Below are 72,089 nucleotides of genomic sequence, written 5' to 3'. Positions count from 1 at the left end.
CACAGTCTGTATCCCATCAGCTCCAATTACCCATTATCTTACCCTGTTTCTAACTCCTGCTGGACTCTGTTACCAATGACATATTCCAAGTTTATTCTCGAGTGTCGATTCACATCATTGGGACCATACAGTATTTGTCTTTTAGTTTTTGGCTAGACTCACTCAGCATAATGTTCTCTAGGTCCATCCATCTTATTACATGCTTCATAAGTTTATCCTGCCTTAAAGCTGCATAATATTCCATCGTATGTATATACCACAGTTTGTTTATCCACTCGTCTGTTGATGGACATTTTGGCTGTTTCCATCTCTTTGCAATTGTAAATAATGCTGCTATAAACATTGGTGTGCAAATGTCCGTTTGAGTTTTTGCCCTTAATTCCTTTGAGTAGATTTCCAGCAATGGTATTGCTGGGTCGTATGGCAATTCTATATTCAGCTTTTTGAGGAACCACCAAACTGCCTTCCACAGCGGTTGCACCATTTGACATTCCCACCAACAGTGGATAAGTGTGCCTCTTTCTCCGCATCCTCTCCAGCACTTGTCATTTTCTGTTTTGTTGATAATGGCCATTCTGGTGGGTGTGAGATGATATCTCATTGTGGTTTTGATTTGCATTTCTCTAATGGCCAGGGACATTGAGCATCTCTTCATGTGCCTTTTGGCCATTTGTATTTCCTCCTCTGAGAGGTGTCTATTCAAGTCTTTTTCCCATTTTGTAATTGGGTTGGCTGTCTTTTTGTTGTTGAGTTGGACAATCTCATTATAAATTCTGGATACTAGACCTTTATCTGATATGTCGTTTCCAAATATTGATTCCCATTGTGTAGGCTGTCTTTCTACTTTCTTGATGAAGTTCTTTGATGCACAAAAGTGTTTAATTTTGAGGAGTTCCCATTTATTTATTTCCTTCTTCAGTGCTCTTGCTTTAGGCTTAAGGTCCATAAAACCGTCTCCAATTGTAAGATTCATAAGATATCTCCCTACATTTTCCTCTAACTGTTTTATGGTCTTAGACCTAATGTTTAGATCTTTGATCCATTTTGAGTTAACTTTTGTGTAGGGTGTGAGATATGGGTCTTCTTTCATTCTTTTGCATATGGATATCCAGTTCTCTAGGCACCATTTATTGAAGAGACTGTTCTGTCCCAGGTGAGTTGGTTTGACTGCCTTATCAAAGATCAAATGTCCATAGATGAGAGGGTCTATATCTGAGCACTCTATTCGATTCCATTGGTCGATATATCTATCTTTATGCCAATACCATGCTGTTTTGACCACTGTGGCTTCATAATATGCCTTAAAGTCAGGCAGTGCAAGACCTCCAGCTTCGTTTTTTTCCCTCAAGATGTTTTTAGCAATTCGGGGCACCCTGCCCTTCCAGATAAATTTGTTTATTGGTTTTTCTATTTCTGAAAAATAAGTTGTTGGGATTTTGATTGGTATTGCATTGAATCTGTAAATCAATTTAGGTAGGATTGACATCTTAACTATATTTAGTCTTCCAATCCATGAACACGGTATGCCCTTCCATCTATTTAGGTCTTCTGTGATTTCTTTTAGCAGTTTTTTGCAGTTTTCTTTATATAGGTTTTTTGTCTCTTTAGTTAAATTTATTCCTAGGTATTTTATTCTTTTAGTTGCAATTGTAAATGGGATTAGTTTCTTGATTTCCCCCTCCGCTTGTTCATTGCTAGTGTATAGAAATGCTACAGATTTTTGAATGTTGATCTTGTAACCTGCTACTTTGCTGTACTCATTTATTAGCTCTAGTAGTTTTGTTGTGGATTTTTCCGGGTTTTCGACGTATAGTATCATATCGTCTGCAAACAGTGATAGTTTTACTTCTTCCTTTCCAATTTTGATGCCTTGTATTTCTTTTTCTTGTCTAATTGCTCTGGCTAGAACCTCCAACACAATGTTGAATAATAGTGGTGATAGTGGACATCCTTGTCTTGTTGGAACAGGCATTTTTTAAGTCAGTGACCACATACCTATGCCCTTTTCTTTTTCCAGTGTGAGCAACTAATTGCCTGCTATGTGACATGGTTGGTGCTATTTTGTCAAGTACATTTTTTAATACCTAACAATTCACCATCAAGTTCCTACTCCTATTTCCCTTCTTCACTAGCTATAGTGGGTTGTTGAATGAATATGTTTTATTGCCCTACCCACCCTAGCTCTTTTTTGTTCCCTATTAATTGTAGAATTTCTTCTATATTCCTAAGAAATTTGTACCCATTAATTTGCATCACTCATTTTGATTTTGTTAATTTTAGAGGGACAAAGTGGAAATGCCCTTCAATAAACCTTTGTTACATTACTCAGACACTCATTGGGCGTAAAAGCATGATCACATCTGACAATTTTAAAACATACAATAATTTCTGTCAGAGAAAGACATAAATTTATGTTGTGCAGTGACAATCACTGTGACCACATGAGAAAACCAAGGATCATCAAGCTCAAAGGGAATACCATGTTTTTTTCTTGAGATGATGTATTACTCAAATCTGTTACTCCTACATTTTTATATCATTAATATACTTAGGCTTACCTGACAAAATTAAGGTTTTGGCTTCCAGTCTCTGGTAATTCCATCCACCCAAACATTTTATTAAGGGTCATAGGGCTCCTAGGTCTCCCCAACCTCCACCATCCCATCTCTTATGATATGAAATTATTAGATTGAGATTTTGATGGGAAGGGAGAAACTTGGCATATATGCCATTTCATTTATGCTTCTGTGTTAGTTGGAGAAAAATAATATTCATTGTTTTGCATTCTTTACCAGAGCCTTCATGTCTTTACTTCTCTATCTTTTACCTTTTAAATGTAGAATTTGGTAACCAAATCGCTCCTTCCGAGTTTGGTGAATTTAGGCCATTTTGTTGCTCTTCTGTGCTCTTTTCCCTCTGTTCCCCTTCTATCTTTCTGACTTTGCTATCTGAATTTCATGGCCAGAGTTCCCTATGCTCTGTTCTTATTATCATGTTTCAATCCATGTGGATATAATCCTTAGAAGCAGTTGCATAAGGTAATAGAGCTGTTTTCCAATCTACCCAAAGGCTCCTCTGATCAAATCAAGGAGCATACATTCTCTAGTAGTCTATATCTTTGGCTGCCGACATACTCTTCACCAGCCTCCATTCTTATCTTGCTCTACTGCTCTACTTTAGGATTATATAATTGTTAGATCATAACTTGGCCTTTTAGAAGATTAATGATTTTTGCTACCATAGTCCATACCTTGGGTTCACTAGAAGAAGACTTCCTGCTACAGGTCAGATCCTGCATTCTCAGTTCAATGTTTTTTATAAAAGAGCTTTGGGGATTAGTTTTGTTTGCATCTGTTTGCTCTTGAATTTTATGTAATGTTTCTTGCAAAATTAGTCTTGTGCATAAGTTCCTTCAAAGAGTTAGATTTCCATAGATGTAACAACATATCACTTACAGTCAAGTTGGGCTGTTTAGGTTTTCCCCTTTGATTAGGCTGTAAAGTCAGCATGGGTAGGTAAAGAATGGTAGGATAAACTATGGGATGGGAGAATACTAAGAATATGGCCAGTTCATCTATTGGAGAAGGTGACATATACCCTGGAGTGATAATTACTGGAGTTATATACAATGGACAAAAGTACAACTTGATATAGGCAGATCAGGAAAACCTGATATTTTCTATATATGAAGAAAGCAAGTAACCATTCTCTCTTCCACTGCTTCAATCCTCTCCTCAGCTGAACACACCCCTTAATTTGGCCCTGAATGCATGTACCATCAACTATTTATTTATCTTTTTCTCTGGGCCTGGTTCCTGATACTTGGCCCCTAAAGCATCTAAAATATCAAGTACTGATCTAGATATCAAATGTCTGACCTATGCATCACTCACCGTTTCCCATTTCCATGCATCCATTTAGCCAATTGCTTAGGGTGAGCATTTAAATTTTGCCTATTCCATTGCCCAGAGCCAATAAGACCTCTGTCTGCAGTACATGATTTCTCCATCTGGTTATCCAGCAATATTCTCACCTTACTGACCCTGATCATCAGGTTTCTTCCACTTAAGTAGTCACAATGCAAGATCAATATAGAACCTGCTTGCTGTAATAAAAATATAAGACAAAGCCACAATTTGAAGAATCTCAGTATGGTGTGGCTTTTCTGACAGGAAAAAAATGTAATAATGTTGAAGTAACCCTCAAGGTTTTCTGAAGTTTGCTTTCTACTTCCAAACCAAAGCCTCCTCTCAACAGAGGTAGCTCTGAAACACCCCAAAAAAGGACCCTTCTGGCTTATATTAAGCAGCAGGCAAAGTACATGAACAGCTATGAAGTTATGTTTATATAATCATATACCTAGCCATGATTCAGCTCTGAGCAAGTGCTCTGAGTCTCTTATTATGTGGCATTTTTAATCCTTAGCAGCTCATCTTTAGATTACAATTGAAACCAAGTTATCTATTCTTACTAAACTGCTCTATTCCTACTACATCATTATCTCTTTGAACAATGTATGTGTAATTGGCATATGGAAGAAGCTGGGTGCAGGAAATTGTGATACTAAAGCAAATGTTTTCTTCTTATCATTCCCTTTTAAACTTGGTCATGGGTTTTGTTCATCTATACTCCTGGACAAAAAAGAAACAAACAAAAACAAAACAAAACAAAACAAAACACACAAAAAAACAAGGCAGGTCCTAGAGTGTTTCAGGACTCATTGAAACAAAACAGGTTCATTTCAGTAATTAAAATGTCCATTTGAGCATAATAGTCAAGACTTCCAACCTTATGCAGCATACCTCCTCCAGCTTAGGCCGGAGCCAGGCTCAGAGCCTGTAAATGGGGACAGTTGTGGAGTTGGTTTTTCTCTTTCACCACTACTATGTCCCTTTCTCACTAGTTAGATGAGATTTTTGACCTCTCTGGGATTGAGCTAAGGGAGAGAGGGAATGATGAAAAGGTGTAGTTTTGTAAACTTTGGGAAAGTCTATAAGGTTGTGGAGTTGTTCTGGGTCTTTTGAGATGTGGGGAGGCACGTTTGCTAGCTCTTTCTTCAGTGGGATGCTGGCATGTGTATGTTTGTGACTACTTTCTAGGGGTCTTGGATTGTGGTGACATTGCTGTTGTTATTGCCTATTTTTCACCTACTTTGTCAGCTTTCTCCAGCTCACCCACTGGATTTCTTGTGGATCATCCCAAACAGATGTTCTCTGTTGGGCCTTAACCCTTTCAGGCAGAGGGAGGTACCATTTAAAATAAATGAGAGCTGCCTCCCCACCATAGGTCCTTTTTGCCATGAGAAATCTCAGGAATCCATCCCCCTCATCAGAGGAAGTGCTCCTCCCTCCCAAAGAAGCCCTCTTCCTCTTTAGTGCCAGGCAAGGCAGTTCCAGCTATAGTTGCTCTGTTTTCATTTCCTCTTGCCAGGAATCAGTCTCCATCCTCTCAAATGCCAGGGCTCAAGATTTCTCAGTGGTTCTCTCAATGTCCCTTGCCCTGAAATGATGGGGAAGCATCTCTCTTGCCTCCTCCAGGGAGATGTGAAGTACTGCACAGCTCACAGATAACCTTCCATAGCTGTTTTTCCTTCATGGTGTCTCCAACATCACCTCATAAAATATCAAGTACTGATCTAGATATCAAATGTCTGACCTATGTCATTAATGCTGGCAGCACCAGATTCACAGTCACTTTGTCTGCCCAGCATCCATAGTCTAAGTCTTCCTACTAAGGAGTCCACAATATTATTTTTATGGGTGTCTGAGCTCTGCCAAGATTCCTTAACACCAGGAAGAGACAAATTTAACATCTTGATATATCTGCATTCGATGGAGCCAAATTCTATGTTTTATTGCTCCCACTATGGGGGACCTTATCAGAAAGAACCTCATGGAGGGTGTAGGAAAAATAAATGCTTATTTTGGGGAAAATAAAAGATAAGACAATGCTAAAATTTGGCAAGTAATTTTGGCCTTATAGGCAGTAAAGGAAAGAGGCCAATTTAAGAAGCAGATTCAAATGTTAAAAATCCAGCTGAGCCTACCCCAAAGGAATAGGGATACTTCAGAGGAAAACAGCGATAGAAAATTCTTCACTACTGCAGACAGTGTGATAGAATTAATATCCTGGAATCATGGAGAATTCAACAGCTGAGAATTTCCAGATTCTTGGCAATACATATTAGAAAACATATTGGCTTACACTCAACCTTCAAAGACGCAGCCTTTCAAAACATTTGGCACATCTTCAGCTCAGGAGGCTGCCATGGGTGAAGCGTTGCTATCCTGCTGAGACAGGTGTGTGAATGAGGGAGAAGCCTGCCATAAAAAGCAAGTTTTAGAAGTCTAAAAGATTTAAGAAAAAGTGGTATTAGTCTTGAGACTTTTCTGTAGGTGAGAAAATGAAGAGAAAATAGCAGTCAGGACTGTGTGGAACGTAAGGCTGCTACAAATGTGGGATGCTCTGATTGCGGTGACAGAGGTGGTATATCAGAACCCAGGTTCCTAGATAGAGCCCACACTCAGTGTCACATTTGTGTACCAGGAATGGAAGGCTCAAAGGGGAAGTGGAAATCCAATGTTTCGAAATGTATTAGAAGGAGAAGTAATCCTGGAATAAGACCTTAAGTGCCTGGGGGTTCCACCACTGGTAAATTCCTAAATTTTGCAAGACTAGAATGTCTCAAATGCCACTTGCAGAAAGAGAATGGCCCAGTGGAATTCTTCTATTCCACCCCACCATGGCCACAGTCATGAGGGAGCCCTAATCAGTCCTTTGATGTGAGATCTCTCTTGGCTGAATTTGGTTCACAAGCCGTGGACTTATGACACCTGGCAGAGATGCATCAGATCCAGCAAGCCTGGAAACTCCTTCGTGTTTCCTCTGGTGATTCTCAGATACCCCCAGATCCTACCTCTAGATAATACTGCAGGGACTCCATGCATTCCAGTAGAAAGCTCGAGTACCTCTCCTGAAGGGACCACCAATTCTACAACTACACTTTAATAAGACATTTTGCAGGAAAGAATTTCTTTGCTCTTTAAATCATAAGGATCTCTAATTTTGGACTTTAATTTTCATTTAGGAATCTACTAATGAGAGGTTCATATTTTATGTTGGGACAATATTTTACATTAACTATGTTTTTCCTTGTTATATAAGCTTATTATATAGCCTCCATTGGAGGCGCTAATTGGATAGTACAGGTAGGTACATATTAAGACAGGAAAAAGGATGGAGGGCCTAGGGCGAAACATGGTCCCAGAGTTAATTTAAAGGTTCCAGTTCATTCTCTGGGTACAGAAATTAGAAATACCATCACCAGTGTGAGAAGAATAAACAAATGAGCAATATTTGGGGAAGAAGTCTTTTGAAGGTGAAAAGAAGTACTGCCCAGATTAAACTACTCTTCTCCTCTCCCCAGGAATCGGTCACAGCCTGGGTTGACCACACACTTGGTTGGTAAGCCAAATGGCTCAAAAGAGCAAAAGGTTAGAAAATGCAGAGGAAAAACCAGTTTCTCTTTTTCTCCTCGTTCCCGTTTTCATAAATTGGGAACTTCCATCCTCTAGGAAGTATTGGGGAATAGCTTCTGGCCCTTTTGCTATACCCTTTAGTCACTGCTTTCCAAGGGAGAAACTCCCTTCCTTCTCTGTGAGGACAGCCCATTTCCAAGCTCTGCCCTTAAGTAGGGAGGGCTCAGCCTTACAGAGATTAGTTTCCTTCTGAGGGAAAGGAGAGAAGCTTGCTTCTGGTTGTAGGTCAAAGTCACATCTTTAATATAATCTTCAACAGCCAGCAGAAGGATGATATTTTGATGCCTATCTGATACCTTATTTATTTCTTATTTTGTCCAGAACCTGTAGGGGTTTGATTAATGATCACTTTTGGAAATCCTACTTCTTCTGATCCTCATCAAAGGCTGGAACTTTTAACACCAGTCTCATGGTTGCAGGTGCAGACCTCTTCCCATCTCTTGGCTAGTCCCAACACTCGGCCACTTTTGATATGGGAGGCTGTGGTTATTTGGGGCAATGAACCCCAGAAAAACATGATCTTAAACTTAATCTATTCCTGTGGGTGTGAATCCATTGTAAGTAGGACTTTTCGATGAGGTTATTAAGCTAAGTAGTGACCCAACACAATCAGTATGGATTTTAATCCTATTACTGGAATCCTTTAAAAGCAGAATGAAACTCATACAGAGAGAAAGCCACATAAAGGAGCAGATAGAAGCTGAAAGTCAGTGGAACCCCAAAGAGAAGAGGGAGGCCAGGAGAAGGGCTATGTGAATTGCCATCTGACAGAAAAGCAAAGGACCAAGGATCACCAGCAGCCAGCCTCAGAACACTACAGTCTTCTGGGAGGAAGCTTCACCTTGATGATGCCTTGAGTTTGGACCTTTGCTATCCTCTAACACTGAGAGCCAGTAAATCCCCATTGTTTCAGCCAATCCATTGTCTGGTTCCTTGAGCATCCAAGGAAACAAAAGCAGAATAACATAAAATAAGTGGAATGATCTATATGAAATATGTGAAAACAATTATTGGAAATTAAGACTTTTTGATGTTTTCCAGGAAAGGGAACGCTCTGATTCTAGATGAATGGCTGTATTTATTGACACAAGAGTGTGAAGAAACGTTTTGGAGGAAATAAAAGAACGTGATATACATGCCTTCTGATATATTGAACTCCATTTGCTTCAGGTCTGTGCCCATTAAACCATCTCTCTTTTGTTCTTCTCAGTGGTCCATCCTCTGGAATTTATTGTTATCCTATTTTCTAGCCATTTACCTTCATCACACCCAGGTGATTATTCTTACCTACACCCTTGGGCACTGGTCTCTGTTATTAAATTAAATCATGAAAATTCAACTGAGGAAAATATATTGGCACTATTGTGCTGTTTATAATCTCTGCTGGCTAGACTCATTCCTTGGATTCTCATGCTGATGCCTAGTTCATCTTTTTCTATTGCCTGAACTGTACATTCCTTTGTCTAGGTAGCTTCCCTAAGTTCTTGATCTACTGCCTGCTGGTCTTCAAAAAGTACCGTCTTACCAGATAAGAACCTAAAGGACAGAGCAGTGCAAACTGCTTTGGTGCATGTTTATGGGCACATGGATTTCTTATGGAGAAGCTGCTGGATATGCTAAAGTAAAGTCTGGGTATTCACAGTTTGCACTGCTCTTTCTTTCAAAAAGATTATAAAGAAACTTACAGAAATTCATAAAACAATATAAAAACGTAGTAAATCAGAGAAAAACGTGAAATAGGTTTGGAAAAATAAAATGAAAGCAGTGATGAGGTTAGCATGCAAAATTTAGCATGCAAAATGCATGCTGAAGTCTGCCACACTTGCTAGACTTGGGCCATTGATTTGACTCTGAGTCTTCTAGCAACTGATGCAGAGAAGAAAACATAATATATAATTTGCTGTCCATATGATAGAAACACATTTGCTCAAAAGAAATGTAACTATTCTTGGCGTTTATTCTTATGGGGATATTGGCTATGTTTTCTTAATGAGCATTAGTTAATGAACCATATCATCAATAATGTCTTCTTGGTAAGATAACAATGGGTGTCCCTGGGTTGTTTCTGCTAGCACTCATCAATATGGATAGCTGCCATGATTATTCAGCATAGTTCATTCATTAAGAGCAATACTACAGGGATCAGACAATGTAGTCAAACAACACAGCTCTCAGAATTTCCAAATTGATTCAGTACAGATTGAAGTCTACCATTTATGGGCTGCTTATCTAAAGTTTAGGCATTTCTCCTTAAATAGGGCTTCTAAGAGAGGAACTTTTGATAGTTACTTGGAAGCAGTGGGCCTGAGGTTATGGCTAACTTTCAAGTTCCTGTAGGTGCAGATAGTCCACATTGTTGGTTAAATTCAGAATCTCATTTCCTAGCAGGTGAATTGGAAAGTAGGACTGGCATCTTCTTTTCAGATTCAGGGATCCTAATAAGGATCCTGCTTCTTATAGAAATGAGTCCGTGTAGTTCATGTGGGTAGGACAGTACTTTTGGTTTGCTCCAGCAGAGGGAAAAATTATTGATGCAAGAAACAAAAGCCAAGCTGCAATAATTTTAGCTTGGAAAATTTCTGAAGTGGGTATTGGAAAAAAGCCAACTCAACCATAAAAATAATTCAGTAAACATCCATGAAATAGCTAGCTTTAAATATTATAACTTTCATTGAACTTTCCAAAGAAAACATTGCAAAATGTATCCTAAAGAATCTCATGATTTTTCCTACTCCTATATGGCTGAAAGATATATAAAAATGAAGAGATTGGCTTTTGAATGGTTGAGATATCATCATCTTTCTGGTAGTAATTAGATCATGGCATGGTTTCTCACTATTTTTTATTTCCCACTTCTAATTGGTTATACCAATCCTTTGTTTTTACTGAGTTTTTTAAATCAAATTTTTGTCTACTTAACATCATTATTCTTCCTACATAACTTAAAATATTATGCGATTTCCATCTCCCCAATTTCCTACCTCTCTAGTGGTAGTTGGAAGCTGTATGTACCCCAGAAAAGATCATGTCCTTCAAATCCATTCCTGTGGTTGTAGACCTATTGTGTATGGGACCTTTGCATTAGGTTATTTCAATTGAGATGTGACCAATTCCATTCAGAGGGGGTCTTAATACTCCTACTGGAGTCTTTTATAAAAGGATGAAAGACAGAAAAAAGCCCCAGAGAAGTTTAGAGAGAAAAGCCCCCAGAAGCTAATAGAGACAGAAGCCAAAATCGAGGACACACAGAAAACAGAGAGGAAGGTACTGAAGCTAGAAGCTGAAAGCAATAATCCAGGAGAGAGGGATAGGCATACATTGCCACGTGCGTCACCATTTGAGAAAATTGCTGAGGATCACTGGTAGCTGATCTTCGGGGAGAAAGTATAGTCCTGTTAATGCTTTAATTTGGACATTTTTCATGGCCTCAGAATTGTAAACATGCAAGTTAATAAATCCCCATTGCAAAAGCTGAGCTGTTTCTGGTATATAAATTCTGACAGCTTTACCAAACCCAAACATTCTCCCATATAAGTTACTCACTTTGAGATGTTTTGTGAGTCTTTTTCATCAGGAAAGCAAAACTTTCCTAGGAGACCCACAGAAGCCTTTTGCCTATGCTACATTAGCCAGAACTGTATGTGACCATTCCTAACTGCGATGGTGATAGAAAGTGAGCATTTAGCTTTTCCACCCTCTAGAGTGGAGGCAGACCAGCAAGATTGGAAACGGATGTTAGGATTGACAACAGACATTGTCTTCTGCAATACCTTTCTATGCTATGCTAAGGAAAGATGGTGGTGGAAATAGAATTACAGAGAAAAGGAAGAGAATTGAGATATTTGCATCATAAAATGGATGGAGGTTGGAGCACACATGGAAAACGCATTTGGCAGAGTCAAGGCAAAGTCAGGAGGAAGTTGAAGGCAATAGTAATAACTAAAGAAAAAGTTCTACTTGTCCTGTTTGCCTTCTAGTGTAGTCAGTTGCTATGCATTTCTTGACATCAGGCCAGTATCTTTGAAGAACTATTTCATCAGGAGACATAACTATAGCCCTTTTGCTCTGAACATTGAGAAGAAAAGTTTCAAATTTAGTATCTTGCCTTTGAATGAGGTATTGAATGGAAAATGTTTTGGAAAATAAAAACAAATCACAAATAAGAAGGGGGTAAAATGATCATGTAAGTCAAATAAATAGGTACAATAGTCACATCCATTCTCTTCCATTTAATAGTACAGATTTAATCAAGTAATTAATATTTCGTGATAATTATAACATAAAAACATTTTGCAAAAGAGAAAAAGTCACATTGTCATCATTTGAAACACATCTGTTCTTATCTCAGAAAGACATGTTTTCAGCAGCAAATAACAAATGCCTCATCTCTAATGTCTTACAAAATAAGGAGATTGATTTAACATACAGAAGTGCCTAGATAGGGTGGGGTGCACACAGATTTCAGGTTCCCACTCTTCTTCTCTGAGAATATTTGGCTCCACCCTCTTTTGTGTGCTAGTGCCATCTGCAGGCTGTAAGCAAAACTACCAAAGTTCTAGACGTAACATACAAAATAAAGTTTCCATAGAAGTGCTTATTAATTAGATCAGTAGTTCTCAAAGTATGAGCATGGACTGGCTGCATCGAACTCACCTGGGAATTTGTTAGGAATGAAATTCTCAGTCCCTTTCCCAGGATCCTTGAATCAGCAACTCTGGGAGTGGGCCCAGCACTATGCCTTAACAAGCACTCCAGCTGTTCTTGGCTCACTAACGTTTGAGAACCTCTGGCTCAGACCAGTAGCTCTAAATCCTGGCTGCACACTAGAATCACCTAGGGAGCTTTAAACACCAGATGCCAGAACCCCACTCTAGATCTGTGAAAATTCAGAGCTGGGAGATTAGGATAGCTGAGCATTGGAAGTCCCAAACTTCCTGGGCCAAGAAAGTCTGGTTTAGATCAAGTATCTCAGGTTTAGACTAATTGTAACTTACTCCCTGGGCTGGGAATGGCCGAGGCCCAGACTTCCCTGAACAAAGTCATGATTTATTAGGAAGAATGATGGCTATGGGGTAGGTCACCAAAAGCACCTTCTGCACATTTTCAAAATGGTTATAATTTCAGCACAGGTCCAAATCTATGTTCTTTCCTCTCTTAATATTATAAAATATTTTATGTGGTTACATAGTCTTATTTCATAATTATTGCTTTAATGTCTACAGAATAAATTGAATCATTTTAAAGTTGAAGTGCTTGTAAATTTTTGCAATTTTCAGAAATGTTCATGAAGACTATGAGAGCTAGTGTTATATAAACTTAAAATTACCATAGAAACAGACTCTGCAAAGCTATGCTATCAGAAGCATAGCAGCCGTGCATGTGATAGTATGTCAAACACGGGGAAAACACAGCTATTGGGAGCTGTGCTGATGTTTTTCTACTTTCCCTGATGACAGAACTTGTATGGAGATATTCTAAGCAAAAAATCTGCAAAAAATTGCTCTCAACTGTACTCTATAATTAGTAGAGTACTAGTGCTTTCAGGTATGAGATGGAATTATCTTGATTCATGCTGGATAGCTAAATATTTGGTAGCTTAGTGCCAAATATTTCCCAGCTCTCTCCTGACAATAGTCCCTTTAAGTGGAAAGAAAACCATTTGACAAATCGAACTATGGACATCTGTTAGGCTCCTATTAAGGCATACATATAAGACAGTATGGTAGCGATTATGTAAGAAAAGAAAAAAATGATTGTGGTCCCATCTCTTGAGGAGTTTATACTATTGCTTTGAGATGCATCAATGCCTGTGAAAAGGTAGAAAACTGAAGGAGAGAAATGTAACTAGCATGAGACAATGCATTTATTAAGTGGTTAATATCAACAATATGAATAGTAGGTGTTGGTGGAAAGCTTTGGATCAGAGTGATGTGGACTCTAAAAGATGGGCAGCATTTGGCTCTACCTGAAAGATGAGGAAGCAGCATAATAAGTAAGGGAAAAGGCATATGCAGTGATGCAGAAGCATTTGAGAGTGAAGGGGTATCCGAGAACTGGCTTGAAAAGTGTCAGATGTAGTCCACATTGGTTAAAACATCGGGTATTTTAGGCATGTTGAATAAGAACTGGACACTTGGGGTATATGAGGTTGGAGATGAGGGCAAGGGCCAAATCATGGAGGTGTTTTTAAGTCTTGTCATGACCATTAGCTTTACTGTGCCTCAGCTTCTGTATCTATAAAATGGGGTTAAATAATAGGTACTGCAAAAGGTTTTTAGGAGGATGAAATGAGTTAATAAAAAGTGCACTACACATAGTAATTGCTCAGCAAATGTTTTGTTATAAGTTGTGTTAAGGTTGTTGTCTTACTAGCAATGGGAAACACTTAATGAATTTCAAGCAGAAGATCTAAATTATCCAATTTTCACTTAAAAAAAATTTCCCTGGATACAGAGTAGAGAATGGATTGATGGCGAAGGAAGGAAAATGGGGGAGAGAGAAGTTAGAAAGAATTTGAAATAATCTGGGTGAGAGATGGTGGTGACCTGTATTAGATAGTGGAAAATGCATTTGATGGCAATCAATAGTATTTGACTATTTGAATATTTCTCCCAATTAGCAAATTAATAATTATTGAGATCTTATCATGTGTCAGGCATGGCTTTCTGTACTAGGGATACAATGGTAAGCAAGAAAGATAAGGTTCTTTTCCATTTAGAATTTAGATTTGAAAGAGAAGATAGATACGATATAGGCAAACAGATAAATGAAAGAACTACCAATCAGGATAAGAGTTATATAGGAAAACAAACAAACAAGGGAGGCACTAAGATAATAGCAAGTCAGGGATGGGGGTGGGGCTAGTTTTTGATACTGCTTTTAGGAGAGGCTCCTCTGAGGAGACAGCATTGAAATTGAAAACTAAGGAATGAGAGGAGGAAGCTGTGTATGGGAAGAGTCAGAGGAAGAGTGGTCCAGTTTGGGAAAAGGCACTCACAGAGGCTGGAACTTTGTGAGAAAGAGGGAGAGTGGTGTGAATCACAGTGGGAGTGGTGGGCAGGGTCTCCTAAACCTGGAAAAGGAATGGATTTGACTTGATCTGCAGTGATGTTAAATAAAAAACAAATCCAGACTGGGTAAGGAGAAATTCTATTCAAAAGGATGATTGCAAAGGGAAAAGGGGCTACTGAAATAGAGGGAAGGAATGAATGCAGTAGGGAGCATGTTCTGACCATAAGGTCTGTAAGCATCTCAAGAGTTGAGCACAAAAGGCTTTACTTTTAAAGAGAGGGAAAATCTGGGTCTAGGGAGTGGGATGAAAGGGTGGTGTGATCAGAGAATATTGTATGCTGAAGCAGGCTATTTCCTGGGAGGCACTCTTAAAAGTCAGGGGCCTGGTGGAAGGAGAGAAGCTTAACCAGAGTTTGCTTTGCTTGATCACTGAATAGGAAGTGGACAAGCAGTTAGCTAACTAAGCATTTATGAGGGAAAGAACAGGAATTTGGTGGGTCTGTACCTATCCTTGTCAGATGTAAATAAGGGGGCATCCGAAGTAAATATTATCTAAGCCATTTTTCAGAACACAAGTGGTAGATTTCTTAATCTTCCTTGTTTTCCAGGATCACAGGGCTTTAGTAAAATTTAACATCACCAATGGGAAGCCTTTGCAGTGTGCTGACTAGGAAAGAAAGATTAAAGCTTCAATATGCTGTTGCAGTGTGGAGAAGAGACTGAGAAGCCAAACAGCTAAATGAAAAGATGTGAATAAGGACAAGCTGTGGAAAAGGTATAAACGTGCTCTGCCACTCAAAGCAAAGCATTGCATAGAATTTGTCCAATTCATATGGAGAAGGCTGTGTGTCTAGAATTAGACTTGCTAACATATTACACCAACCTCTGATAACCCACATTCTAAAGGAGTTTTAATGGATAAATATTAGTGATACATATATATATTAGTTGATTATAGTCTTTAAACCCATATGTTACATTTTTCTGTTCTTTACAGATAGAAGAAAATGATAGATATTTTTATTTGTGTTTAAAATAAAATGCCTTCCTGAAATTTCAGATAATTTTATGTTGTCTCTTTTCTGCTCTTAAAAATTTTCTTTCAGTGTCTTGCATTTGAAAAATCATTCTAAACAGGCAAGTTCAATAAAATTAGCTGAACAGATAGCTGGATCTGAGAGCCCTTAGAGTCCCAGAGGCATAAATACAGCTAGAGATCATCCTGTCCAAATTTCCACCTCAGGTTAAGGTCCTATTCCACAATCCTCTCCTCCCTCCGAGCCTACAGTGAACCTCCAGTCTCTGGACCTGTTCACTATGTGCTCACACAAACCGGCCCACAGGTAGGCAATGTAAATTCTTCCTTTGATAAATATAGAGCCCTATATTGATATTTTTTCTGTTGTCTTTGAATTCCACACATTGGTTCTGAATTACCTTCTGGACTAGCAGAATATATGTCAAAATTATCTTCCTTCAAAATATTTTAAGATGGATTGAGTTCCTGCTTTCCTCCACAAGTGTTCCTTTCATCAAATCAAATATTTTTTTAATAAATTTTTTTATCAGATTATCTCATCAATGTATTCACTTTCTTCTATTCTAATATTTACTGGACTTCTGGCCTCTAAAACTCAACACAGTAGTTAAAAGTGTTAAGTAAAATAAAATGTTCACCTGTATTGGTGCCTTGAAGGGGGGGACCCTGCTTAGTTTGTTAATGCTGCTGGAAATGCAATATACCAGAAATGGGTTGGCTTTTATAAAGGGAATTTATTAAGATACAGGTTTATAGTTCTAAGGCCATAAACATGCCCAAATTAAAGCATCCAGGGAAAGATACCTTGACTCAAGAAAGGTCAATCTGGGAAGGCACATGGTTAGCATCTGCTGGTCCTTTGGCGTTTTCTTTCTGCATCTCCAAAGGTCTCTGTATGTGTCTATTCTGAAGCTTTTTCCAAAAATTCTCTCTTAAAGGACTCCAATTAGTGACCCACCTTGAATGGGAGGAGACACATCCCCATGGAAACCACCTAATTAAAAGTTTCCATCCACAATTGGGTGGGTCACATCTCCATGGAAACAACTTAATAAAAAAGATCCACTCAACAATATTGAATCAGGATTAAAGAACTTGGCTTTTCTTGGGTACGCAACAGTTTCAAATTGGCACCTCTTTCTGGGAATAAGAAACAATTGACCTGCAAGGGCTTTCCAAGAAAATAGAACAATGGAACACACCTTACAGAATTGCAGATAAGCAACATTTGGTGTTAAGCCAGTGCAGGTCCAGGATAGATAGCTTATCAGAATGGACGAGCATATACTATAGTGTACTGGTTTGAAACTGTGTACTCCAAAAAAGTCGTGTTCTTTAATCTTCATTTGATATTGCTAGGTGAGATCTTTTTGATTAAGTTGTTTCCACAGAGATGTCACCCACCCAATTATGGGTGCAACCTGTTGATTAGGTGGTTTCCATGGAGATGTGTCTCTACTCATTCAAGATGAATTGCTTACTGGAGCCCTTTTGGAAAAAGACAGAGCCCACACATCGAGAGACCTTTGGTAATGTAGGAAGAAAACATCCTCGACAGAGCAATTTAAAGAAGCCAGTAGAGAAAGCTAGCAGATATCGCCATGTGCCTTCCCAGCTGACAGAGGTGTCCAGAAGCCAAAACCCCCAGAAGACACCAGACATGTGTCTTCCTAGCTGACAGAGGTGCTCTGGACAGCATCAGCCGTTCTTGAGTGAATGTAAACTCTTTTTGGTGCCTTGATTTGGACATTTTCACGGCCTTAGAACTGTAAACTTGCAATTTTAATAAATTCCCTTTTTAGAAGCCATTCTGTTTCTGGTATGTTACATTCTGGCAGCTTTAACAAACTAAAACAATACTAATCAATGTATATGTGCTCACCACCTCGTAACAACCCTCCATGCATGTTACGCTGGTGGTTTTGTTTCTTTTGACAAAGTAACTAGGTTTGCACTATGGTTCACGTGGACTTGTGAGTAACCGAAGTGTCTAATTTTCATTTGAATTAAGGACATTTCTTCCAGCCTACACTAGTATATTGAAAGTTTGTGTTCAAATTACATTTAGCTGCTATCATTATGCCATCTTTTTCTTCATCCATTCATTGGAAAAATAGCAAAAAGTCATAGAAAAGAACGTAGTTCTCTAGGACACAACTCTTGTGGCTTTGCAATAGTTTGACATCAGTCTGTTTATTTAGACTCTAATGATAAATATTAAGTGCTTATCAACTTTAAGATGCTCCAATGATTGCTTTGCACACAGTATTTATTGTAATCCTCACAACAACCCTATGAAGATGGTATTCCATTATTATTTCCTTTTTATAATGGAAAGAAATGGCATTTAAAAACTAAGTAACCCTCAAGGGACTCTACCAATACTTTCTAATTATCAGCCCACTGGACAACATGGGGCGTGACTACCTGGGATGAGCCTGCCCTTGCACCGTGGGATCAACAACTTCTGGACAAAAAGGAGGTAAAGAAGTGCAACAAAATAAGGCACCAGTGGTGATGAGGGATCAAATGGAGTCAAGAGACTACTCTGGAGGCTACTCTTGGGCAAGCATCAGTTAGATTGTGCTAAATGCCATGGTTTACTAAACACCAACCAACATCATTCCTATTGACTCTTAAGAATATTTAAAGCTCGAACTGAGACACTATAAAGGTTTCATGCACTAGGTTTGCTTTCCTGGAACCTATAATTCCCAAAGGGATCCTGGGTTAGATAAACCCTGAAACCCAGAGGGACCAGGCTCTCCAAGATTATCAATTAATTACATCCCCTATCCCGCTATCCTTTAGTGTTGACATGCCTTCTCAACGTGAAAAAGTTAGAATGGGCATTTCCCAAAGACCCCTATAGATTGGGAGAAGGATCAAAGAGAAGGAGGAGATAAAACAGAGAAAACAGGATTTAACAGATGAGTATAACTACTGAATCACTATATTAATATTCCTTCTAGCCTCCAGTGTTTTGGAGTAGCTAGATGATGGAATGGTAGCCCATGAGAAACTCTGAGATCTGTCCTATAACTACTTGTTGAGATATGCCTTGAAAATTATTGCTTTTTTCTTTCTGTGCTTTGTATATATGCTGTATTTTACAATTAAAATAATTTAAAAAAAAAACAAAACTAAGTAACTTGGTCAGTATTACCTGCTAAAGAGCTATGAAGCTAAGGTTACAACCCAGACAGTCTGATGACAGAGACCATGATCTTAAGCATGAAATATTCTTCTAGTTTAACCATCTAGTAATGTTATAATTCAAAACTTTTTCATTTGATCAAGGATATAGTCCAGAATTTCGCCCAACATTGGCCTAAAATACATATTCAAATATTTGTTATTTATTTGATCTACTAATATTTTGCCTAAGTTAAAAAAATAGAAGAAAATATAAATTAATCTGCATAGGCAACAGAGAGTTACTTTTCGCCTTTGTTATGATGGAAATATAGATGCTGTTTAATCACTTATCGATATGAATGAGATTGGCTTTGATTGGAGAAAGAGGATAAAGTGTTATTGTACTTCGTGTTCCAATCAGGAACGGCATTAGAGGTAAAAAGTAAAATTTCAATCAAACCAGTTGAGTATAATTAGAATTTATTTAAAGGATGCAATAAAAAAAATCTCATGACATTTGAAGAATAGATTTTAAATACAACTGGAGGTTTGAATTGGAAAGTCAGGTTGCCTGCACGCTGAACTGTGCCTCATGCCTCTTTCTCTCTTATTTTTGGCTTTCTTTTCCTGACTGATTTTTTCTGTTTTGTTGCACTTTGTAATTTTAGCTGGTATGTTGTGCTGAATCCAGCACCGAGTCAACCCCTAATCTTCCTGGTTATGGTACATCATCAGCTGACTGTCTCTGTTCAAATCAGGAAGGGAACAGTCTCGCTCATCCTACCCTGTATAATTGATTGGTTTCCTCCTTCTTTGGTGTCCAATCAACTGGGGCCACAGGGAGAGTCAAAGGCCCTTCAGGGGAGGCTAGATGAGGGAAATAATTTCAAATAAGGGGGTTCAAGCTAGGAGGTGAGTCAGGTCTAATACAATTAGAGATGACTCATTGTAGTTACCTATTTTCTTTGATAGGAGTACCCCCTTTTAATAATTAAAAAAAAGCCCTCATTTGGATGATAAATTACAGTGACCTAAGTACAACCTACTTAAAAGTTTTGAGAGGGATCGATCACCTGTGTGACCTAGCATAGAATACATCTAGCTGAGAAAACTAATGACTGTGGTTATCAGGTACATGTTCGTGAGGTCTTTTAAAACTCTCTCCAGGGCTTCTCTGTATTCTTGGAAAGGTAGGAGAAAGAAAAACTGTATAGATTTTTAAAAAAGAAAAAAAAAAGTAGTCCCTACATTATAACCTACAGTAGTTTTATTACATTTTGTTTGGGGCTTGTTTTAGTTTGCTAAAGCTGCCTGAATGTAATATAACAGAAATGGGTTGGCTTTTACAATGGGGTTTTATTAGTTTACAAATTTACAGTTGTAAGGCCATGAAAATATCCCAATTAAGTGATCAAGAAGAAGATAACTTTTCTGAAAAAAGATGCCAGCATCCGGGGTTTTTCTTTCACATGGGACGATACATGTTCCAAAGAGAAAAGATGGAGTCCTTTTTGTCTGTGAGCTCTCTCCAAAGGTCTCTGGATGTATTTTTCTCTGTGTATTCCTCTCTTTATCTTCAAAAAGGATTCCAGTAAATGATTAAGGCCTGCCTTGAATGGGCTACATCGCATCTCAATTGAAACAACCTAATCAAAAAGTCCCATCCATAATAGATCTGCCCCCACAGGAATGGATTAAAAAAGCATGGCTTTTTCTGGGGTACATTACAGCTTTAAACAAGCACAGGACTAAATAAATATTAGTTCTTGAAAATGAAAACCAAAAAACAAAGCCCATAAAGCAGTCCAGAAGTTTTCTGCAGCTGATCTTCCTTTCATTAATTCACGCTAGCCATATGTCAATAAGTATAAAAGTAAATTTCTTGCTGGCTTAATTTACCTGCTAATTAAATTGCCCTTAGTTTTTGTCCTCCAATATTTGAGCAAAGGCGACATTTAATGACAATAACTCTATCTTCATTTAATTGTCCTTCCCATAAGGTAATTAACATGTAAATAATTGGCTTTTTTATCTGTTTAACCCAAACACTGCTTTTTTAAACTTTCCTTCTTTGGTATAGTTATTCTTTTAACATCCTTTAATTGATTCCTAGCAATCAGTTCCAGTATTAAAGTTGTTGTTTTTTTAGCTTTTTAGGTTTACTAAACTTTAAGGTTTTAGGTTAAAAAAGAGAAAAAAAGAGAATTGATTCTACTCACCATATTGATCCTGTTCTGAGGCAACAAACACTTGTCAAGAGACGACTGAAGAAACACACCAGGGATGACAACTCTGCCATTTTCAAGGATAAATATCTGAATGGTAAACATGAATCTTTTCATGTTATTATGTTTCTTTTATGGTATTCTTTAAATAAGTCATAGATGATCATGTGGAGAGAAGAAAATGAAGGTCAGATTCAGACTCGATTGTTAGGAGTTTGGAATTTGGTTGCTCAATTTTAACCCTGTACATGGATATTATTTAAAAGTCCATTTGGGAAAAATCTATAAAAGCTTTGAAGATACGAGTACTGTAAACAATAATTTTGACAATTTGCTTGACGCAAGCCAAGTGATGAAAGTGACAAGAGTGTTCCAAAGTGAAAGGATGAAAAAAAGTTATGGAAAAGTGCTAGTTTCCAAGTGTGATGGGCCCTACAGATAGAGTCACCAATTTATCAAATACCATTGTAACATCCAGTTAACCAAATGGGGCTTTTCTATAGTCTGTCCTACAATCTGTGTCAAAATTTCTTTTCCTATGTCTATGAAAATTTTCACTGTATGATACTGTAGTGATTGAGTGAACACTAGGACTCAACTACTTACCAACTTACTAGCTGTATAAACTTGGGCATGTTCTTTTACTTTTCTTTACCTCAGTTTCCTCACCTGCAAAATGGACATGGTAATTATAACTTACCCTCTGGGTTTGTCATAAGGAATAAATAAAGTCATATTAGTCTAAATCATATGAAACTCCATTTTTGTAAGAAATGGCCAAATATTGGTAGTTTTGTATAGTTCAACCTATACGAGTAAAATATTTAAGATGGTGCCTGGCACATTAAGTGCCTCAAAAAAGCATTCAATATTATTTATTGAATATCTACATTATTTCAGCCACTATGTTGAGGATAAAATGGTCTCCAAAACATGTCATCATAGGCCTTGTTTTCAAGGAACATACAGACTAGAGGGGAAGACAGTTGTTATAAATAGTTTCACAAATAAATATAAAATTACTGTGATGAATGCTAAGGAGGTATAGGTGCCACATTACCTTTGTGGTAGTTTACATAAAAATTATTCAGTATGAACAGGTAAATGCATATGTGTAAGTTATTTTTAATCTATACCTTAAAATTGGTGAGTCAGCCTTTGAAATACCCTTAACCAGAACCCACCATTCAGACATAGTACTCCAACATTTAAAACTATATTAAAATCTAAAGCTACACCAGAGGATTTCTAAATGAGCATGTATATATCAGAAATAATTTTTCATTGATTTAAAGAGTGTTCACAATATCTGACTGACTAGGAAGACTGATGAGTCCCACCATGTTTATATCAATAAGGCATGAAAGGGTGGGCCACAGTGGCTCAGCAGGCAAGAATGCTTGCCTGCCATGCCAGAGGACCCGGGTTTGATTCCCCATGCCTGCCCATGTAAATAATAATACTAATAATAATAAGGCATGAGAGTGCAGCAAGCACAACAGTTTAAAAGCATCTGAGCAGTGTACAAGGTCCAGAGCACCACTGGCTGTTATTTCTAAGTTCTCCCTCCTTCCTGGTTGCTGACCTAACTACTTCTACAATCAGAAAATCTTGCACGGTTCTTTCATGAAAGATGTTGGAGAACTTGAGAACAGAGAGTGGGACTTCGCCGAACTTATAAGAACATATTTTATGACCTCTTTGTGCCTTCTTGTTTATAAATATATACTTGGAGGGATGAAGTACACAACTTGCTTTCATTGCAACACGTCCCTGGTATTTGGGAAGTGGTTATGAAGCTACCCCTTCCCTCTCATTCCTTATAAAGAGAACCTGACAATTGCTGAAGGACCAGCTTGGCTGAGGTCAATTCTCAATGGGGAAGTTGGAAAGGTGTGGTACTATGAGAAGACATTGAAGAGGGAATTGGCCTAGTCAGAATATTCAGGAAAGCTTCTCAGAGGGAGGGAAGATTGAGATAAATTTGCCAAAATTTATTTAATGATTTCTCCTCTTAAGGGCATTTAGGTTGTTTATCTTCTCTCCTTTTACTTTGCCTCTTCCTTTTCCTCCTTCTTTTGAAAAATTATATAATAAATATTTATATACATATTCATACATACAAATATCCTTCTATAAAATACACTTTACAGTTCCCATCTAAAAAAAGTTTGCTGTCTATACCCATCCACCTACAATTCTGTTTCTCTGAACCTTATTCACAGCATAATTTCTTGCAAAAGTATGATTTGCTGTTTCTAATCCTATTTTCTCTTTAATCTACTTAATTGAGTTTCTACTCTCTTTGCTCCATTAAAGCTACTCTTATCAAGATCACAAATAATTTAAAAAAAATCACAAATAATTTCCATGTTGCTAAAGTCTGTGGTCATGTCTCTATCATGGTAACAGTTCCATCCACATTTACAGAATTCCACCCCACAGAAAATTTTTTTACGAAGTTTTGTATAAATAGTCAAAATGAAAATGAAGGCAGGTTGACAGAATGTATAAGAAGAGAAGGGGTGAATGGATTAGGATCTTAATAATCAAAACAGTAGGTAATCCAAGGTTCATCTTTATCAGATACTTTAGGCAGGGATGTGGCCAGAGTAACTCATGTGTCTAGGACACTTTACAATACTACCATTAGATACTAGTATAAAATTTCTCTCCCTATGAGGATTTCTTTCTAAAAATCTAGGTTCCATATATACTGCATTGAGGAATTTTTAAAATTCATGGCAAATCCAGGTTATGAATAAGATGAAATTTTTCCTTCTCCAGTTTGATGCGCTGACCATTCCCATGCAGAGTCAATCATGGCTTATTGCTAAAAAACCAAGGACGATGATGAGTCCCCAGCTCAGTCCCTTCAGCTAGTGGGTATCTTCAAAGTTAATAGCCACAATGTGTCTTAATTTTGGTGAGAGTTCTTATTTTAAAAATAAGAGCTTCTAATTTAAAGAGTTCTTATTTTTTTAAAAAAGAGCTTTTATTTATAGACACACATTTCCCTAAGTTGCAAGCCCATGTGTTAGAAGTCTATTTTTTTTTTGTCTTAATGACTATACCTTCAATCTGTGAGTTGGCAATTCTGATTATGTAATTTACATTTTTAGTCACTCAGAGTATTTTATGTTTACCTGGAAAAGTCAGCATCTTTGTTCTGAAATTCAACAAAGCAGTGGCTAATATGTCAAGTGGTAAAAGAAATCTAAGCAAAATCCAAAATCTCAGTAAAGTCTAAGAAAATCCCAATTTTGCCTAGATCTATTTTCCTATCCATATGATAAACTTGTGGTGACCCTTTACATCAACTAACACAGAGTCAAACACTTCACAGGGTCCAAAGACAATAAATGGAAGGAGGGGGATTAAAAGAGAAGGAAAGACATGTGGCAGAAGAGAAAAGAGAGCCCATGTCTGTAATATGGTGAAGACAAGGTAATCATAAGCACTGGAACTTTTAGGAGGTCATTGGAGGGTTGACAAAGAAGTAAGGGTTAAGAAAATAATGTGGGGTGGGTCATGCAAGAATCACTCCTTCCCATAATTTACTTCTCTGTGCTTTCATTTAATGGAGAAATTATATAAAATGTCTGGTTCAAAGGCTACTTGAAAATGTCTTAGTATCTATAGTTAAAAATAATCAATGTTGAGAAAAGGGAAATTAGTTGATTCTTCTTGGTATATGTTTTGGTTTTTTAATGTTGCCAGAAATGCAATATATCAGAAATGGGTAAAGACATGCGGTGCCTTTGGATGCAGGGACTTGCTTTTGCCAATTTATAAAAATCTTTAGTTCTCCCTACTCTGTGGTAGAATTAATCATTTTGCGAGGCCTATGTAAGGAGACCTATGGCTCGGTAGCTCCATCTGGAGTCATAGGGTTACTGAGCCGTAGGATTACATCCCCATAGGACATGCATTAATATATGACTTTTAATCTAAATGAGAAAATTCTCAGCTACTTCATGAACAGGATTTGGTGGGGTTGGGTGATAGTTTATAATTATTAAGACAATATTTCAGCAAATAATTCCTACTGAATTAATTTTAGATGTTCATAGTTGGATATCCTCCGTTAGATTCTAACATGCTATAGATGCTTAATCCAAGTGTAAGACCATCATGATTGAAAATTGTTATAGCAAATTTCTTTGTATAACAACAACAAAAACCAGCTGGTATATTCCACACCATTTTGTGGACAGCAAAATTTCACAATAAGAAACACAAAAGAAGCATTTCCTATGTACTGTCACAAAATTTAATTTGTCTTCTGCATTTGAGACTGTCATTATTGGTGAGAGGACAGAATGTTCCAGACTGTGGCTGAATGACTTATCTTCACCCAGGTCACAGTCAGTAAATAAGTGGTTCAATAGCTTAGAAAACCAGTAGAAGTGCTTCCTAAAGGGGTATGAGAAATCCCAAGTAGTGTTTCAGGGGAATAGCCAGCTCAGTCCATGGGCTTTCTCTGCTGTGACAGGTAGGTAGTACATGGCACAGCAGTCTGAAATAACTTGGTTTTGAGCTGGAATGTCATGTTTGATTCTCATTAAATTTGCTCTTCAGTCTTAAAGACAGTCTTTACACAAATATCCCCAAAGACAGAGGATTCTCAGTGAAGCTCAATAACTTACATGTTATTGATTCGGTTGTGTTTTGATTAACAGACATACAGAGAGAAAGTAGTATGTCCCTAGCAGGTGGTAAGAGGCATAAATAATCATAATAAACTATTACCAAATTCTTGATAGGCATTTTGTTTACTGAATGACTTATATCTAATCTCAAGATTATTAACGTTGTCTCATGAGCTGCAAATTTCTTTTATAGAAATTGTCATTTTGTAATGTAAGGAAATGAATGCATGACTAGCCATCAGTCAAGGAAACAACTTACTTGATATTTTGCCAAGTGTTGCAGTTTTAATACTGCCTACATAAAACACTCAGGGAATTGGTTATTTATATTTTTAGTGAGTGAACAGAAATTCCTATTCTTCAATCATAAAGCAATGTTGTAGCTTTATTGGGGTCTGTCTTAAGGTCTGTTCTCTCAGGGTCTCTGAATCCATCTATCTTTCTGGTCACTGCTTTGCATCTGCATGTGTGTGTGTATGTATGTGTGGGCACATAAGTTAAGAGGAGAAGGGGAAGAAGGAAGGGATGGAGTAGGTTCTTATAACTCACTCCATCTCCTCACTAGCAGCAACATGGTGCAATGGCACAAGCCTAGACTTTGAAGTCACAGGTATGTATGTCTCTAGCTATTCTTCTACCAATAGCTAGCTGTATCAACTTTGAAATGATATTTAAATGTCTTGAGCCTGTTCTGTCTTCTCTAAAATGGGCAACCATTGCTACTAATAAATGCCTTAAAGAATATTTGTGAGAATTAAATGAGATAAAAGCATAACTTCTTTTTTTTGTTAACACATGGTAAGCCTTCAATAAATGGTAATTTTTCTTTTCTACCGTCTTTTATATTTTCCTTGATCCAGCTTCTTCCTTTAGAATCCCTGCTCTGGGAGAAGATTTTGAGCATGACTAGCTCAGTGTGAATTGTAATATTTTAGTTTCTCATCTACTCCATTGAAACTGGTCTTCCTGAAGCCATGAAAAGACCTCCAATTACTAAATCCTGTGAGCCCAGGTCAGTATTTACCTTACTTGCTCTTTGTAGCATTTAGCTTTGAGAATAAAAAAGCCCCATACTCCTAGGAAAAGTCCGATTCTTCTATAGCCATGGTAAATAAACACCAAAACAGGTTTAGACTTTTAAAAATCAATCAATGACAGTTGTATAGTTGTGTTATCAAGCAAACTCCAGAATTGTTTTTCAGCATATTAAATAGGTCAGTGACAACTCGCTTCAGTGACTACGCTCTGAAAACCTACCGATCAGTGATGAGCCAACACTTACAGGCAATTGACAGCAGTGAGCATACTTTCAAGGCTGACATTACCCACACTTACCACTTTGGCCAACTGAACCCCAAACAAACACCTTCACTCCCCCAAATCTGTATAAGATCAGCAATTTGCTTTGCTTAATGAGATTATGACTGACCAGCATAGCTCTCCTTTACTCAAGGAAGCAATAAATTCAGCTTTGGCTTTTGTTTTGTGTTTTGTCTGATGTTTTTACCTTTTGATAACTTTGCATATAAAGCTAAGGTTCAGCCAGGATGAACTGGTTCAGAAATTCTGGCTGGTTAGATCTGATGCTTGGTCTTATTTGTACCCCTCTCTCTTGGTATTTCTTCTCAGTCTTTGCTTGTTCCTTATTCTACATCTGGTCTTAATTTTTGATGTTTCCTAGGAATTTGTTCTTGGGTCCTTTAGTTCTCCCAGATTATCTGGGTGGTCTTTTCCACTCTAGAGGTTTGAGCTATGACCTATACATTACCTAGTCCCAAACCTCTATCTCTAAATAAAAATGCTTATATTTCTAGGTTTATCCAACCACTGGATAGTTCCACATGATGTCACACAAGTACTACATATTTGACTTTTCTCAAATTGAAATGCATCTTCATACTCATATCTGCTACTTCTATATCCTATAGCTTAGAACCCTAAGCTATAACCTATATTTTCTGTCCCACACCTTTCCTAAGGCAAAGTGAAAAAATTTACCTTCCTCAGAACCCATTCTCATATTTGGGTTTTATTATTGCCACAGCTCTCTAGATAGTCTTTCTGACTCTGGTCTTGCCCCCTATCAAATACCCATTCAGAGTGATGTTACACTTAGATCAAGTTTGAATGCTTTGCTCACATGAAAGTAGAGAAAACCCAACTAGTGGTGATTTAGATAATAAAATATAAATTAACTCACAGATGAGCATTTGTCTGTAGGTGTCAGTTGAGAGCCTATACAGTGGTTCTGTGATACCATCAAGGGCCCTGGTTCTTTGTCGATTTCTGCTTTGCGTTATTCACTGTTGGCTTTTTGTCCTTGTGCTTGGGGCCTCATGGTTGCAAGATGGCAGCAGCAACTCCATGTAGTATGTCTTACTTCAAAGCCTTTCACATTTCAAAGCATTGTTAGCATCTATCCTTTTTTCTAGGAGAAAAACAAAAGCTTTCAAAGAAAGCCCCTAACAGATTTTTCCTTGTGGTTCATTGGCTAGAATTGGGTCACGTGGCTCCTTAGCTATAATGTGGGTTGTTTTCCATCTCTATTGTGAGATAAAGTCATGGTAGAAAGAGGGTAGGAATAGATGTTGGGTTGGCCAACCAACAGTGTGTACCTTAAACTAAAAGATAATCTCTTGACTTAAACTCCTCAAATGACTTCCTGTTCCCCAGAGAACAATGTACAAATTTCCTAGCATGGCATATAGACCCCTTCATCAGCAGGCCCCTCGCACATTTTACTCTCCTGTGTTTCTCTTTCATCTACTCTCCAATTTTTAGATCTATGCCCCAATAATATTGCTGGGTCCTGAAAGAGAGCATACTGTTCCTCATTCCTTAATTTATTTCTCTTTTTCATCACCTGGTGAAATTTGCATCATCCTTTAAAAAACACATCTTGGATATCACTTCCACTATCAAATTTTCTCTGAACAGCTCCACAGTGATGTTAATGGACCCTGAAGAGGGAGCAGCCACAGCAGCTTGTTTGCAGTAAAGGCAGTAGAATTCCTTGGGGACCATCCGTCTTTGGGGAAAGGAACTCAGCCCCAGGTTGTAACACTGATAAATAGCAACATAATGGGTCAGAAAGCAACAATAACTTTTACTGTGTCAAGGAAATAAGACATAATTTGGATACACCTATGATGAGTAAAAAACAGATACAGTGGAGGGCAGTCCTTATCTGTCCCTGTATAAGAGAAGAGTTTCCAGACAGGAGATGGTGCAGGTTACTTCAGTAGAGCAATAACTACTGCAGGCCATTAGTAAGAACCAAATATTCCCTTGAAGCTATAGGGAGGTCAAATATTTCTTTGAAAGATTTGCATATATTTCTATATTATATAAATCCAATTGTCTTAAATCATCCCATCCTTTTAGTGTAAAGAATTATGAGGGATAGATACTGTTCTAGCTTGCTAGCTGCTAGAATGCAATATACCAGAAACGGAATGACTTTTAAAAGGGGGAATTTAATAAGTTGCTAGTTCACAGTTCCAAGGCCAAGAAAATGTCCCAATTAAAACAAGTCCATAGACATATCCAATTGAAGGCATCTGGGGAACGATACCTTGGTTCAAGAAGACCAAAGATGTTCAACGTTTCTCCCTCAGCTGGAAGGACACATTGTGAACATGGCGGTGTCTGCCGGCTTTCATGTGGCTCTACCAAAAAGGGACTCTCTCCAGAATGTTTCCTCTTTTAAAGGATTCCAGCAAGCAACTTCACCTTCAGTGGGTGGAGACACACCTCCATGGAAATCATCTAATCAAAAGTTACCACCCACAATTGGGTGGGTCACATCCTCATAGAAACAATCAAAATGCTCCCACCCAGCAATATTGAATGAGGATCAAGGGCATGGCTTTTCTGGGGTCCACCACAGATTCAGACCAGCACAGATACCTAAAAGAAAAAAGATTTTTTAAATTACTTAAGCATTTCAAAAACCAAGATATACCTGAAGGACCTGAATGTAGAATTTCATCATGTGCTAAGGGTAGGGAGAAGGAAGGAAGGATGTTGAGGACGTGAAAACCTTAAAGCCCATTATTTCTTATCTGAAGGATTGGAAATGAAAGAAGAGAGACATAGGTAGAGTGAATGAGTGGTTCTGTGTAGGTGTGAGATGTAACCCTGATGGCATGGAGGCTAGAGGAGGCATGTTTCTTTGGATTTTCTAGGGAGAGGTTGAAATATTCCAGGACAAGCATGGACAAGGCCACATTCAACACAGTGCAGGAATGATGTGGGAGAGGTAGATAAGTGCAAAGATGAGCTTGAGATATTTTGACAGCTTTGGTGCACCTCAAGAGGCCTGGGCTCCAGAAGAAGAGGCTGCTGCTGGTGGGGGCTGGAAATCAAGGACAAAAGGCTGAGAACAGAGGCTCTGCATACTTGTCAGCTTGTCCCCCAAAAGGCCAGTCATGATCACTGCTCACCAGGTGAGGAAGCAAACTTGCCCCACCACTCTAGAAAAGACAGGGGGAGAGTCCAGAGGATACTGTACAGCTCCAAGGACCTCCATAATAAGCCCCCACAAAGTCAGGAACCCAGATGATATGGTGAGAAGCAGGGAGAGGAAGAAAAATCAGAGAGAGACCACATTACCTAAAGAGACCAAGTCTTTATCTAAAGAGACTTTATTTCACTGAACAGTTTCCTGGGTTGGACTTAAATTAGTGTTCCTTTCCATTATTCATTACATTGGCATATGTAAGGAAGATTGATGCAGCTAGATAGAGAAAAAGAAGTTATATGTTCTTTGCACATCTGAGTATACTGTGGTAAATTTGCTATTCTACTACAGTTAATATTGGAGGACATTGGGGAAGTTTGGAAAAGTAGGATGATTTGACAAGTTGCCTAATAAAACAACTGATATCTTTTCAATTTAAGATCTCAAGGAAAAAAGTTTAAGAATTCCCTTCAAAGGGCAGAGAATTATGTTTTTAACAGATTTATTAAGCAAAGTTTTGTCCTTAGACAAAACACTTACAGACACTGTCATACTTTTATAGATTTGGTTTATAGCAACCATAGGTGTGGGGGCGATGCAAGGGTAGTTCAGTGGGAAAATTCTCGCCTGCCATGTGGGAGACCCGGGTTCAATTCCTAGACCATGCAACTCCCCTCCCACTCCTTCCACCCCACCCCAAAACAAAACAAAACAAAAAGCCATAGGTGTGTTAACTGGCAAGTTTGTGCTCTTGGCAGATCACAGATATGAAACACAACTTTGATTGTAGATTCAACAAAGCACCTGTTGAGTTCAACTTACATGACTTTCTTTTTTCCTTTTCTTTATGTATGAAATTTTGATTAGCTTTAGTACCAACACCTTGGTCCAACGTTCACTAGGTTATAGCCTCTGATTGTTTGGTCAAGTATTGGCCTGCTTGTTACTGCGAGAGTTTTTCATAGATGGATTTGCCCCTATCAAAAATTGTTTGCATCTACAGCTGATTTTCTCTACAATCAACAAAAGAAATTGCCCTCAACAATGTGGGGTGTCTTCTCATTCAAATAGTTGGAGATCTTAAAAAAGCCAGAACTGAGGATTTCAGAGGTCAGAAGAATTTCTGCTGCAACCTCAGCTTTGGCTCTTGCTGGGATTTCGAGCCTGCCAAGAAATCCCTGGGGAATTTGTACTAAGGACTTCAGCATCACCATTATTGAAGTTTCCAGCTTAAGGCCTGGTCTGGAGATTTTGGATTTGCCAGCCTCCACAGACATGTTCGCTAATTCCTTATATCTATCTTTATCTATCCATCTGTCTATCTATCTATCTATCTATTTAATATATTTATCTATCTATAGCTATCTACCTACCTATCTGATTTATTACAAGGAGTTTACATATATATGTTTATATATTTATTACAAAGAATTAGCATATATTATATATGTTTATATTATACAGAGTTGTCATATATGTGTTTATATATGCTCTGTTGTTTCTGTTTTTCTGGAGAACCCTGGATAATACATTTGGTCTTGATGAATGACCTAAAATCTTATTATTTATACATTGGTTCAGTGAAGTTAAGGGTACATCTCGCTCTTTGGTGACTTGCTGTATTAGTAGAACTTGGCACATTTCTACTAATGTTAAATTGAGCTATTTCTACTAAAGTTAAATTTAGTTATTTGAAATCACAGTCCTATAATCCTGTTAGTTTTATTTTAAATGGCATTAACTCATAAGTTTACAATCCTAATATATCATTAATAAAATTACATTAATTTCAGAGAAGGCCAAACATTATGCATATATTATCAATATCATAATTGGCTTTCTTTTTTTTAAAATAAAACTTCTCTTTTATGATCTACATAGGCTTTATGTATAATCTCAAGGATACTGGTATGAAACATTTACACAGCAAAGTTCTGAGCTTTCTGATACCCAGTGATGTTTAATGATGCTCTACAGGAAGGATAAAGCATTGTGCAAGTGGGAATCTGTTTTTCAGTCTCCTTTGAAGCCAAAAGAGAATTTTTCACCAAAGAGGTTTAAATTTTCCTTTCCATCATCACAGTACAATGAACCTACAATGAGAATGCAGCTGCCAGAGAAGCTCAGAAACAGTGTCCAAGTTAGAGAGACAGATCTACAATGTTACAAAACCACTCCAGGAGTTAGTAAGAGAAGAGTAAGGATTGTCCATGATCAGGAAATGTAAACACAGACCTCCCAACTCAGAGAGAGAGGTACAAAGTGAAGTGGATTCATTCTGGCCCAGATCTTGTCTCCTGGACACTGTTCAGAGTTTATCTCCAAATCCTTAGTAAGGAGGAAGCCAATAATCCTATCAGAATCCTAGGTACCTCCTATGTTACTTTAAGCAATGTATAGGTGGTAACCTGTGCACACTTTCAATTAGGGAACATAGCCTTAGTCATTTCAAAATACTTTCAGAAAAAAAATATAAAACAAGAGAGAAAACTACAAAGAAAAACAAATACCTGTATTCTCATCACACCAACTTATAAAGTCATTTTCAAAAAATTCTTTCATCATTGTGATAAAGTCCCGAAATTAAGAAACTTCAGGGAATTGTTGCATATAGATCATTGGACTTTATCTGGTACTAAAGACAAGAGTCTGCTGCTTAAAATGGGAAAAACTAGGTAAGCAGCCTTTACTTACAGAGGATGCCTTGATTTAACAAGGATTCTTTCAGGTGCTTCCAGGTCAAGAGGGGAAAAATCACTGATGTTGTCCTTATGTGTGGTGCAGTGCAAAATAAAAAACCTGAGCAGTGGAGGTGATTCTGGCACTAGGCTAATCTTGACCTAATCTTGTCCTTTACCCATCTTGGGAGGAGTTTTGGACTCATTGCAGTTTCACACATCAAGAAAATCTTAGATTATTAACAAGAGTTTCATAACACCCTTCTATAAATTCAAAGGTAACTAATATAAAGCTTCAGTTGCTTCCCTCTTTTTCCTTTTGCACCACATGATTTAATAGTTTTTCTAACTCAAATTTTGTAAACCATGTTTACCAACCATTCTTGGCACACTGCCAGCAATGGTGTGCGTTAAATCTGAGAGACTAATGAGAACATTAGCTGAAGGTGATTAGCAGAGCTCAAGTCCTCACCATTGCCATCAACTGGAGGAATGAAACACAAACGGATAATTGGGATGGTAAATTTCTCCAAAGAGGCTGTAATGAGGAGGTGATACTATTGGCCGCTTGTTCTCTGCTTTGTTTGTGAGCAGTGGTCTGATCGAGTTTGTGACATGAGCAAAACCATTGACGTGGGCATCACTTATTATGGCAAATTCCTACAAATGTGAAAAGGCCAGTGGTCTGCATGTTTCAAAATAAAAGACAGAGGCACAAAATGATGGAGATATTTTCTTCTACAGGAAATACATCTGATGAATAAGACTGCATCAGCATGCAGTGCTTCTCAGGAATGGTTAATGAGAAATTTGTGATATAATGTCTGAGTCTGCTCTCACACTGGCATTCACAATGCAAGCAGCATTCTTTGGTTGACAAATAAACAACTTCAGGGGGAAGAAAGATTAAGTCCTTGTTTTCTCCTGTTTCACTTTGCTATTCAAAGCAGACCAAACATTGAGAATATTTTAGATACTAAAGCCAGCATGTTTAATGGCAATCAAAGGATTAATGAAAAAAAATGAACCCAGCAATTATTTATTTAATGATTATTACTCTGCTAACTATCTAAAAGATACATGGAAATTTTAAGTCTCTAGTTTCCTGCTACCCCTCAGACTAAGCAGTTGCATTCCAGTTGGGGAAACAAGATAAATATGAAGAAATTTAAGTAACAGTAACAGCTGAATCACAACAGATAAGGTAGTAAATAATTATCGCTGAATGTATGGAATAGACATTGAGGTGGAGAAATTTTGTGGAAGAAAAGGTCCTTTCTTAGTGAAGGAAGTCTTTAGGAGAGAGATATTTAAGCTGAGAGCACAGAGGTATGCTTGGAAAAAAGAAAAACTGACTTTTGAACATCAGTAGAAGAAAAACAGGTTTGTGCCAAATTCTAGTAGAATTAGGTAGAGATAAATATATTAGTTTATATTAGGATTTTTACCTTGGCATTAACTTGTTATTGAAGTTTCAGGGGCAAGAACATACATAGTGTGATGAAATTGCAATTTTAGGAATGGATAAGACAGTATTATAATAGCTTATGTATAAGGTGACTAAGGATGTGCAATTGTCAAGGTGGTATAAAGAAAGAAGGTAGGTGGGATGGAGAGAAACCGGAAATAAAGAATGGGGTCAACCTTGATTATGATGACATCGAGGGAAAAGAAAGAACAAAGAATGTTGTCTTGTTAAGTCTGGGCAGCTTGGGAGTGCCTGACCAACCCAGAGTGAGGACTCCATACAAATCAGTGATTTGGGGAGTGAGGACATGAAGATGTTTCTCTCTGAGAAGATGAAGAATTACATGCATGGGGATGGCTGGAAGTTCACTGAGAAGTACATGGGAGGAATTGTTGTGTTGGGGGGATGGGAGAGCAGCTAAAGTCATATGTTTAGCAGTAGAGGGCAAAACAGGGTATCTAACAAACATTCTAGAAAAAAGTAAAACTTGGATAAAGAAACAAATTACATTTTAGTTATCAGGAGTGGGATATTTCCTCCGTTCTCCATATGTAAGTAAGAGTAGAAATATTTCTTTTATTTGGTCACAAATAAAAGCAATCTAGAATCTGATGTCTGTGAAAGTAAGAGGAAATTATCCTGGGTTGTATAATTCTTATAAATCAAGTAATCATGTTCTGGGAGGGTGTACAATAAATAGATGGGCGTGCATTCAGAAATTCAGATAAAGCAATTATACTACTACTGTCACCACTGTCAACGTGAGGATCATTATTATTACAATAGGTTAAGTACTCAATTACACATGCTGTTTTTAGGTCCTATTATGATTTCTCAAACAACTGTGCCTATGTTCTGAAATTAAGACACAATTTTGTGACTTTTGGTTCGTTTGGAATTTGATGATTTGGAATTAAACTCAATTCATTTTAACAAGTGCTTTCTGAACATATGCATGGCCCTGCTGGGGTTATGAGCGTTGACAAAGATAAATGAGACATTGTTGGCCTCCAAGAGCAAGAAATGATAGATGTTCATTGAGTACCTACATGCCCTCCCCAACTGCTGCCACCATGCTAGGCCTTCATTATATATGTTCTTTCATAATCCAGCCGGAGAAGCAGATGCAGATGACTATAACCCTAACATCCACTGTTAGGAATGAAATAATAGAAGTTGGCTTATGAGACAGGGAGAATAATTGCAACAGGGGTAATCCAGGAAAAGATTTTACTGAATGCGTTTAAACTTGACTTTGAGAGATGGGCAACAAAATGGATATTTTTTTAACGGGACCTTCCAAGAACACTTTGAAAAATATTAGACAAATTAGCCCATGCCATTATACAGTGCCATGGTAGGCAAAATTGATTGTTAGAATGAGTTTCAGCCTGTTAATATCAGATAGAGGCAAAATCATTGTGACATTCTACTATTTAGTTCCTTATTTCTAAATAAATGATCAAATGCACTGACATTTTGGTTGTCAAAAGAATTTCAATATGGATATGGAAAAACTTGTTTATTTTCAGTATTGAACATGTGTGCAAGAGATTCTTTGTTCTGTGGTTGGGTAGCTCTGGTTGGTGAGTTAAGTGGCAGGGGCACTGAAAGCCAAACATACATACTCAGTTGCCAGTGGATGTTCCTAATTCTCCTTCTAATGGGTGGTTGGGATGGTTGGTCTCAGAGAAGGGAGGCAGAACCCCTGGCCTAGGCAGACTCCGGTTTAATGCAGCACTCTTGTTATAATGACAATCTAGAGATGTGTAGGATAACTGAGGGAGAATTGACCTACCATAAATAATAGAGAAGCAGCTGTCATGCTCCGTGGGGGAAGGCAGACATCTCTCCACTATGCTGAGATATCAAAGGAATGGCATTTCAGAGAACAGACAATGATGGGTGAGAATATGTTTCATGAGTTTACATTTGACTGTTTTCTCAATTTTTTTATTTTGGAAACAAATGCAAATCTATACAAATTTTCAGAGATAGTACAGTGAATATCTTATACCTTTTGACTAGATTTAACAACTGTTAATATTTCCCCACATTTGCTTTCATATTGTATATGTGCATGTATATAGCTTTATATACAGTTTTTGTCTGACCCATCGGAAAGTAAGTTGCAGACATCACCATTCATCACTTCTAAACACTGTAGTATGAATTCCTTAAAGAAAAGGACATTCTTCTATCTAACCACAATACATTATCACAGCTGTCTTAGTTTGGGTTTCCCAAGAAGCAGACTCTGACTCAAGGACTTGAGTACAAATAATTTCTTTGAGAGGTACATCACACTGACAACAGAACGGAGAAGTGTGACAGGAAAGGGATGGAAATCAACAAAGGATGTTCTTATCCAGTCAGTTATTGCAGTGCAGGAGTAGAACTTAATCCTACAAGGAACTCTGAGAAATGGTGTTGAAAACATGTTTCCAAATTTTCATACCTGGCTTCTAGAAGCAAGGGAGCCAGGGTACTTATACACCAACTCCCATCAGTCATTGGCCTTGTGCTGTTCCTGGGACTGTCAGTGCCCTGGCATTTCCTGCTAGTCACATGTATGGACATAACACAAAGCACAAGCCCAGGTATTTCTGTCCTAGGGAGATGGGAACAGTGATCAATATTTCCCAACCCCTTTCTTCCAGAAGAGTTTTTGCTCATTGATCTGACAGCTATATGAATATTGGTAAACCTGGTGAACCCCACACTTTAGGACACAAACCGGTGAAAATGCCAAATAAATCTCCATAGTAAAGTCAGAATGCCTGACCCCAGGAGGCATCTAGACTCAATAATTTCAAGGGTTGGAGAGGCTTTTTCAGTTTTTTCTCAAAGTAAAATTTATTTCCTTGCTACTGATAAGTGAAATTGAGCCATAAAACTTGTTTGCTTATTGCTGCATAGGATGTACAGAATGCAAGTGAATGCAGAATACCTGCAAATGCAGATTGCAAGGGGCCATTCTCATGTAAGTGGCACTGAATTTATACTGGAGGAAAGGGGACCCTCTTAAAATACTGACATTGTACACACTAATGTCATAGCAAGCTAACGTTGAAGATTTTTTACATAAAGCCTGGAATTAAAACAACTATATATAGAAAAAGACTGGGGCTTCTCTATAATTACTACTAAATCCTTGTTAAAGGAAGTGGCCATTTCAATATGTTGACCTTGGACCACTGCAGGAAAGAGGAGGACAAAACCAGAGTGATGAAATAAGAGAGAGGGAAAGAGATTTTTCTTTATCCAATTCTGTAAGAGGGTTGAAGGATTAGCATTAATACAAGAATTATGATGAATATAATTAATGCATTTTACACATGAAAATTTGAGGCTTAGGGAAGGTTCAAGGTTACTTAGCTAGTGAGTTATAGAGTCAGGGTTTCAAATGAGGCAGTCTGACTTGAGAATTTGTGCTATATTGCCTCTCATGGTAAATTAGATATTGTAATACTAGAGAATGGGTGTGGACCTTATCTTTTCTTTAAAGAATTCACAGTCAAGAGCCCCTTCATTTATTATTTACAAAAAATAAAGAGACTGATGGTGGGAATTCTCATTCCCTGTCCTCATCTGGCTCTCAATAAACAGCAAACTATTGGAATAAACAATTCTGCTCTCTTTCTCTATCCTTCACTCCAATTGATTTCACTGATGAGAGAACAGCCTCTATTGGACTGTACTTCTTTTTGTTTTTACAAGATATGAGGTAATTGCATTGAAAAGGTGAAGTAAGTTTCTCCCCTCTCCCCTTCTCTGTATCTACCTGTGAACAAAACAATGACACTGACAATGACCTCCTAGTTTCCATCCAGCCAACATCCCTGGACAGAACTTCTCCAAGGGAAGCAGGTTTCTCATTCTCCACTTACCCTCCCAAGACTGGACAACCAATTCAGGGATATGAGTTTTCCGGCCCTTAGGTTCCACTGGGAAGATGAGGAATTTCTATTTGTTCTTGGTTTGGAGGCTATACTGTAGAATCCAAATTTACCAAGGACCTCTGTCCTTTAGAAGTTATGACATAAAACTACTAATTTAGCTCCTTTGTCTGTTCTCCATCAGTTAGTTCTTGGGGATATGGTGCAGACAAGTGCTGATTGATTTAAGTACAACTCCAAAAAGGTATGAATTTCAAGTAATCATTTCTGTGAACAAGCTGGAGCTTACTTTTTCATCTTTTTAAAATAGTATATCAATGCATTTTCTTCTAAAATCAGAAAGTTCTAAAAAAAATAATATAATTTATTTTGTGTCTGTAGGCAAGCCAGGTGCATTAGTTTTCTGTTGCTGGTGTAAAAAATGATCACAAAGTTTATTTTCCTATAGTTCTGTAGGTCAGAAGACTAAGCAGGTGTAGGTAGTTTCTCTGTTCCAAGTTTCACAATGCCAAAATCAATATGCTGGCAGGGTAGCATTCCTTTATTCTGGTCATTGACTGTATTCAGTTCCTCGCAGTTGCAGAATTGAGGTCCCTGTTTCCTTGCTGGCTGATGGTGAGAGGTTCTTCTCAGGTTCTAGAGGCTGCACACGTTCTTTGACTTGTGGCCTCTACCTCTGTTTTCAAAGCTAGCAATGGTGGGTTGAATCCTTTTCATGCTTTGAATCTCTCTGACATCCACCTGCTGCCTGTCTCTCCTAGTAACTTCTGACTAACAAAAAGTTAGCTTTTAAGGGTTCATGTGGTTGTGTTAATTCCACCTGGGTAAACCAGAATATGCTTCCTACTTTTAAAGTCAGCTGACTAGCAACCTTAATTCCATATGCCAACCCTTTCATAGCCGTACTACATTAGTGCTTGATTGCTCAGTCAGGGAGTGGAATCTTAGGGGGACATTGTTAAAATTCTGCTTATCATGCTGGTGCCTCAGATTACTTGTTGATGGAACCTGGAGAGTTCTGTTCCTATTTGAATTTGCCACGTGTTACCCTGATACTTCTCAAGGGTAGTGATTGCAAATTAGTGGTTTCAGCCAAGTATCCTGAACGCAAAATGAGTGTCTCTCTTCTTTAGTTTGCTGGGTGAGGCTTCTTGCTTCAAGAAAAGAATTAACTCAACATTTTCACACATATCTGAATCAGAACTGTCTTTCAAAGACCATAACTTACTCTGCTATCATCAGCTCCCCTTCTTACTTGTGTGCCACAAATTGATTTTATCATCAGTTACTATTCATCTTCTGTCTGGATATCATGTCACTACCAAGATTTGGTGGACTTCCATCCTAGGTATTGGGATCCTTTAGAATTTTCTTCATTGGTTCATTTTCCTTCTCTGACACGGGATTTTTCTCAAGTCCTCCATGTCATCATGCTCCTCCTGTTCTTTCAATGACACCATACTCCCAAGGAACTCATCCAGTCTCAAGTTATTCTTCTATCACTTTAATTTGGATGACTTCCTGTCCCCATGTTCTTCTGCCTCTACATGTAGTACTAGGTTGCATCATCAGTTTGTGCTCTTGGGAGCAGAGTATGCACTATAGACTCTAGCACAGGGTGTGTCCAAGAATTGATGGAATGGGAAAGCAGAATTCAGGCAGGAAGGGGTAGACAAGTGATATCACTGTGGACAACTAGAGTGGAAAAAGCCAGGCAGGGCCTGTGGGGTTAGAGACATGATTTCTTTAATCTAATTTCTAATACTAATTTTTAGTACTCTGTTCTGCTTTCCCTCTGTACACATACAATTGTACAGACAACCTAGCCTGGCTTTGGACAGATGATCTTTGAAAAAGTTAGTGGTACTTGGCTTCCTTTTCTTATTGTTTCTCTACTTGCATTATGGGGATTTTTACAACATCTCCAAGTAGTTACTAAGTGTGTTGATATTGGAAGGATTTTATCAATCCATTTATTCATCTAAACTTGTATAATAGCTTTTAATCTCACCAAATATATATATATATTTAATTTTTTTTTGGGGGGGTGCATTGTCTGGGAACCGAACCCGGGTCTCCTACATAGAAGGTGAGCATTCTACCACTGAACCACCCATGCATCCAAATCTCACAAACTTTGTATTTTAAAAACTTTTTAATGGATTCTTTCTAAGCATTAGTCTCTGACACCTCTACAAATTCAATAATATTCACAACATCAAATCTTGAAGTCAAACCAGCAGTGAAGATTACCAAAGGAAATATTAATGCAGCCCTGTATGGCAATGCTCATTCCTGTGGCTAATTTACCTGGTTAGTAAAGGAACTCTAGATGTTAATGCTTATTTGCTGACATATTTTAATTTATTCATCAGTTTATTCAGTCAATAGTTACTAAATGCTCTTCTCTGAAAGTCACTGCTCCAAGGGCCAGGAGGCAGCATGGTCCCCACTCTCATGGAATTTGTAATGTGATGCGAAAGTCAAGGCTTAAGGTGACTAATTACACAATTCATTATTTATGTGCTATGAAGGAGAAATCCAGTGAGCTCTGAGAGGGCGTCATTAGAGTTGACTCTTCAGCTTTTTTGAAGGAATTGAGGCAGAGAAAAGATTCCATCTGGGGACTATAGCATGAAGGCCCTGAAATGCGCAGTATGGGGGTCAGTTAAAAAAAAAAAGTGAGAAATCCTAGTGGAGCTGGAGTACTGAGGGCAAGTGGTATGCTGCAGGAGTGGCTGCTGAGCTTGGCAGTGGCATGAGCAAAGAACAGTGAACAAATGCATAAATGTAATCTTCACAGTCACTCTTTCTGGTTTTCATTTTATGTTTTATTTTAGCTCTTCCTTCTCCTGAATAGAAGGTTAGGAGAGACAATTCATAAACACAGAAAACAAATAGCAATAAGACAATTTGAGAGAGGGAACAATGAGAATGCTTTAAAAGAGCATTTTTAAAAACCAGACACTTAATTCTATTTTTTTTTCTTTTTCAGGTGTTACAATAGCATTTGATTTAATAAGAAAAGGCACATTCTTTAGGCGTATGTGGCAGAGAAAGTTAGAATAATAGTATCACAAATACTTCAGTCCATCCTGAAAGACTGTCAGGAATAATGATGTAAACCCAGTGAAAGGATTTGAAAGTGGTGTAATAATCTTGTGACCAGTTAGGAATCACCAGTTGGGTTATAACTGGAACATACTTTCCAATGTTCCTAGTTGAGTTTCATTTGGGAAAAGAAAGAATCTGCTTATCACTTTGGAATCTGCCTACTACTCCCAAATGAGAGTGTAGGAGCCTGCGACTTTGTTCTGTGGCCATTGGGTGTGATTGTTCACATTACATATGATAGTTGAAAAGCTACTGTATGTTTTAAAATAAATTTAATGACATGGAATACCACACAATATTAAAAGTTAAAAATGTGGAATACAAACTGTTTATTGTGTATGATATCCATTTTTTAGTATGTTTTGGGCCCTAGTATCTCTGGGCTTCACCAGCCTATGAGTGCAAATGAGGTCTCATTAATGGCCATGTTCCAAATTTCTTTTGCTTTGTCTATTGCCTCTATTTACATAATCCAGCCTCAGTGGTCATGCCTGGGAAGCCCTAAAGTTGTCTCATATAAACTCACAAAGAATTTTATCCATTTCTTTTACTTCAGGTCCCCTTGTTGATATTCAGGGCTTACAGAGTCCAGGGAGCTTAATTTAAGTTTAATCTAAGGCTATATAGATGTACATTCGGATACACATAGAAAAATGAATAGAAGAAAATATGCCAGAATGTTTTCTCCATGTGCTGAGATTATGGAGGACTAATTTTTGCTTTGTACTTTTCTGTATTTTCCAAATTAATTACAATAAACCTGTCTTGCTTTCAAAGAAAAATTAGACCATGAAAGAGGAGAGAGACAGAGGGAGGAAGGGAGAACTGGGGAGAGAAATAGAGAGAGGATGAGGGAAGGGGAGTGAAGGATTGAGCAGAAGAGGCAGAAAGAAAACATCACTCATTGAGTCAAGCTGTTATGAATTATGCTCGTGGCTAAGTCAAAGACTCTGCCCACAGTGGAGGCTGCCAGCTGGCGAAAACATACATTGATCTGTTTGGATTCTCAGCAACTTGCTGGGAAGCTGGGGAACTAAGAATTTCGGCACACCATTCTCCAACTCTGAGGGACAAACAAATCATTTTACCCTGTGAGTCTCACTTCCCTGTCTGTAAAACCCTCATTGAGCTAGGTCTAAAAGATTTCTTGCAGCTCTAGTCATGTGGCAATATAATTCTTATAACAATAGAGAGAGCTTGTGCAGGAACATTCAGACTTCATAGAGAAGGTCTGTGGTTTGAGGATACTTGGGAATCCTGACAGGTGTAGGTAGAGTGTGGTTTGAGCAAACGCAGGAGACAGCGAACATGAGATGAATTGTGTAGGTTTTCTGGAGGATGATTTGTGATATGTGGGACCAACAAGAGCAGGTGAAGCTCAGCAGTGATTGATAAAAGAGAGAGGTGGGAGAGTCAGAAGAGATTGGCATGCCTATACACTACCCGCCAGTCTCCTAACTTTCTCTGTAATTTTGTCAGGAAATATCTGGCAAAATGAGTAGAGATAGAGGGTGTCAGGTTGCCCCTTGTGAAAGATCATTTATGGCTATTTTAGCATTTCCTAATACTAAGGATTCCCACATTTTTTCCTAAAGAAGCCTGAGAACAATTTGCACTAAAAATAAAAGAAATTGAAGTTCATTATCTCTTGTAGTACTAAATGTTGGCCTTCTAATCTTAATTTTCTGTAGACTAAGATGTTCCGGTGTGAGCTACAGAAGAATTGTTCTGGGAGGAGGCTAAGAACCCAGCTCCTAGTATATGGATGTCTAAGTATTTTGCACTTCTAAATTGAAGAAATTTATTTTTGTTATGACTTGAAATTGTTTCCCCCTGAGAAAAATCATGCGCAATCTTTAACTCTGCCTGCTATTTTTTTCTTACTTAATAAATGAAATGAAATATCACCAGCCAATTTTTCAATGCTAATCCCGCTCTTTCCTGCAAATTCAATTTCCTTAGGAAATATGCATATTGTGAAACTTTTGGCTGAAGCAGTTCTTAATGTTGTGGGACTGTGACTGAGGACATTTTGCAGCTCTTTAGACAGGAGAGGTGTCTGGGTATATCTCCATTCCACCTTCTATACTGATTGCCCATCCAGCTTAACTCTCTCTGATATAGGGAGCAATTTACAACATAAAGCTACAAGTTGAACAGAAAGAATTTGCGTGTTAATTTCAACATTAAAGTGTATGTAAATAATATCAAATAGTGTCTTATCTCTTATGGTTTGTTCAGATACTGCATCCCATTTGAGCAGTTCATATGTGCTGTGAAAAGGATTTAAAAGTTTTATGATTTAGGAATGCTGGAGTGGATATTGTGGGCTGGAAGACTCAACCAGTTGATGATTATGTTCCATAAAAAGCTCAGAGAATATGCTATTTACCAAAGCTATAAAAATGTACTGGTGTGAGGAGTACTAGCATCATTAAAAATTTCAGTAGTGGTTGTCCTCTATAGACCAGGGCTGATAGTAGGAGAGGTTGCTACAGAATGCGGCATACTGATAACGGAAGAGCAGAATCTTGAAACAATAATGGCCAGGTGGTGGCACTTAACTCTAGAAACCAGGGGTGCAGTTATTACAAAAACTAGCAAAGATGGAATGACAGGCAAGGAGTTCTGACTTCCAGAGAGTTATGGAGGGTTAATAACATGTGATGTTCCTAGGTATGCAAAGGATATCACTTTGTAGTAGAAGAAATGAAGGATGGTTGTCCTAATAAAAAGGCACAATTTTATTTCCAGTTTTTGGATATGAGCTACTTTCACATCCAGAACCCACTGACTGAGTTGGGTCCTGTGAGAGCACGCAAGTCATAAGGCCATGTGAGCCTAGAAACAATCCTTTCTCATATGGAAGTGGTACAACCAAGACTAATAGGCACAAGCAAGCTGCATGAATAAGCAGCTCAGGTTCCCACAGCCTCCACTGTTGCATCAGCACTCTTTCTTCATTTCATACTTATGGATATATTTGGGATTCCAGTAAAACACCTGAAGAATACAGGAAAAATTTGATCTTGGCTTATGGAAGGGTCAAATTGGATGATAGGCTCAGGTTGAGAAGGGAGAGCAGCATTACTAAAGCCTATCCAGAACGGGGCTTAAAGGGAAGTGGTGAGGGAAAATTTCTTCCAATGGGCAGGACTTCATATGATATACATGGTCATCCACTATTTTTGAACACAGAAATAGCCTAAAGTGGAATGTATAGACTCTTGGAAAAATGACACGTGGTGTGGCTGAATAATCACAGCTGAAAGTGAAAGAATCGGAAGATCAGGGCCAAAGAAGTCTGGATTAGAGGACTGTGGATAGACATATGGGATGGGACATGAAGAATAAATATCTTTGTATCACTCACTAGAGAGAATCCACTGTGAAAGAGGCACCAAACTGCCAAGTAAACAAACTGTCTTGGACAATGCCATCAGCTAGCTTCCATCATCAGGCAAACCAGAGTTGGCACAAAGAACGAAGTGGCCATAACAACAGAGATAAAGATTATGCATGGACCCAACAGCCTAGACTCATGCTTACAAGGCTTGTCTAGATACTTCTATCTCTGGACATCCAATCAGAAATACAAACCAATGCTAAACCCCTGGCATGGCACCATACCTCAAGGAGAACAATCGGTCCATTGATGGTAAATTGACTACATTGGGTCCTTCCATCCTGGAAGAACCAGTGAGTTACACCTGGGAATATATACCTATTATGCATCTAGGTTTGTCATTTCTTCTTGCAGGGTTTTAACAAGCACCATTATCCAGGGGCTTATGAAATATTTGAGTCCCTGGAATATTTTGTCAGACCAGGAGACTCTTTCTATAACAAAGGAAATGTGGAAGTAGGCCTATGACCATGGCCTCCACTGGTAATATCGTATAAAATGCCACCCCAGAAATGGCTTATTCTTATGGAGCAATGGAACAGCTTAATAAAACACAGCTGAAGCACTATTGAAGAAGCAATACTGTGTAAGGATGAGGTGCCATCCTCTTGTTTGCAGTAATAGGAATAGAATCAAATACCTTTATGTGATTTTGGGTTCCAGGACTAAAATGTGGAAGCAGTAATGGCCCCACTTACCATCACTCCCAATAACTCACTGGAGGACTTCATGCATCATATTCCTACACTTCTGGGCTTTTTTGGAATAAAAGTCCTGGTTTGCAACATTGGGGCACTTTTGCCAGGGAACTCAGCTAGTTCTCAGCTATGGATGCTGCCAGTGAACTTTGTGTTCCTTATGTTATGGACTAGCAAGCACTAAGGGAAATCACCTTCTTGGAAGGGATATTTGACCTGATCATTAGGGAGAGATAGAGGGAATGATGGAATATATGTAGCATGGTGGAGTATGTGTAGTTCTCCCAACTGTGATTGTAAATGTTCAACAAACCTGGAGTAAGCAGAGCATGTGACCTCACAGGGTCTGGATCATACTACCCACTAAGCCATCAAGACTAGCAGAGGTGGTTCTTCAAGGAATGGATAGGGACGGAGGGAGACAATGTATCAATTGCGGCCTTTAGGCCAGTGACAGCAATGGTAGTTAGTCCCTCTTCTGAAGTTTCCCAAAGAAGAAAGGCTGATCATAATTCTGGAGGAGCATCTTCCTAAATATATTTGGAGAAGTAGTGTTGAGTGGGTGAGTGGGGGAAAGAGTGGACTGAGAGACAGGGATATGTGGTAGACATAGACTCACATGACCCTTCAAGGAAGGATTTACTGCCAGCTATGAGGAATGTAGTCAACAGACCTTTGTGGTTTGCCTACACTGCAGAAAGCTGCTTTTCCTGAGGTCAAGTCTTTCCCAGGATGTCTTACACCAGTGATTGAGTGCCATAGAGTTATAAAGCCATGTTCAGTTTGGTTTGCATGATCAAAAAAAACTTTGATGGAAAATTCTTGAGTCAATGCTCCCTGCTAAGTTGATCAAGGCTTTGTCAGGCTTGCATTGCAGTTAGACTTCTCTTTTGCCTGATATTACTTCCTCGTTATCCTTTAACAGACATTGAGCCCTAATAAACATCTCCTCCCTAATCCTGTCTTAGCATTTACTTCCAGAGAACCCAACCTATGACAAGAAAGTTCATATTCAAGGTAAATATATGAGACTTCAAGTTGTTAAAATTTCTGATTCTTTGTAAAGTTTGTGCATTTTCTGTCTCAAATTATCAGCAAATTTTTGAGAGATATCAGCAAAAATACCTCAACCTTATTCAGGGATTTTACTCATTGTGATTCTTTAGTCATCAATGCTCTGTTGCAGTGGAATAATATCAGCCCACAGTTATACTGTGGTAGCCCACAGTTTGGTGCTATCATTTTTTGGGTCAAAGTTTTGCTAGAATTTTTTTGTTATCTTTAATATATCTGTCACTTTTACCTTATCTTTTATTTTGAAGAATTTCTATAAGGAGTTGACTTACATAGCAGTGAATCATTCATGCTTGAACTTAGAAGAAGGAGAAATTTGAAGATCTTGAGGCGTTGCTGTTGGATATGTAGACTTTTATGACAAGGTAATTGGAAAATTTGAAGTTCAGAGAGAACATAAATCTGTATGAAAGAATGACTTCTTTTTAAAGTTCTTCACAGTACTATTTTCATGTGATAGGGCTCTAGTTTGGGCTCAAAATTTTTGCTGCATCTTCTAACAGTCTAAGGATGACAGTGAATGATGCTTTTTTAAAAAACATTTTATTTAGAAATAATTCAAAGTGCTCAGAAAAGTTGTAAGAAAAAGAATAGTACAAAAGCAATTTATATACCTTTATTCTGATTCACCTATTGCTAATATATTATCCCATTTGCCTTATCATTGGCTCATACGCTCTCTTTCTACACATACACACACATATATACCTGTAAATACACATGCATATATATACATTTTTTTCTGAACCATTTAGGAGTACTCTGTATACATCATAGCCCTTTTTCTCTAAATATTTCTGTTGTTTCCTAAGAATAAGGATATGTTCTCACATAAAAACAGTATAGTTATCAACTTTAGGAAATTTAATATTAATATACTACTCTGTATAACCTATTTTCTACACTTAAATTTTGTCATTTTGTCTAATAATATCTTTATAGCAATTCTACCCCCCACCCCCACCCTCGGCCAGTAGAACATACAGCTTAAGATCATGTATCATATTTAGTTGTCATGTCTCTTAGGCTTCTTAAATATTTCCACAGACGCTCCTTATCATTTGTGACCTTGACATTTTTGAAGAATACAATTTAAAAAAAAAATAAAATGTTCCTTGGTTTGGGTTTTTCTGACATTTTTTCATGAATATATTCAGGTTGTACGTTCTCAGCTGGAATAATACATAAATGATGTTATGTCCTTTTCAGCATATCATGTCATGAGGCCAGTATTGGTGATATTAATTTTGAACTCAGTCAAGATGTTGTCCAGTTTCTCTAGTGGATAGTCACTATCTTTTTCTTTATCGCTAGTAAGCAATCCAAGGGTGGAGACACTTAAAGACGATAAAAATTTTTCTCTAGATTTAACATCCATTGATGATTTGTGCCTAAATCAATTTGTCATATAATGGTTGCAAAATGCTTATTTGGGAGCCCCAGCTTTCTTTCCACATTTTACATTCAGCATGTGACATTTTACTATAGATAAGAACCCACCATTCCTCCTCATTGATTTATTTATCTATTTATTAGATAAATAGATCATGGACTCCAATGTTTACAATGATTTATAATTTATTACTGTCCTTAATGATTTTAGTGCTCAAATTATCACAGATCTGACCAGTGGAGCCACAGAGGATTTGCTTCTGTGTTTTGTGACATTCCGCATCATTTGTTGAGTGGTATTTTACTTTCTGGCATAAGGTATCCCAGGTTCTTCTTGTATCCACATTGTCCAAGTCCTGTAATCAGCCATTTCACTGAGGGGTCCTGGCATTTTTCAGTGGAGGGTGTTATTGGAGAACACGATGTGGGTACTAGGAGCACTCATTGCTTCTAGAGTGTCTTTGCTTCTAGTGCCTTTCCATGGGAATAGTAGGAAATATATGGTTGTATATACACATCTATGGATACATATACATAAATACACACACATATCCACACACGCACAAATAGACATGTATGCATATATAGGCTTATAAACATACAGATACATTTTAGAAATCATGAATTCTCGCAAGTATCTTCAATTCCAATTTCTCCCCACAGGGTTTTTTGCTTTTCCCATTTATATTTGTATGTCCCTTCTTCCACAATACGAACCCTGGCATTTAAGCACGAAATATTTACTCACTTGTTCATTTTTGTATGTCTAAATTAATTTCAGAATTGCTTTTCCCACAGTACTAAAAAAATAAACCTAAAAAAGTAGTTCAGAATTTATTTTCAGTTATAATTGAAAACTGTGATCATAAATTACTTGGATTAGTATTCTCTCCCATGGCCCCTTAGGTGTGGTTATATTATTCATATGAGCTATAGTTGGTCATTATTTTCTCTTACAGACACAGCTGTGGTCAGTATGCAACCTCTTTGTTCCCACAGATTTTGCCTTTTACCTTTTTATAGTACTAGAAGGAAAACTCGTGAGCTATTTTATGTCTTCAGGAAAGTAAGCTTTTTCAATTTTTTATTTTATATGATACTATGCACATACCTGTACTGTGAACAATTTTCACATCATAACCTTTTAAAAACTCTTTTGTGCTGACTTGAGAAGCAAAGTTCCTGACCACCCCAGGTGGGTGGCTCCATGTCCAGCTGCCATGGAGCAGGGATTGGTTGTCTCAGAGGACCAGGCAGGATGAAGTAAAGCCTTTTAAGAGAGATGTGGAAATACACATGCTGGGGAAACAGTATCTTAGAGGCAAAATTGGCAGGCATATTTATTTCAAAGAAAAATATCAAAGTAGAGATGGCTGATTAATGAGATGTTTTAGTATTTATGATCTTTGTCTAAAAAGTGATTTGCCTTTCTGGTTTGGATGAGGAAGATAACCTGATGATAGTAGGGCCTGAAATTCTGAATCTTTGTCTTCTAGGTTGCAGGAAACTGTCTTTGAGAGTATATGCCTACAAAACAAAAGGAGGGCAAATCAGGAAAGTTGCCGGAATGCACAGGGTCACTTGGGAAAAACCTATACCCTGAACTGCCACTTCTGTCCTCGAAGCTTTATTTTTCTGAGAAGAGTGCACTTAGAGTTCTGAAAAGAACAATGAGAATGGTAAACAAAAAAAAAATTGCATGTGTGTGTATTTATTTGACATGCCAGAAAGATCCCTGAATATTTTTAAAACTTTTTTATTGTATAATATAACATATATACAAAGCAAATAAAGAAAAAAGCAATAGTTTCCAAAGCACTCTTCAATAAGCAGTTACAGGACAGATCCCAGAGTTTGCCATGAGCTATTACATGATCCTCTCAGATTTTTCCTTCTAGCTTCTCCAGAATATAGTAGGCTAGAAGGAATAAATATTTTTTTATCATCAAAATTGACTTTTTTGTGTGAAAAATAACATATATACAAAAAGACAATAAATTTCAAAGCACAGCACCACAATTAGCTGTAGAAATATTTCAGACTTTGACATGGGTTACAACTTCACAATTTTAGGTTTTTATTTCTAGCTGCTCTAAGATACTAGAGACTAAAAGAGATACCAATTTAATGATTCAGCAATCATATTCAATTTTTAAATCCTATTTTCTCTGTATGACTCCACCATCACCTTTGATCTTTCTATCCCTCTCTTTAGGGGTGTTTGAGCAATGGCCATTATAACTTTTTCATGTTGGAAGGGTCTGTCACTAGTATGGGGTAGGGAGATGGAACTAGCTGATGTTCTGGAGAGGCTGGGCCCCCTAGATTTCAGGAGTTATCTGGTCCAGGGACCCAACTGGAGGTTGTAGATTTCTGGAAATTTACTCTGGTGCATGGAACCCTTGTGAAATCTTATATATTGCCCTAGGTATTCTTTAGGATTTGGTGGAATGGTCTTGGTTGGTGTTTGACAAATTATGATAGGTAGCAATGTCTAACTGAAGCTTGTGTAAGAGGCAACCTCCAGAGTAGCCTCTCAACACTATGGAATTGTGCCATGGTGCCAGGGCCAGACTCATCCCTGGGAGTAATCTCCCATGCTACCAGTGAGACTTTCACCTCTGGATGTTATGTCCCATGTAGAGGAGAGGACAATGATTTCATTTGCAGAGTTGGGCTTACAGAAATTGAGGACACAGCTGGACAACAAAAGAGATCCTCCAGAAGTAACTCTTAGGCAGACCTATGGGTAGGCTAAACCTCTCTGCTAGCTACATAAGTTTCACAAGAATAAGCCTCAAGATCAAGATCTTGGCCTATTGATTTGGATGTCCCTAAAGTTTGACAAAGTATCAGGGGATTCCTTGATGGTAAAGTTTAATAATTCTGTATTTTCTCTCCCATCCCTCAAGGGACTTTTTGATTATCTGCCTAGTATACTCTAGGATGTAACCAGGCATTACATTAAGCTACACAGGATTAAAGGTCCTCTTTCTTATTCTTGGCTCTCTGTGCTTCAGTTGTTTAGATGAGCTTTACAGATAGGTTGAGTTAGATTATGTGCTACAGAAAATTTAGGTTCCAGACCAATTAAACCTTTCTTTCTTTGGTCTCAAAGAGTATGCATGGTTCTAAAATATAGATAATATTTTCCTTATCCCAGTGTTCTGAATTACTTTAACTCTGACCTGATCAGCTTTCTTATCTTCAAACACCAGATTATATATATATGTATGTGTATATATATGTATACACATACATATATATATAAAAGCTTCTCAAAATTGAGAAATAATAGTTGCCACTCTGGACTAAATATGTCTGCTATAAGACCTAACAGTCTAGGCCCCTGTTTTCTTATAAGCACTTTCTAAAAGAGACCACATCATAATTGTTCTTTCATTTCTGGCTTATTTTGTCTCACCAAATGTCCCACATGTTCATTCACATGGTGGCATGCCCCATGACTTTGTTCCTTTTTGCAGCAACACAACATTCAATCATATGTATATAAAATCATTCACCAATCTACTTCTCAGTCAGTGCATCCTTCAGCCACCTGCATTCATTAGGCATCATATAGAAGGCCCAAAGTCCACAGTTCATCAACATTTTTGACTTTAGATAATTTCATTATTCCTAAGAGAAAGATAACCAATAAACACACCCTCACCAAATAAGAAGTCTAAACCTCTTCTTAACTTTTGTCCCTCACCCCATTATTTACCTGTGTTGTGGTATGGTAGTGCTGATGTTTTCCTTTTAAACATAGCCCATAGTTTGCAATAGCAATTTTCCTCTTGTACCCTGGACTTAAACACTCTTTGTACAGGAATCATATGTTTGAAGTAGTTCTTACTAGAACTACTTTTTTTTTTATATTTCTAGTGTTAATCAGTGGGATACATAGTTCTATACAACTCCTTTCAATCTTGTTCATTTTCAATATGGTCATTTTATTTATAGACCCACTAGAGAACCCTCTTCACTTTTATCTGTTCTCTTACATTGGAGTTCAACCTCATTAGCTGACGGTTCACCCTTCTCTAGCTTCTATGTATCTCGAAGTCCCCTATATTCTGTATTATAAGTCTCTGGTTTTACCTTTACCGTGGTCATAAAAGTGAAATCATACAGTATTTATCCTTTTGTGTCTGGCTTATTTCACTCAGCATTATGTCCTCAAAGCTTATCCATTTTTGCCATGTGCTTCAGTTCATCATTTCATCCTACTGCTGCATAATATTCCATCATATGTATATACCGCATTTTGTTAATCCACTTGGCTGTTGATGGGCATTCGGTTTGTTTCCATCTTTTGGTGATTGTGAATAATGCTGCTGTGAACATTGGTGTGCAAATGTCTGTGTTATTGCTTTCAGCTCTTCTGGGTATTTATCAAGTAGTGCTGTTGTTGAGTCATAGGGAAGCTCAAAATTTAGTTTCCTGAGGAACTGCCAAACTGTCTTCCATAGTGGTTACTCCATTATACATTCCTACCAATAGTGCATAAGTGTTCCAATTTCTCCACATCCTCTTCAACATTTGTAGTTTCCTTTTTGTTTAATAGCAGCCATTCTAATAAGTATGAGATGGTATCTCATTGTAGTCTTGATCTACATTTCCCTTATAGCCAATGAAAAAAACATCTCTTCGTGTGCTTTTGAGCCATCTGTATTTGCTCTTCAGAAAAATGCTTATTCATATATTTTTGCCCATTTTGTAATTGGGTTGTTTGTTCTTTTGTTGTTGAGTTGTATGATTTCTTTATGTGTTCAGGATATCAAACCTCTGTCTGATATATAATTTTCAAATATTTTCCCCCACTGAGTTGGCTTTTTGGCAAAATCTTTTGAGGTGCAGAAGTGTTTGATTTTGAGGAGTTCCTATTTATCTATTTTTTCTTTTGTTGCTTGTGCTTTGGGTGTAAAGTTTAGGAAGCTACCGCTTATTAGTAGGTCTTGAAGATGTTTCTCTACATTTTATCCTAGAAGCTTTATAGTACTAGTTCTTATATTTAGGTGTTTGATCCACCATGAGTTAATTTTTGTGTAGGGTGAAGGATAGGGGTCCTTTTTCATTCTTTTGGCTATTGATATCCAGTTTTCCCATGCCTATTTATTTGAAAGACCATTTTGTCCCAGTTCAGTGGATTTGGGGCCCTTGTCAAAAATCAATTGAACATAGATTTATTTGTCTATTTTTGCACTCTCAATTCAATTGCATTGGTCAATACTTCTATCTTTGTGCCAGTACCATGCTATTTTGACTGCTGTGCCTTTATAATAGATTTTAAAGCCAGGGAGTGTTAATCCTTCCACATCGTTCTTTTTTAGGATGCTTTTAGCTATTCAGGGTCTCTTTCTCTTCCAAAAGAATTTGGTAACCAGCTTTTCCAAGTCTTCAAAGTAGGTTGTTGGAATTTTAATTGGTACTGTGTTGAATCTGTAGATCAATTTGGGGAGCATTGACATCTTAACTATATTTAGCCTTCCTATCCATGAGCAGGGAATCTCTTTCCATATCTATATCGTCTTTGATTTCTTTTAGCAGTGTTATGTAGTTTTCTGTGTACAAGTCCTTTACATCCCTAGTTAAGTTCATTCCTAAGTACCTGATTCTTTTAGTTGCTATTTTGAATGGAATTTTTTCCTTAACTGACTCCTCAGTTAGGTCATAGTTTGGGTATAGAAACGTTACTGATTCTTGCACACATATCCTACCACCTTGCTAAATTTGTTTATTAGCTCAAGTAACTTTGCTGTAGATTTCTTAGGATTTTCCAAGTATAGTATCATGCCATATGCAAATAATGAAAGTTTTACTTCTTACTTTCCAATTTGGATGCCTTTTATTTGTTTGTTCTGCCTGATTGCTCTAGCTAGAACTTCTAGCACAATGTTGAATAATAGTGGTGACAGTGGGCATCCTTGTCTCATTCCTGATCTTAAGGGGAAAACTTTCAATCTGTCTCCACTGAGTACAATGCTGGCTATTGGTTTTTCATATGTTTCCTTTATCATATTAAGGAAGTTACCTTTGATTCCTATCTTTTGAAGTGTTTTTTATCAGAAAGGATGTTGAATTTTGTTGAATGGCTTTTCAGCATCAATCGAGGTGGTCATGTGATTTTTCCCTTTTGATCTGTTAATGTGCTGTATATGTTAATTGATTTTCTTGCATTGAACCATCCTTGCATGCCTGGTATAACCCCCTTGATTGTGGTATATAATTCTTTTAATGTGTTGTTGAATTTGACTTGCTAAGATTTTGTTGAGAATTTTTACATCTATGTTCATTAGGAAGATTGGCCTGTAGTTTTCCTTTTTTATAGCATCTTTACCTCATTTTGATATTAAGATGCTATTAGCTTCATGAAATGAAGGTAGAGTTCCTTTTTCCTCAATTTTTTTTTTGAAAACAATGGGCAGGATTGGTGTTAGTTTTTTTTTTTTGGAATATTTGATAAAATTCCCGGGAAGCTATCTGACTCTGGGTTTTTCTTTGTAAGAAGATTTTTGATGACTGATTGAAACTCTTTACTTGCGATTAGTTTGTTCAGATCTTCTGTTTTTCCTGAGTCAGTGTAGCTTGTTTGCATGTTTCCAGGAATTTGTCCATTTCATCTTAATTGGCTAGTTTATTGGCATATACTTGTTCATAGTATCCTCTTATGATTTCTTTTATTTCCTTGGGGTCTGTGGTAATGGTCCCCTTCTTATTTCTGATTTTGTTTATTTACATCCCCTTTGTTTTTTTCTTAGTCAGTGTTGCTAGTGGCCCATCAATTTTATTGATGCACTGGTGAGGGTAGTGCATAATGCAGCTTGACTTACTTCCTAGTCCCTGTCACACTGTCTGTGCACTCCTGAGAGCTCTAGGCTTTTGGAACACTCTGGGCTTCTGCATTAGACATGGTTCTCTGCTTCTCAGTTCCTTAGCTTTTGCAACCAGGCCACCCTATTTGGTGCAGAAGATTCTTCCAGGTCAGTTACCCTCTAGAATCACTATCTCAGTAGCCCTCCTGTCCCTTCTCTAACTTCTCCTTGAAGCAAAGCTGAACTTGGTCTATCTTATTCCACCATCTTCCTGGAACAGTTCTCTGAATTTTTTTAATAAGATGAAAATTTTATAATATATATTTCATGATATATATTTTAAGCCCATATCTTTTCAGAAGTGGTGTGCAAAATTTTCCAAATGTGTTTCTTCTGTTTTTGTGTTCTGTGTTCTGTGTTCTAGGAGAGAAGGTTATGACAGGTAATGGGAAGAAGTTTTTCTTGGAAATTCATTCTTAGTTTGTTGAAAGCATAGTGATAAATCCACATCATCTCATGACTCTCATAATGTGCCTATGCATTTTATGCAACTTTAGCAAGTAGAGAGGAAAGGACTAAGGGAGCAACAGACTCAGGCATCAGCATATGTTCTACTTGCAGCTTTGCCCTCTCTTGATCTTTCTTCTCTCAGAAAATGGCAATGATTTTCTTCTAGGTGCTCAAACCAAAACCTTGGAATCATTCTTGACATTTCTTATCCTCATATACAACCCATCTGTAAATTCTATTGATCTTACCTTAGAAATATATCTGAAATCTAATCATCATTCACCAATTCCTCTATGATTACTCAGGCTACCATGGTCTCTGCCTGGATGGTGCATTAGTCTCCTATTGTTTTCCTTGCTTCTAACTTTGCCTCTATAGAGTCTGCTCTCAACAAGTAGGCAGAGAGAGCCTTGTAAAAGATAAATCATATCATGCTATCCCTCTACTCAAAGCAAATAACTTCTTTTTAGTGCCCTACAAAGGCCTCCATGAAATTCTATCCCCACCCCACTACATACTGCCGTTTGCTGCCCTGCTGTTCCTTGAACTCACTAAGTATATTCTGCTTTAGGGCTGTTTTTAGGTTGTTTGCTGTTCCTTTCATCTGGCACACTTTTCCTTCAGATATTTTTATTGTTAACACCTCATTTCACTAGATGGATTCAAATATAACCTTATCAATGAGGCATTTCTTGAGCATCCTCTAAAAAACATCAGCTCCTCTCCCTAGAATCCATATTCCTCTTTCATTGCTGTACTTATTTTCAGGAGCACTTAATATCTAACATCCTACTTGTTTTTAATTCTGTGTTTCCTCTGCTAAAATATAAGCTCCTAGAGAACTCCTTGTTTGTCATGTTTATTTTTATATTTCCTGCACCTAAAAGAATGCCTGTTGTGTTTTCAGAACTTGATTAAGTAATGGAGTAAATAATTTCCCATGAAAATGATTACGTGACCTATAAAATTAAATCCCAGTAGGAGAAATTTAATTTAGGAGTATAAGAGAACAGTTCCTGTTAATTGAAATGGTAGAGTTCAGAGTGACTTGCTACAGTCAAAGAACCCTCTCTCTATTTTCAATTTAATTTTATTACATAAATTTTTAAACATAAAATTAGATAGAATATTATAAAATGAGCCAGCATGAGCTCATCATGTAGCTTTAACTATTACCACACTGCCATTCTCAGAACCCACTTAAGATGCTACGCTTTGTACTTCATATGACTTTGTATCTCTGTGTGAACAGTAGATGATTGCATCATGGCAAAATGAAGGCACCTTAGCAGACTGAAAAGTCAACCGGCATAAAAAATAATTACTTCACCAATTGAAACAAAGTGTTTTTTTAAAAAGAGTTTTATTAGTAATAAATGTTGCATCAGGCATGAGTTCAGATAAAAAGAATGACAGATTGGGGGCTTGCTTGATTGAGCATAAGAAAAGAGGGCGGAAAATGAATCCTTACATAACTGGATGCAGAAGGAGAGGCAGTTTTATAGATGGATTATTTACAAAAATGAATGTATTGTCACCATTTTAATTTAATTTTAATGGGGGAAATGTGGAAATAGAGAATTTAGAGGTCTTAAGAAGCTGACCCAGGAGGCTCTGAGTCAAAGTACACTTTGTATAACTCCTAGCTGTGTGTTGGACAGTGTCATGATGTGATTTTCAGTTAATCAAAAGGATATTCAATTCATAAGTCTTAATAGTTGACACAGAAAATATATTTTATAATAACTTAATAATGTTGTTTAAACACTTAGGTCAGAATTTTTAAACTGTAAAAAATGGTAGGTGGAAGGGAAAAACATTTATCATAAAATAGGCGTGTTTCACCATCTGCAATAATATATTCTTTATAATTTAGGAGAAAATATGTCCTCAGACAATTCACCTATTGTAATGAGAACATGTGAGGCTGTGATGAAGATGGGACATATTTTAATAAAGGCTGAAATGTTAATTAAGCAGTATAAATGATATTATATTGGTAAGATTTTTTAACCCACAACTATTTTAGGAGTTTTATTACAGCGAGGAATTTCTCAGAATTCCAGTAGGAAAATGTCTGATGGAACTTTTGTAAGTTTATTTTCAAAAGTTGTGGTAAAATAAAATTTTGTGACCAGGAAAAGGAGAGAAGCAAGAAACATTTCTGGCAATGAACATGTGGCCTTAGTGCTTTGATGGAAATTAATTTTTTGAGCACCTATTTAGTATCCTGGACAGAGTTAGGTTGTCTGTCTTTTATTTATTTTTTGTGTTTTCTCCTGTGTTAACATTATTGACAGAACTGAAGTGCTGATCCATCTAGACGATATTATTTTTAACCATATTGATGCTTACCTACTCACCTTGTCATATAAACACATTTTCAGGAAGCGTGAAAAAACATATTTTCTGCTGCACACAATTAAAATGCAATGTAATGTAATTCATGCTCCTGGATGGTGTCAGAACCAAAGGCAATATATGCAGCTAGGGAGAATATTTTACTTTATAAGGAGTCTTCATGTCCAGGAAAGGGATGTGAGTCTTCATGTTCAGGTCCAATCATGACTTAGCAATCATTGTTTTCCTGTACAGATTCCAACAAACCAGATTCCCTGGGCATTTATTCTCTTCCCTGTAGTATTTCTTCCTTCCTCATGCTTACAGCCCCACCACCATGGTCTGAGACAGAGAAAGAATCCTGGGAGAAGGACTGAACATTTGAGCTGTGTATTCCCTTCTTCACACACTTACAGTAACAAAATCTGGAAAGAAAGGGAAAGGGGACTCATAAAGAACTTTGGAAGCTGTGTTCCCAAATGGGGCACGCCTCACTCCCTTTTCACTAGATGATCTTTGAGGACTTTCCAGCAGGGAGGTCTGGAATCCAAACTTCATAAAAAGTTTATGATTGAAATTACAGCACTAAAGCTTTAGATTTTAAAAAGTCTTTCATAGTCACTCTTTTTTTTAAACCAGCCTTATTGAAGTATTATTTAGATACATTTGATCATTAATTTTTAATGTGTAGTTGGGTGAGTTTTAACAAATGGATAACTGTGTAACCAACACTACACCCAAATATAGAGCATTTTTATTACTCTGAGAACTTCCTTTAAGCCCCTTTCAGTCAATTTCCTCTCTCATCTTTGGGCCTTAGTAAACACTGATCTTTCTCTCATTATAGTTTTGTCTTTTCTACAATTTTATATTAATGGAATCATATAGTATATGCTCTTTTGTCTTTGGCTTCTTTAACTTTGCATAATGCTTTTGAAATTCATCCATGTTATTATATGTATTGGTATTTTAATCTTTTTCATAGCTGAGTCATATTCCATTGTATTGATAAAGCAATTTGTTTATCTATTTAACTGTTTAGTGACATGCACTTTGTCTCAAATTTTTTGGTTATATTTTTTCATTTCATTTATAATCACTCAATTCAGCCAAACTAAAATCAATTTTTCTTAGGATTCTCCTTGGGTTTTGAGATCATCTCCATAAGTGGTTGTACCTGTACCACTTATTTAGTAATTGATCAGAAAGCAGAATAGACTGATTTTTAAAATTTGCATTTATTTTCTTGCTATTATGGAGAAAATGCATTTAAAATGGGACAAAATGTAAGTTCATTCAAAGAACTATTGTTGGAATGCAGTGATGGTACCCATTTGGAAAGCAAAAGACCCTTTTAGAAAAAAAAAATGTTTCCCCAGAGTCTTAATTTGTTTCCTGTATTAGAATTAGTTGACACATAGAAGGTTCTTTACCTATGTTCTGATTTCACCAGTTAGACAGGGATTTTCCAGTGGGGCTTGAAGTTTAATGAAGAACTCATAACACTTCTTGCAATGAAGTTTTTTGATGTTGGACTCTAGAGCTATAGACTGCTTGTAAGCATCTGGTATGTTGGAAACTTACTGGGCTAAAGTGAGCAAATCTGGGTTCTAACCTCAGCTCCTACTTATTGTAGATCTTAGGTGTGATTTGATTACATAACATCTAAGGATTTTAGAGGTTTTCTTTAGTTTCAAAGAAATTTTGAGATCCCCGGAAGCATTTTCTAACCCACTTTTTTCTTTGGTTCCTTCCCCCCACTTCTTCACTTTCTGTCACTTCTCAGGCTTTAATGAGAGGTTTTGGGAGCTTTAAATGACATACAGCTGGACACCAGAATGCCAAAATTCTTCCATTTTAAAAACAACTACCCCTTTTTCCTGTGAATATCTCAAGGGAAAGTTATAAAATGGAACTAAATGCTTAAAAAAAAAAAGTGCCCCGGAATCTGACTTATGGGATTGGTGTTCTTTTCTTTTAGAGGAGTTGGAATGATCCCTTTTACTTCTTTTATTTCTAAGACTGCCCCTGCATTTTGGAATACTCACTGGAGAAAACAACTTAAGTATACTTTGCTTCTGGTATGGCTAAGGAAATGGCTATCAGACTGACACTACCATAGGTAACAACCATAAACTCTGGACAAAATGCAAAAAATCAACTATATGAAGGCACTGGAGAACAAACAAAGTAGCCAGACTCTGGTGGAATGAAATGAGGAGGGTTTCCTTTATTTTAGGGATTTTAGCCTGAGGGCCTACTCCAGTCAGTACTGCTTGAGGTAGCTAAAACTGATAGAAAACTTGTGTCATCCTGTCCAGAAGACGGAGTTCAGGGCCACCAAAGCCAATGGGATGCAAGGGTAGAATTGCAGAAAAGAGGCAACCAGAGAGGGAAAAACAAATTCTGTACTATTCTGCCTGAACTTCTGGTTGCCCCCCTGGGTCACATATGTCCATGGCCCACCTAAGGATTGAAAAAGAGAACTAAGATTTGAGCAGCCTCTCAAGAGACAGAATTTACAGTTAAAAAAAATTTTTTTTACACACCTTAGCTAAACAGGTGATATTTATTTAATATGTAAAAATAGCCTCCAGGCTAAACTCACGACTCTGTTTGTAATCTCTCAGCCATTGACACTTTATTTTGTCTCATTTCACTCTTACCCTTTTGATCAAGAAGGTTTTCTCAATCTCTTGGTGCTGAGTCCCAGCTCATTCTAGGATTTCTGTTCCACATTGCCAGGAAGCTCCACACCCCTGGAAGTCATGTCCCACGTACAGAGGGGGAGGGCAGTGAGTTTTCTTGTTGTTTTGGCTGAGAAAGAGAGGCCACATCTGAGCAACAGAAGAGGTTCTCTTGGGGGTGACTCTTAAGCCTAATTTTAAATTTTAACCTAACCAAGTTAATTTTCTTCTGAACTAAAAAAGTCAACACTTATCAGAAAACTCGAACCGAATTCAGGTTCTTACAGCTTAGCAATCACGTTGTCCAGTATGCAATTCAGTACTGTGCATGGCATATAAAGAAACAAGAAAATGTGAGCCATTCTCTAAAGAAAAGAAAGTTAACAGAGACTGGCCCTGATGTTGAACTTAACATAAAAGGATGTCAAAGTATGTATTATAACCATGCGCAATGAAAAGTATGTGACCCAAATAATGGAAGAAAGAGGAACTCTCAGAAGAGGAATAAAAACTTCCAAAAATTAACCAAATAGAAATTCCAAAACTGAAATACACAATATCTGACTTAAAAATGCATTAGACAGGCTTAACAATAGAATGGAAATGACAGGGGAAAGTCAGTGAGTTTGAAGATAAATCAGTAGAAAGAGTGATGACACATACATTGATTTGCTTACAGAACTTACTATATCCTTACACCTTTACTTCCAACTCATGACTTAAAATTTTTTGTAGAACTAAAATTACCCCCATGGCTTTAACTAGCAAATATGCCCTACTATTCATTTATAAAGACAACAATAGTGATTCAAGAGGAACTTAGTGCAATCAACTTGTACTAATTAAATAATATATAAACTGGAGATTGCTTTCTATTTCTTCTTATTGCAAAACAACTTGAGTCCTTTTAAAATTTTGATAATTAAGTGCTTTAATTGCCATGGAATAGTCATAAAATCAAAACTTTTTCTAATTAAATTCCTCTATAATACTTAGTTTTTGACTTTGGGGGCTTTTTATGTAAAAATAGATGAACTTATGTGCCAGTCACTATGGTTGGAATTTTATGTGCATGAAATTCACGTACTTCTCAAAACAATCCCAAGAAGTGGGTCACCATTTTAAGGTGATTTTTAGAGATGAAGAAATTAAGACTTTGTAATGTTACCCTATCTAGGTTACATAGCTAGTTAAGTGGTGACGTTGGGATTTAAACCCAGACATTCTGCTGCTAAATGCCATATGGTTAACTCTGATATTACTGTCCTCTCTTGGACTTATCCATTTTTATTTTTATTAGAGAAGTTGTGGGTTTCCAGAACAATCATACATAAAATATAGGCCTCCTATATACCACCCTATTATTAAGTCCTTGCATTGGTGTGGAACATTTTTCATAATTGATGATAGCACATTTTAGAAATTGTTCTATTAGCTATAGTCCATGGGTCTTACCCATTTTGTAATCAGAGAACTCATTGTAGCAATAAATGGACTTTTAACTCTTTTAAAACACATTAATGAAAGCTGTGTGCCTTTAATTTTTGTCAGGTATTTAAATTCAATCTATGCAAGTACCTTCCAAAAGCTGTGTTTAATGAAGTGTGGCTAATGATAATGAAAGGTACTTGTCTCTATAATGTTTATGAATTGTTTCAAGTGTGGATGCTATTCCAGGTAAACAGAGATTTTTCAACATTTTAACACTACCAGGTGAACTGAAACCATACTTTTGATATAATGTCTATAAAATACATTAATTATGATGATTAATCCACAGTGTATTTTGTAAATACAAAGTAACTAATATGGATTTCATGCTATATTAAATTTTAATTAAATAGAAACAGTAAGCTTCTTACATGTTCTTATGGAAAGAATTATGAAACTAGTTTATTAATTTAAAAATGTTTTCAATTTTTATTAAAATAATGTACAACATATCTTAAAAAGTCAAATAGCATTAAAATGTAATAAATTCCATTATACTCTGTTCCTCTTTTCACTCACTTCTCAGCCCCTACTCCCAAGAAGCCAATTCCCTCAAGGCTTAGCTATTTTTTATGACATTTGCCTCTAATTTTCTGAATAATATGGATATTCTTCTATTTTTTATTTATTGAAAAACATTATCTATTGACCTTTTCGTCAGTTGAGAAAGGCTACTACTATGTGGCTTTGTGGGAAAAGAAAATAAATTTTTTGTATCTCTCCATGGCCCTGCCAATTCTTACCTAATCAATATTCAGTATATATATTACTATGATTAAGAAGTAGAATTCAATCTGAGGCTAGTAGCATACTTCCATCACACCACCTTTATTTTCCAAACTTTTTTTCAAAATTACTTTGTTGCTTTCATTTGCCTGCTTTTTCCAAATGCTCAAGAATATCTCTCATATGACAATCAGTAGTACTTTCCACACCTTGAGACACATGGATCTATTGTCACTGTTTATTGTTGGCCTTCCTTACTAGAATGTAAGCTCCATGAGTCCACTGTCCATCCAAGAGTGGGAGGACTGGATGAAGGTCCATGGGGCCATGGTTGGGGGGGTTGGGGAATGGGTGTGAATGGCACATAGCAGACACTTAAATCATTTTATTGAGTGAATGAATGCATTTTCCCTTTGTTATTGAAATTTCTCTTTTGCATTGTTTAATGTCCACTTCTCTTAGTTCTTGTACATTATGCTTATTCATTATAATGTGCATCATAAGTGAAAGAAAAAACATGCATTCTAATTCTAAAATAAAATCTCTGGCATTATTCGAGTTTTAAGCAAAGAGCAGGATTAATTCTAATCTTAGACAGCTACAGTTGGTTTTGGTCACAGTTTATTAACATTAGAATTGAAATAACAATGTTTACTTACCATATTGTTATAAGAATTAAATTAAATTTTTTTCCTTAGAAATTGGAGATTACTGAGCCTCTGAGAAATAATTCCTGATATGAAAATGAATATGTTATGTCAATGATGCAAGTAAAGCAGGTTTTTAATTTCTTAAAATAGCAGGGTCTGTAGAAGACTTCAGTGGCTTATGAAACTATGAGAACACATTGGACTTCCAAAGAGTTACAAATATTTTCTTTACTGCTTTATAAAGCCCTCCTTACCTATGTGCATCAGCCCTGTCTGATGCAGTTACATGCAAAATACAGTAACAAAAATTCCTATATTTGCTACTGTATTTTGGAAAATGTATCCCAAGGCTACCATAAAATATTCTTAAAGTAATATTTTTAACTCTAAGAATAGTTTATTAGTGTTTGAGGGTTTCATTTGAACTTCATTTTCATGAACTACTTTTGGTGAACCACAGTCATGGACTTTAATTCCCCATGCAGGGTCTTGAGAAGCCTGGGAATATTAAAGAAAAGTATTTCTGTTCCCTTCTCTTTCATTTACCTGGAATATACATTGCAATTTTGAGTTATTTGCTTATTTTTTTCTTACTGGAATCAGAAGACGTAATTTGATAGAAATTACATCCTAGAAAAGCATTAAAAAGAATTTCAGACTCCAGTCAAGACAGAGTAATGGACAGATTTACCTTCACTCTTGTCCATTTTTTGTCATTATGGGAATATGAATTAACACCACAATAAGCTACTGCTATGGACCTATTACATTGGCTAAAATAGAGGAAGTTTGATTATACCAAGTATTGTGAAGATGTGAAGGAATTGGAACTTTCATACACTGGTATTGTGAATATAATTAATATAGAACAACTGCTTTGGACAAGAGTTTGGGAGTTTCTTAAAGAGTTTAGTGTGCATCTACCTTATGATCCAGTCATTCCACACCTAGATATGTACCCAAGAGAAATGAAAGCAATAGACCATGCAAAGGCTTGTGCTCAAGTAATCATGGCAGCTTTACTTGTATTAGCTCCAAACTAGAAGCAATCCAAATGTCCATCATAGGTGACTGGAAATAAATGGTTGTGTTTTGATACTATGAAATAGTACTCAGCATCTAAAAGTAATAAAAAGACCCAGACTCTTCCCAGTGCCTGGCAATGCACTGGGCAAAAAAAAAAAAAGAAAGAAAGAAAGAAAGAAAGACCCAGACAAACAAGGAGACGTACTTTAGGATTCTGTTTATATATAATTCTAGGAAACACAAACTAAAACAGTTCATTGATTGCCTGGGTATTATGAGGAGGGATTATAAAGAAATATGAGAAAACTTTTGAAGGCAATTGATTATTGTAATGGTCTCATGGATGCAAACATATGTCATGACTTACCAAATTGTGCAGTTTAATGTATGTCAGTTATACCTCAATAATAAACTATTAAAAATAATTTCAAAAGTCATAAATCCATCCCTAATTGCATGAAGCCTGAAAAATTTGCACTAACTGTGCCCATCAATAATTACTAATTCTCACTTTTTCTGAACCATTTTCATCTCACGTTTAGTCATTATCTCACTTTCTGAATCATACTCAAGTGCAAGTTAACATTCAATTAACTTATTGAGTATTTACTCTTTCTTTGCCAGCTACCATGCTTGAGCACTTTCAGATGTGAATTATATACAGATGTGAATTATTATGCATCTGTGAATATATATATTTAATTTAGTCCCTACCTTTCTAATGCTCTGGTAAGACAAGATCTTTAACCATTCCATCCATGCCTTGCATTTCTGCCTCCAGATCTATGCTTGAGTTCTTTCTGCCTGGGAATCCCTCTCCATCTTTGTTTTTCATCCTCACCATTAGTTCCTTATTACAAACTTAACACAAGTTCTTCCTCCTCTTAGAAGCATAATCGTACCATTCCCTTAATTAATTTCTCCTTTTTTATGCTTTTATGCCAACTATTATGGCATTTAGTACAGTCTGCCTAGCATCATTTATGGATATATATAAAGATCTCTCTCATTTTACATTGTTAATAACCAAAGGGACCATTTCTCATTTCACTGCATTTTCCCTACCATGACTTAGTACACGAGGAACACTGAATACACATTTATTGAACTGAATTTCTACTTTTAACAGACTTATTATAGTATCTGTCAACTGCATTCCACCCACAAGCATCCCAAACCTTCTAAATTTGTGTCCTGCAGGATTTACATTAAAAAGCAGGGTAAAAATGCTGGTAAATAACTTTTTGGCTAGTTTCTTGATTTCTTCTGCTTTCTCCAATTCTTCTTTATTACAGAGGTTGTTGGTTTACAGAACAATCAAGCATGAAACACAGGATTCCTATACACCATCCCACCAAAAAGTTTCATTGGTTTTTTATACAATTGATGAAAGCACAGTTTTGAAGCAATCAATGAAAACATATTTTTATAATTGTGATATTAATTAAAGTCTGTGGTTTAACTTAGGGTCCACTGTTTATATAGTGTAGCGCATAAAATTTTTTTTTTTGGTGCCTAGTCCAGAATTGACCCTGGGTCTCCTGCATGAAAGGCAAGCCTTCCACCTCTGAACCATCTGGGTACCCTCTATGAAGTTTTAAAAAATTTATTCTGTTACCATATATGCAATCTAACATTTTTCCTTTTAATCATATTCAGATATATATTTCAGTGCTGTTATTTGTGTTCATAGTGCTGTGTTGCCATTGCCACAATCCATGTTTTCTGCACATTTAAAGAAAAGCCTGAATATTTGCGGCCAATTCTCTGTGTTCAAGGGCCTAAGGCATGACAAGCATTCTTTACATGCAAAATATTTCATCAGTGATCCTCTCTTAGCAGCAGAAACTCACATGGGCCCAGGCAGTGCTTTTGTTTTCTGAAGTTACATTCTCTGAAACGTTCCTCTCACATCAGAATGTCCTCGGTGTAGCTCTTCTTTCCATCATTTTGTTCTACAAGGTGTTTTTTTCACAAACTCGCTTTTCCCCTGACACTTTGGCTAGTTTTGCTGTTCAAACAAGATAACTGTCTATGGGGAAGAAAGTACCTTGCAGGTTGTAGTAGCTGAATAAATGTTTCTATCATGAGTGAGTGAATAAGTGTTGGGAAGGAAACCACTACCACTTACGAAATTTCACTTGCTGCTCAGAATGTCAAAGTGAAAGAACATAATCAAGCTGTGTATTGGGATATGGCTTTAGTCAGAGTTCCAATTCAGAGACTCTGTCTGCAACAATTTCAGCAAATTTCACCCTCTTGTCCAGTGTCCATATCAGAAATATGTTTATTTTCTGGGTGAATATTTTATTAGTTTTGAGTGGAATATTAGAATAGAAATGAAAAAGAATCTCTAGCCCCTTCTCTCCTAAACTCCAGACATACGTATCTGACTTTCTACTCAAATATTCACTTGAATGTCTAAGAAACATCTCAACCTTCACAAATACAAAACTCAGCTCTCAGTCTTTACCTCTCAAACCTATTCTACCCAAGTAAAAGAAATAGGTTTTACTTGGGTAAAATCTTAGTTGATGGGAACTTTATCATAATTTCTTATCCTTGGAATCATCCTTGACTCCTCTCCTTATATAAAGCTCACACACTTTTCACCATCTCCATGTTATTACTCACATCCAAGCTGTCATGATAGCTTGCCAGGATGATGGAAATTCCCTCCTCATGGGTCTATTTGTTCCCTCTTGCTCTCTGTAGTCTATTCTCATCACTTCAGTGTGATCCTTTAAAAGTGTAAGCCATGCATGACTTTAAGCCATGGCTCCCCATCTCACTCAGAGTAAAAGTCTAAGTCCTCTCATGGCCCACAGGCTTTTCATAATTACACCTGCTCTGGCATTGCCTCTCTGACCCTCTTTCCTCTTACTTTTCCAAGGCACTTTTCCCCAGCCATACTGGTCTCCTTACTTTCCTCCACCGAACCAGGTATGTCCTATCTTGGGGCTTTTGCTTTAGTTATTTCTTCTGTATGGAACATTCTTTTCCCTGCATATCTGCTTGGCTAATGCCCCATCTGTTTCAAGTCTCACTCCTCATGCTCCTGATTCCCCTTGTCTTGCTCTATTTCTTCTTTTATACTTAGCCATCATTAGATTTATTGTTTATTATCTATATTTTCTTACTAGAATATAAGTGCCATAAGATCAGGTGCTTTGTTTTATTAATGGCTTTATTAATGGACATGCCCAAAGTTCTTAGAGTTCTATGTGAAACATAGAAGATGCACAATAAAAATTGTTAAAAGAGTGAATGGATTGGGAACATTATCTTATAAAAATATATAGACAGTAAAACTTATCTCTGTTCATCTATTCTGAGGATAGTAGAAAAAATGTAACTAAATGCAGCATAAGGGAATTAAATTAGGAGTAACCAGTGTTCCAAACTATATAGTAAACATAATATATACAATATGAAGACATGATGACAGCAGACAAAGGTAATAAGACAAGGCTAGGAACTTGTGCTTTGCTTGGGAAATCTCAAGCTTTGGCCAGATATTTCAGATATTCCAGAATTTCAGATCCACCAGGCTGTGGAGTCTCTTGATCCCCATTTCCACTTGATGTGTCATAAATCTGGAATGTTTATCTTCATGCAGAGCCAGTGAATATGTGGGTTCCACAATAACATTGTTTTACTCACTATCACTTAATGAAGTAAACTTTCAGAAATAAGAGAGGATTATTCTTATTGATATTTCCTTGGCCTTTCACTCTGGTAACAGGAAGAGATAGGGGCTACCCCATATGCATTCATTGTAGCCCTTAGTTTAACTTTTCTCATGAGAAAGCTGTATCTTAATTTCACTGTGAGAGTCTGGGAAGGTAGGAAAATGTTAATCGAGACATGTATTGGAGGCCACTCTGTTGGACTGAATTGTGTAGCCCAGTGTGAACATGTACTTGGTCTTGGTCTGTTTTCTGGACCACTGTGAATAAGACCACTTCAAGATGCTTCTTCAATGGAAGCATGATCTCACTGACTCAGGTTGGGCCTTACTGCAGATCACTGGTGTCCTTTATAAGCAGAGTGAAAGTTAGATGGAGAGACATGCCATGGGGTGCAGCCAGAAGCTGGAAGTCTATGGAACCCAGAAGAGAAAGGAGAAGACCTCACCATGTGCCCTACCTTGTGATAGAAAACCACAGGGCCAAGGATAGCTGGCAGCCACTCCCAGAACTCCACAATCTCCTGGAAGAAAGCATCCATAGGTATGTCTCCAGAAGAGTCTAGTGGCTCATTCATTCATTGTTGGAAATGGGATAGCACAGACAAAATTATATGAGAGGGACTAATTAGGAAAAATGTAATGACAATAGAGCAAGTCACTGCCAATCAGGAAAGACACCAGCCTCCCGGAGTGGTCGCCTGATTTCAACCCCTCTGCTGGTCCCTAATGTCTCCAATAAAAGGAGTCCAGGTCTGAGGTTTATTGATCTTTCATTTCAAAAACATAGAGAAAGTAAGCAAAAGAGAGAGAACTATAATAAGCAAAGAACATCAATAGTGACTGTGCTTTGAAACGGCATATTGCATTGGGAACAGTGCCTACCAGTACATTTAGTATTAAGCATTAAATATTAAAACTTTTCATGTAGAGAAGTTAGAGATGGTCATTTGATACACAAAAGAGTTGATTTATCAAATCATACATAATGAGGTTCTTTTGAATAACAATGGTTTTTAGTAGGCTTAACACGTATTTCAACTTTAAAATATGTTTTCCACACCACTATTCAATTGTGTAAAGTGAATATACCTGAGTCAGGAGGCAAAGAAAATAAAGATATTGGAGAGTCCTTTAAAATGTACTGGTGAACAAATCCCTTTATAGAGCTAGTTGCCCACCTCCTTAATCAGGCAAGCAGGGCCAGGGCCAGTAACATCTGGGATGCCAAGATGATGCAGTTTGGTGATCAGGAAGATATGATTGCTTTGGCTTAATGAGGCCTCAGGGGCAATAGTTTTGAGATTCTTTTGCAATGTTTCTGCCCCATCCCCCCTTCTCTCATTGTAAAAATGGAGGACAATATGGGAACTGTGAAAAGTCCAAGTAATCATACATGGGAAGAATAGAATCCAGCAGCTGGTAAAGGCTATTAGATATTAGAGCAGCTTACTCATTTGGCAACTGAAGCTGAGTGGGAAACAAGAGAAGTTCTTTATTTGCTGGCAATTGCATTGAGTAACAGGTTGTACATTTCCAGCCACTCTGAGAAGGATGAGCCTCTGCCAGCACCATTGGGAGGACCTGCCAGATGGTAAGTAGCCACAAGGGAAAAGCAAAACGTATCTGAACAACTAACACCTCATTTGCTGAAAGACACTTTTTACACAGTCTCAACTGGCAATACAAACAGCAGAGGAAATGTCAGAAACTATAACTGATGACAGTCTCTCTAGCACTGATCTTTATTCCTGGCTTAAATTAAAAAAGAGAAGTACCCAGAGCTTATGTCATCAAATACGGTTTTCATAAACAAGTATTTGTCATATCATCACTTTGGATTAAACATAATACATGGAAATTCAATTAATGCCCTACTTTTAAAATCTGGATGTTTATGTTTAATAAGTACCCATAAAAGCATATTGTCAGTGTGTTTTATTCATTCAATTTTATTCATAATTAGTAATAAGAACCAGAACTATCTTGACTCATCATCAGATAAAGAGTGCCAAGAAGCACACAGCATGTGGATATTTACATAGAAAAGGATTTGATTAAGAACATTATTAATAACATAAATAATGATTATAGTAAAGTAAATGCTAAGCAAATTGCTAAGCAAATTCCTTAGTTGCAAAAGGAGCCACGGATAGGAAATTGCATTTTACCTTCCTTCATGCAAAAGATCATTATTCCTCAATGAGGTCTTTTTTTCCCTTTCAATTATTGAAAGCTCATGAGATGTTCCTTTATTCTCCTCTCCCAACAAAATCAAGTGTTACATTTCCACTTTACCTCCTCAAAGTTCTTTTCACTTTTTGAACTGGTTTCATGGTCTTTCCTTTTCCTCATATGATATACTATATATCTTTTGCCCAGCCTGCTAAAATCTCTCTGATGTCTTATCCTTTTTCTCTCTGGGAACCTGCTGGACGTTCTTACATCCCTCATTACTTTCCAAGTTGTTCTGTTAAAAATATTTTTATGGGGAAATCTTCACACCAATATAGTCCACCCATAGTATAAAACCAGTGGCTCACAATATCATCACATAGATGTGTATTCATCACCATGATCATTTTTAGAACATTTGCATCACTCCAGAAAAATAAATAAAAAGAAAAAACTCATACATCCCATACTCCTTATCCCTCCCTCTCATTGACCACTACTATTTCAATCTACCCCAATTTTAATCCTCAAATCCCCATTATTTATTTATTTTTTATCTTTATTTTTTTACTCATATACCCTGAATAGAAGGTGCATCAGACACAAGGTATTCACAATCATATGGTTACACTGTAAATGCAATATAGTTATACAATTATCTTCGAGAATCAAGGCTACTGTAATACAGTTCTATAGTTTCAGGTGCTTCCCTCCAGCCACTCCAATTCACCATATACTCAAAAGGGATGTCTATATATTGCATAAGAATAACCTCCAGGATAAACTCTTAACTCTGTTTCAAATCTCTCAGCCACGAAACTTTATTTTGTCTCATTATCTCTTCTGCCTTTTGGTCAAGAAGCTTTCTCAATCCATAATGCTGGGTCCTGTCTCATCCCAGGAGTCCTGTTCCATGTTACCAGGGAGATTTACACCTCTGGGAGTCATGTCCCATTTAGCCAGGGATGGCAGTGAGTTCACCTGCTGACTTGGTTTAGAGAGTGAGGCCACATCTGAGCAACAAAAGAGTTTTTTTGGGGGGTGACTCAGGCATAATTAATAGTAGGCTTAGGTTCTCCTTTGCAGGAATAAGTTTCATAGGGGTGAACCCCAAGAACAAGGGTTCAGCCTATTGATTTGCTTGTCCTCTTTGATTGTGAGAATAAGAGAAATTCCCCAGATGGGGGAGTTTAATATTTCCTCCTATTTTCCCAGTCCCCCAATGGAACTTCGCAAATTCTTTTTTATTATCTGCCCCAAATACTTTGTGCTATATTGGGGCAGCGCAGTAACCTGTACAAACCAGCAAGTTCTCATGCCCTATTCAAGATCCCATGGTGCTCAAATAAACTGAACATACAAGTTAAATTAGATAATGCTCTACCCAAAATATAAATATTGCACCATTTAAACATCGCTCGCTTTGGTCTCATACAGAAGTTGAAATTTTAAAATATGGACCATATTATCCTTTACCCTGTATTTTGGTTTACCTTAGTCCTATCTAGATCAGCTTCAGTCATATCTCTAGTTGAAGTTTGATCACTTTTTCAACTTTTTAAACAGTTGCTGTATGTGGTAATGCTGATTTTTATAGCTTCAGTGCTCTAACTCAGAGTCTCAGGTGTTACATAAATACCTGCAGTTTCAGGGAATGACCAGGTTATATTCAAATAGCTCAGTATCTCAAAATTTATAAATAGCAGTAATACCTCCTGAATATATGTAAGTAGTGTAAACTGTAAAAGCTTACAATCTAGGACCCTTTACAATAGGCCCCAGTCTGATAATCCATGCTCTTGATTTTAATTCTCCGAGTTAGTATATTATAGTTAGTCCATATGAGTAAGGCATAATATTTGTCTTTTTATTTCCAACATTTCCTTCAATGTACTGCCCTCAAGGTTCATTTACCTAGTTGCATACCTCACAACTTCCTTCCTTATTGAAGCTGCTCAGTCCATTCTATGTACACACCACAGCTCCCCCTTCCATTCCAATCATCATACTGTTAGGCCACCTCCATCCATCGCATCACGAGCACTGCCACCATAAACACCAATGTGTGCAAATGTTCATTCATGCCCCCACTCCTCCAGGTATATACCTAGCAGGATCATATGGCAACCCTACCCTAGCCCCCATGGAACCACCACACTGCCCTCCAAGGGGCTGCACCTCTCA

This window comes from Tamandua tetradactyla, chromosome 5 (genome assembly GCF_023851605.1).
Source record: "Tamandua tetradactyla isolate mTamTet1 chromosome 5, mTamTet1.pri, whole genome shotgun sequence".
In the NCBI taxonomy this organism is placed as follows: Eukaryota; Metazoa; Chordata; class Mammalia; order Pilosa; family Myrmecophagidae; genus Tamandua; species Tamandua tetradactyla.
The sequence above is the reverse complement of the archived record's forward strand: the minus strand, read 5'-3'. Positions refer to the sequence as shown.